The sequence below is a fragment of the Loxodonta africana genome, chromosome 17 (assembly GCF_030014295.1).
Source record: "Loxodonta africana isolate mLoxAfr1 chromosome 17, mLoxAfr1.hap2, whole genome shotgun sequence".
Classification (NCBI taxonomy): Eukaryota; Metazoa; Chordata; class Mammalia; order Proboscidea; family Elephantidae; genus Loxodonta; species Loxodonta africana.
The window spans coordinates 29,978,193-30,050,281 of record NC_087358.1 but is presented as its reverse complement, the minus strand read 5'-3'; the positions used below and the strand labels follow the sequence as shown (position 1 = coordinate 30,050,281).

The window sequence follows — 72,089 nt, the reverse complement described above, 5'->3', positions numbered from 1 at the left end:
CTGCAGCAAAGAGCATTTCTGACCTATACTCAGTCCTCATCAGGGTCAGAGAAGACTTGAGAGAGTTTCAGTGGTCCCAAAAACGAGGAGGATTGAGTCAGAGATTATGGCAGCATTTTTGTTGATAGTATTGTTATCACCCCTACATTTTTATCCTTACTTTATCAGATTGTGGAGCCTGTATAAATGTTTGTGATCTTTGGGGGAGGTAGTTTTTGACCAAGAGTAGACCATATTCTGATGCAATGTTCATATACTCCACATACTAATTGCCCTCCTACCCTTGAAATCAAACTCCTTGATACCATGGGATACTACAGTAAGGCTTTTAAATCAACTAAATGTGATTGATGTGGGCCCTTACAGATCCCTGATACTTTGGAAAGTATTGATGAACTAAACTTTGGGTACAGTATCACTGGACAGATAGATTTTATAGCTCCTGTGCTGGTACAGAGCTGCACTGCCTAATTCAGTAGCCATTTACATCGAACTTGGCTATTTATATTCAAATGAGCTTAAATTATATTAAGTTAAAATTTCAATTCTCAGTTGCATTAGCCACATTTCCAGTGCTCAACAGCCACATGTGGTGAGTGGCTACCTTACTGGGCCAGTATTGCACAGCGTCAGTGTGGTGTGCTGACTATGATGCTCAGGCTGGAGGGAGAGGAAACGGTCTTACTAGAGCTTTCCTTTGAGAAGGATGACTTTAAGATTTTTAGGAAGATACTTATGAAGAGAGTTACCAGGAAAATGATTTTTAAATCCCTTGCCTCAGATAATGGATTTTTAAAGAAGCTGACTCAATTTCCTAGAAAGCGAAATGAATACACTGTAAAATATGGCCAAAGCACCAGAGCGTGAAATCATCCTTGCAGTTTTAAGCACACTTACATTGTGAGAAAGATATGCCCAGATATTGGGGCACAAGTGGAGAGCGTAATTCAGCAGCCCCTTGCCGAAGCCACCAAAATCAGAAAATATCCTGTGCACGTCCGTTTGAAACGTATTTTTGAAAGCTGGCTGAAGCATACAGCTGAGATGAGGAATGGCAAGTTTGAGGAAGAAAAACTATGGAAGTCAACAGAGAGTTTGTGAGTCCTCTCAAAGGCAGCCATGTTCTCACATAGTACTGATGATTCTTACCCAATGTTAGGAGATGTGGGATACTTAATCACCCAGGTAGTACAAGAAAAAGGGCTAAAAATATTACAGAAAACAGTAGAAGGAAGAGGATTGATAAGTAACTGGAGATGGGAGAGCTTTGGGCCTACAGTTTTCAATGTTAACAGTTACAACAAGAAACATTAAACAGCTACCCCAGGACCCCACCAAGGTCAGAAAGGACAAGAAGGAGACGGGTCTGCAGGATTGTGCTGCAGGGACTTGAGTCCAGGTCTTCGTATTTGTTCTCGCTGTTGCAGTCAACAATATTTAATTTTTAATTGCAATATATATCAGTCAAGTTCTTTTAACCTATTAGATTGGAAACCGGGTGGCCAATAATATATAGCCTATAATTGGTGTGTCCATATATCCTGGTTTGCCTCAGATGGTTCCAGTTAATGTTGTTGTTCCAAAGTAATTATTAACAGCATCCCCTTTCACTCACAAGAGCCCCAGTTTGGGCAATAAACAATATGGTTATCTACCCAGAATGCTATTCCCTAAGCGTGTTCCAAAATGCCAAGGGCAAAATGTGTTGTTTTTCAGAGGCAGGTTGTTTCATTGCCACTTTCCATCTCAGCAAATGTCACCTTGGATGGAAGACATTACTCCACAAAGTTGGCACTGTTGACCGTTTTCAAAACTGTTTCATTCTGATGCCTTTTTTTAACCTCTCTCAAATTCAATTTTAGTGTCAGTTTTGTTTAGCACAGTCTTCTTCCTGTCCTTCAAGATGTTTTTCCTTTGGCTTTCTATTTTCTTACCTCTGTTGTCTATTTTTCTATATTTACTGTTTTTTTTTTTTTTTTTTTTACTGTAATGTGTGCCTTCAATTTGTGGTTTCCTTTCATCCCACATTCAATTTGTCTGTCATGTTTAAAATGCCTATTTTTGAGGAAATGATAGCATTTCACAAATATTCACTGGTAGAATGAGCAATATCTGATCAGTACTCTTTTCAGTCTATCTCAAATATATTACACTGAACTTTAGTCTGATAGTGAAAACTTTCTAGCACCTTTAAAAATACCTGAAAAGTAGTGGTCTGCTGGTAAACACTTACCAACTAACTCTCTGGGGGGAGCCCAAATTTGTAGTATCTGCTGATTTCCATGGTGTAACAACTACCCCCATCATGGATAATTTTAAGCTGCCAGCATTATTGCAACCAGTTCCCAAAATTCCTGAAAATTCAGCAATCAGCTCTGATGAGCCAGTACAAGTATCTAGCAGACCACTGCAAAAATCTTGGCAGAGATACAGAAATTAAAGCTGGCTGGGGGTGGGGACGGAGAATCACAGAATACATCATTTTAATCACTTGATTTTTACGTTTTATCATAAAGGAAAATAAGCTTACAGCTGAAGAAAAAAAAGAACATAGAAGTTTCTATTTGGTAACTAAAAATTCAATAGGGACAACTTCTGGTACATAAAGGCACCGATGGAAACCCTGGTGGCGTAGTGGTTAAGAGCTACGGCTGCTAACCAAAAGGTTGGCAGTTCAAATCCACCTGGCACTCCTTGGAAACTGTATGGGGCGGTTCTACTCTGTCCTATACGGTCACTATGAGTCGGAATCGACTGGACTGCAAAGGGTTTGGTTTTTTTTTTTTTTTTAAGGCACCAATGGGATGAACTAACTTGGCGCTATTTCCCCTTTCCCCCAAAGGTTATTCTCAAATTCCAAGAACATGGTTATGCAAAATTAGAGCTCCAGGCTCCATGCCTGCCACACTAAAGCTAACCCATGGGCCAGAAAGCTTCTGTGAGCTGGAATGAGCCTCAGGGCAGAAAGTGAGAAAAGTCGGGTACCTTCAGAGCTGTGGATTAATTCACTAGCTATTGAAAATCGTTTGACATTCAGCAAAACTTACAAGATAGTCTTTTCTCTGTTCTGAGAGATTCCAGAAGGCCTAAAGGTTATATTTGGGATCAGTAATCTTTCAAAGATCTGAGCATTCTTTCTATTCAAAGTCAGTTTATAGCTTTGTTTAGTCCTGATGGCTTCATATATAATAGAAACTAAAGCAAGGGGGTAGGGGAAATCTAAGGAACAAATAGTTTAAGCCCTATTCACTTCAATTCAAATTTTTTAATCAAATATAAGAGATTCTACAAAGAAAGCACTAGCTACAGACACCCAGTGAAGAATTATCAGTGGTCGATGTAACAGTATCTCAGAGCTTTAAAAAAAGATTCAAGATTAATAGCCCCAAATATATTAAGATAATCATGAGTCTCGTTGAACACACGGGTCATACACGTTACTGTAGATAAAAATAAAACCATATGCTAGACATTATCAATACTTTATTAAAAATGAAATAGATCCTGTTTGTGGATTTATAAAGAGTCCTGGTGGTGCAGTGGTGAAGCACTCAGCTGCTAACTGAAAGGGCTGCCGTTTGAACCCACAAGCCACTACACCGGAGAAAGATGTGGCAGTCTGGTTCTGTAACGATTACAGCCTTTGGAAACCCTACGAGGCAGTTCTACTGTGTCACATGAGTTTGTTATGAGTCAGAATCAACTCGACAGCAATGGGTTTGTGAACTTATAAATTTATGCATCTTTTCTAAAATAGAAATAGCTTGCATTTATCAAGTTAGGCACTGTGTTAAAAGCTCTACATGGATCATCTTATTTAATCTATTAAGAACCCTATAGGAAGATATTGGGAAAACCCGGTGGCATAGCGGTTAAGAGCTATGGCTACTATCCAAAAGGTGGGCAGTTCAAATCCACCAGGCACTCCTTGGAAATCCTATGGGGCAGCTCTACTCTGTCCTACAGGGTCGCTATGAGTCAGAATCGACTCAACGGCAATGGATGTAACAGGTATAAGTAGATACTATGATTTACATTCTACAAATGAAGAAACTGAGATTGGGTCAAGTTATTCAAAGTCACACACCTAAAATATTGCTGAACCTAAATTGGAACCTAGGCATGATATACAGCATTCATATTTAACCAAAATTCTGCCCCACCAAAACAACTGTACTTGGAAATAATATATCATAGGAAAACACAGATATAGCAAAAAATTGGAAACAATGAAAATGTTCAACAACTGTAGAGTACTAAATCAGCTATTCATACAACAGACTATTTTTACAGTCAAAAAACTATTCATCGAGGACATGTGAGATGAGACGGGTAGTGACTGCTTATGAGGGGCATTGGCTGGGAATCAAACCCTGGTCTCCCGCATGCAAGGTGGGAATTCTACCACTGAACCACCACTGACATATTTATTTACAAAACCAAAAAACCAAACCCATTGTCATCAAGTTGATTCTGCCTCATAGCGACCCTATAGAGTTATCCATAAATAACTAAGGACAGCAAATCCTGTTCCACTTCCTATGCTCTGGAGATACACTGATGAATAATACCTCTAAGATCCCTAGACAAGAGAAAGATTGACAGAGAGAGAGAGAAGAAAATGTCCTATATTAACAAGTGTCCCTAGAGAATAAAATGAAGGGAGATTACAGAGCACTGCTTTACACCAGATGGTCAGGGGAAGTTTCCCTGAGATGGCAACACTTGGGCTGAGATGACAAGATGGAGCATGCCTTGGAGGAAGAGCAATCCAGGCAAAGTAGGCAGCTTGGACAAAGGCCCTGAAATAGGAATGAACTGGGGCTGCTCCAGGAACAGAACGAAGCTAGTGTGGCTTGGCCACTGGGGGCAAGAGGAGGAGAGTGGAATCAGGCAGGTCAGATAGGGAGGAGCAGTTAGGGTAGGGCTTTGTAAATCTGGGCAAAGAGGTCGGATTTTATTCTACATTCAAAGAGCAGTTTGGAAGGTTTTAAGCGGGAGGATGTCATAACATAATTTAAATTTTAAAAACATCATTTTGGAGAGAAGTATATAGAACCACTACATAAATGACTCTTCAACATTTAGAGTTAAGGGCACTCTTTATGAATCTGCTCATATCCATGAATTTTTCCCAAGAAAAATATATATACAGAATATTGCATATAATTTTCAGGGGTTACTAGATCTCTGGAAACCCTGGTGGCATAGTGGTTAAGAGTTCGGCTGCAAACCAAAAGGTCAGCAGTTCAAATCTACCAGGCACTCCTTGGAAACTCTACGAGGCGGTTCTACTCTGTCCTATAGAGTCGCTATGAGTTGGAATCTCCTTGACAACAACAGGTTTGTTGGGTGGTTATCAGATCTTCCATCTCACCCCCATGGGGGCAGAGGTGGTTGAGTGATGGAATTCTTGACTGATTCTCAGTCAACAAACTTCATGCACACCCACCACCCCTCTGTCAGTGGGGGCTTACATTTCACTATGACGCTGAACAGGTTTCAGCAGAGTTTCCAAACTAAGACAAAGAAAAACAGTGGTGTCACTAGGGGAGTGTGGGGGGTTTGGACTGCACTAGGTGACACTGTCAGGGGGTGGTACCAAAATGACTGTCTATAAAATTTTTGTGCAGTATTTCAGCAGAAATTTATTATTTTTTATAAAAACAACCCTGTAGTTAGTTATAACAAAAAATTTTTTCATAAGCACAGCTTACATGTATCAATATACCTACAAGACTAAAATTCTATGCTAATTTATTTTTTGAACCTTCCAATGCACTCCGGTCAGAGCTGTTATTATTACTCAATTACAATGATGCTTCAAATCACTTGGTTTCATCTACACACGCTACAAGCACACACTGCTGTTTTCGTTGTTGCTGGCGTTTTTAGCTGCTGATTCTGTCAAATTTTCTAGTATTTTAGCTACAATACTGTGTTAATTAGTATTTGTGAACTTATAGCAATAACTCTTCTGAGAATGAAGTAGTAACTAAAGGAAAAGAAGGAGAAAAATTAAAAAAATCTTCCTCTCAGTTACTAGTCATGTAACTAATGATGTAATTCAAAGTAGATTTTACAAAACAATTTTGTTGTTAGCATTCATATAATCTAAGAAATATTATATTGAAGCAATTTATAACTATGTTATTGTTGTTAGATGCCGTCAAGTCAGTTCCGGCTTATAGCAACCCTATGTACAACAGAATAAAACACTGCCCAGTCCTGCGCCATCCTCACAATCATTGTTATGCTTGAGCCCATTGTTGCAGCCACTGTGTCAAACCATTTCATTGAGGGTCTTCCTCTTTTTTGCTGACCCTCTAGTTTACCAAGCATGATGTCCTTCTCTATGGACTGATCCCTCCTGATAACATGTCCAAAATATGTGAGACGTAGTCTCGCCATCCTTGCTTCTAAGGAGCATTCTGGTTATACTTCTTCCAAGACAGATTTCTTCATTCTGTTGACAGTCCATGGTATATTCAGTATTCCTCACCAACACCACAATTCAAAGGCATCAATTCTTCTTCAGTCTTCCTTGTTCATCGTCCATCTTTCACGTGTATATGAAGCAGCTGAAAACACCATGGCTTGGGTCATGAACACCTCAGTCATTAAAGTGACATCTTTGTTTTTTAACACTTTAAAGACATCTTTTGCAGCAGATTTGTCCAATGCAATGAGTCTTTTGATTTCTTGACTGCTGCTTCCATGGGTGTTGATTATGGATCCATGTAAAATGAAATCCTTGACAACTTTGATCTTATCTCCGTTTAAGATGATGTTACCTATTGGTCCAGTTGTGAAGATTTTTGTTTTCTTATAATATCCATACGCCTAGAAGGAAGACCAGTTAATATGACTATTATTCAAATTTACGCACCAAGCACTAAGGCCAAAGATTTTTACCAACTTCTGCGGTCTGAAATTGATCAAACATGCAATTAGGATGCACTGATAATTACTGGTGATTGGAATGCAAAAGTTGGAAACAAAGAAGGATCGGTAGTTGAAAAATATGGTCTTGGTGATAGAAATGATGCTGGAGATCACATGATAGAATTTTGCAAGACCAACAACTGCTTTATTGCAAATACCTTTTTCAGCAACGTAAATGACAGCTATACGTGTGAACCTCACCAGAAGGAATACACAGGAATCTAATTGATTACATCTGTGGAAAGAGATGATGGAAAAGCTCAATACCATCAGTCAAAATAAGGCCAGAGGCCAACTGCAGAACAGACCAATTGCTCATATGCAAGTTCAAGCTGAAACTGAAGAAAATTAGAACAAGTCCACAAGAGCCAAAGTATGACCTTGGGTATGTCCCACCTGAATTTAGAGACACTTCAAGGATAGATTTGGTGCATTGAACACTAATGACTAAAGACCAGATGAGTTATGAAATAATATTGAAAAATTTACAACTATATTTATCACATATTATTCTATGATTAAAACTGATAATAAACTTACATGTATAACAATTATTGATTATGTAACTCTTTGATAACTAGAGAAATTGACACTTTAAAACTTGAAGTGGGGAAAATGCCACGTTTCTTGACACAAAAAGAAATACATGGTTAGAAATAAAACTTAGATCTCACATTTGGCTTTTTTAATTTTAGTATTTTTAATTTTTTCTTTAAAAACATCGCTGTCTTGCAAATATATAAATGACTTTAATGAAATTTTTAGGCTTTAAGTTTGAATTATGGTATAAAAGAATAGTGACACATTGAAAAGTGAGTTGGCAAAGGCTATGATTTTCATGAAGTCATTCATAAATTCGAAGGTTTGAAGGCCAGGGAAGGAAAGTTCTGATTTAGTCAAGATATTCACTAAGTGCTGAAATGCTCGTGTATTTGTTCCTGTTTGTTTTTATGGTATAGTTTCATTTATGCATATATTCCCATATGCATTTATACAACTTCTACATTGTTTAGGCCTTTATTGATCATGCAAACCTAATCCTTTAATGCACCTCATGTAATGGGAAAGTTTAATGTTAAAATAAATATAATTTTCATGTAATTCTTAAACATTTTTACTTCAAATTCTATTGTTTTCTTACAGAATTTTCACTTTAACAATATGAAACTATGTAAATGTTGATACATTTAGCCTGTGCATATGATATTGTAATTTACAGGCTTAATTTTGCAGGTTGTTTATGTCACTACTATTGCCGTTATATCGAGTGATATATGGGAATAACAACCTATGAGTAACATTAGGACAAAAAACATCACCAAGGATTCCATATGTTTGCTACAGGAGAAGGTTCATGACTTACTGCACTGGGTGACACCAACACTAGCGACACCACTGAGGAAGAAAGGCCTGGCAATCTACTTCCAAAAATCAGCCAGTGAAAACCGTATGGTCACAAAGGTTTGATCTGCATCTGATCGTGGGGGTAGCATATGACTGGGCAGCATTTTGTTCCATTGTGCATGGGGACATGAGTGAGGGACAATTTGACAACAGCTAACAAAAACAATCCACCCCCACAATGCCCATGCGTAGGCTTCTGTGAACTTCAGCTTCAAAACTCCTGATACCTGGGCCATTAAACAGGAATCTCTGGGGCACAGGGCATTTAAAAACTCCCAGGAGATTCTATCACTCACCAGGTGAAGAACCGCTGTTCTGGTCCAACTCCCTCATTTTATAGAAAAGGGCCAGAGATCTAATGTCTTATCATTTTATTTCTTAGCTTAGTAAGTGGTCCTGTGAATGATGTTCTGTTTTAAAAAGCTCAGTTTTTATTGTGATTACCATATTTTTATGCAAATCATGCACACCCTTTGTGTTTGTTTGCCAGCGGAGCTCTCCCCCTGAGGCATCCTCACAAATGCCACCATACCAACCCTCTTCCACATGTTGATGTGGAAAAAATTAGCATATTATGCTTATGAAAATACCTGGGGGGCGTGGCCAGCAAACAGATGCAGAAGGTGTACATTATTTGCATCAAAATATGGTGTGTGAAGATTATTCACATTTTTTAAACACAATCATCAAATTTTCTTTAAAAAATTGAGTTTCTCTACTGCTTTTTTCTCACTTATTTAAACTATGAAATATATCATAAACACAGAAGGGTCTATAGAACATTGATGTACAGATAAAGAATAATTATAACTAACTCTAGAAGCCATCATATGTCTTTTGCCTATCACATCCCCCTTCCTCTCTCCTGGAGATAACCACACTCCAGATTTCTTGATAGACGTTCCTTTACTTCTCCCTGGAGACCCTGGTGGCGTAGTGGTTAACAGCTATGGCTGCTAACCAAAAGGATCTGCAGTCTGAATCCACCAGGATCTCCTTGGAAACCCCATGGGGCAGTTCTACTCTGTTCTATAAGGTCACTATGAGTCGAAATCAATTCGATGGCAATGGGTTTTGGTTTGGTTACTTCTTCTCATCAGAGTCCCTGGGTGGTGCAAATGGTTAACGTGCTCAGCTGCTATAAATAAAGGCTGAAATTTCAAGCCTACCCAAAGGCACCTTAGAAGAAAGACCTGGTGATCTAGTTGTGAAAAATCAGCCACTGAAAACCTGTGGAGCACAATTCTATTCTGACACTCATGGGTTGCCATGAGTCTGAATCAACTGGATGGGAAACGGTTACTGGTTTTATTTCTTCTCACAGTTTTAGCTCCTATGTATTCCACCTCTAAACTACATAACTTGGCTTAACATAGTTTTGAACTTTGTAGAAGTGGAGCTGCACTACATCATGGCTTGTTCTTTTGGTTCAACATGTTTGTTACACTTATCTGTGTGGAAGCATGTAATATAGTTCAGTCATTTTCATTGCTAATAATCATTCCATTTGATGTATACACCAAACTTTGGGTATCTATTTTACGGTTGCTAGACTTGGACTTGACAGCACTGGGTCTGGGTAGACTTTCAGATTATTTCCAGTTCGGAATTGTTATGGGGTGAATTGTGTCCCCCAGTGATAAAACCCTAACCCCTCATACCTGGGAAGGTGATCTTGTTTGGAAGTAAGGTCTTTAAATATGGTATCAGTTAACAGGAGGTCATACTGAAGTAGGGTAGGTCCTAATCCCATCTGAGTGGTGTCTTTCTAAAAGAGGAGGAGAGATCCAGAGAGACAGAGAGAGGGAAGATGGCCATGTGAAAATGGAGGCAGAAATGAAGTTATGGTACAACTGCAAACCAAGGAACGCCTGGGGCTACCAGAAGCTGGAAGAGACGAGAAAGGATCTTCCTCTAGAGTCTTTGGGGAGAACACAGCCTTGACCACACCCTGAGTTGAGACTACTAGCCTCCAGAACTGTGAAACAATAAATTTCTTTTCTCATAATCCACCCACTTTGTGGAACTTTGTTACAGCAACCATAGGAAACGGATCCAGATGTTATTTCCAATAACGCTGCTATGAGTTCTGGTGCAAGAGTTTTTCTGGGGTACATACCCAAGAAGAAATGTCTAAATTGTGGGGTTTACATAGCTTCAGCCTTGTTAGGTAATGCCAAACTGTTTTCCGAAGCAGTTGTATCAGTTTATACAGCCACCGCTTTTCATGAGAGTTCCCATTGCTCTACACCCTTATTAATGATTGACGTTATTAGACTTTGTAATTTTTAACAAGCCTGTGGGTGTGGAATATTACCTCAGTGTAGTTTTATTTGGTATTTTTCTGCTTACTAATTAGGGTGAGCATCTTTTCATGTGTTTTTTCAGTTATTTGACTATTGTCTTTTTATAAAGTGACTGTCCAAGCCTTTTGCCTTTTTTTCTGTGATTGTCTTTTCACATTGATTCATAAAGTTTTTTTAATTGTAGATACTTGTCCTCTTTTTCTATTTCCTGAGTTTGTATAAGATTGGATAGCTGTTTCTTAAAGATTTTGTAGAACTTCTGGTAAAGTTTCCTGGACCCGGAGTGTTCTCTGTAGGAAGGCTTTTTCATTTCTTCTCAAGTCCACTTGGGAAGTTATATTTTTCTAGGAATTCATCTATATTTCAAATGCATTAACCTAAAGCTTTCTGAAATGTAAACTTAAGGCTGAAACATTCCCTCTAGGTATTGCTTTCTTTCCATCCTAGAAATTTTTACAAGTAGTAACTTTAGGTGAAATATCTAAATATCTTCTAATTTCTATTTGGATTTCTTCTTCAGTCCATGGCTTATTTAGAAACTCTTTCTTAATTTTCACATATATTGATTTTTTTCCAGTTATCTTTTTATTAGTGATTGCTAACTTTATTGCATTTGTGGCCAGAAAACATGCCCTGTATGATTTTAATCTCTTATTTTTGTTTATATTTCATTTATGACCCAGGATGTAAACAATTTTCATAAATGACCCATGTGTGTCAATAAAGAAATGAATTCTCTAGTTATTAGTTGTTGTGTATATGACCATCAGGTCAAATTTGCTAATACAGTATTCACATTTTCTCTATCCTTATTGATTTTGCTGTCAGTAAGTTCTCTTACTTACCGACACAGATGTATTAAAATTTCCCACTGTGTCTGCAGATTTCTCACAGTTCTATCAATTTTGCCTTGTTTATTTTGAAGCTGTATTATTAGGCACATTCAAATTTAAAATTATTATATCGTGGAAGGGAACCTAACATGTCTCATCTTTATCTCTAATACTTTTGTTCTTGCCTTACACCCTATTTTTCTATATATTAATGTAGCTGTACCAGCCTCCCTTTGGTGAGAATTTGCTTAATTTATCTTTTTGTACCCTAAATTCCAACCTTTCTTCGTCATCTCCACTGCTCTTTAAATGATTCCATACTACTACTATCCCTGCAATGCTCTAATTATAGTCTCAGCTTCTAAAATAAGATTATTCACTTCGCAAAAGAATCAAGAAACAGAACTGGCATTTCTGGAATTAATGGTTTGTGGTTTTGAACATGAACGATGTGTCATGGTAAACCCTCTTCTCTCTCTAAAGACCAGTTCTTGTTTTTAACTGATTAAAAAAAAAAAAAATTTTTTTTTTTTGTGTACTCTGCTGGAAAAACATATTTGTGTGGGTGGAAGCCATGACGGTAAGAGAAAAGATGTGGTATGAGAAAAGAGATGGTGCTAGTTAAGCAATGCAAAGTGTAGGTGAGTGTGGCAATCTGAAATGCTTAGGAGGACCAGGCAGGTAATTTAAGCAATTATGAAAGCAGGAGAGAACTGCGGTAGACCGGAGATCACCTGCCCTCCTACAAGCAGAGGTCACTAGTCACCATCAATCAAAAGTTACCCTGTTGAGATCGGCCAGTGTTGCCAGATCTTTTTTAAGAGAAGCTTGAAACCAGATTGGGCGGAAAAGCTAAGGAGTTTGAAAAGTTGGCAGCTATTTTTTTTTTTTTTTTAATTCTAGGCAAGTCAAATAAATTGTTGTCTACATTTGGAAACCTCAGGTTCCATCTGCAAATCCTGGACAGGACTGCATTTAGGAGGAAGAAGACAACTGGAGAAAGCCTGTCCCCGTACCTGCTTATCCTCCCAAATGGACTACCCACTCCTCTTGGTAAAGAGAAATTCCTCCTGAGAAGCACATGAGCCTAAGTCATGTCTTAACCAACCAATGCCGGGGAGTCGGCTACGACTTCTGGGGACCCCACGGGAGTCAGAGTAGAACTCTGCTCCATAAGGTTTTCCACAGCTGATTTTTTGGAAGTACATCACCAGGCCTTTCTTCCGAGGAGCCTTTGAGTGGACTCAAACCTCCAACCTTTCAGTTAGCCGCCAAGCGCATTAACAGTTTGCACTACCCAGGATCTTAGCTCTCAGGAAATGAGTGTTTTTTTAGATCCTAGCTTCTTGACCTGGTTGACTGCCACAAGCAGCATGATGTGCTGGTTGGCTCTGGAGCCAGAAATGGAAGATGGTAGGAAGTTGAGAGGGGGGCTCACAAATGGATAGGCAGTTGCTACCAAAATAAAATTTAAAACTTTGCTGGGGACTCTGTTGACAGCCCTGTACTGGCGTCTGAATTCATACTAATCTCACTAGCCTCAGCCCAGGTTAGTCCAGTCTGGAAACCAGTTCAGCCCTGCCTCTCTTCATTCAGTTAACGTCCTTCTCCTACTAAGAAAAAAGATGCAGAAAAAAGAGGCAGAAAAGATATATATATATATATATGTAGGTGCTTGTATGTGCACACACAAACTTCTTATTTCTTCTGCTGTTTTATTATTATTTCAAAATAATAAATTATTTGTGAAGTATCTCTGGGGAGCCTTTAGAATATATACTGCCACCACGAGGAGGTATTTCAGTGACTGGCTCACCTACAAGGGTGTTCTTTACAAAAAAATTAAAAAGGATTGAATCTCTACTCCTTGTAATCACTTTTAGATTCTTTTATACATGTTATTTTATACAGTGCTCAAAACAAAGCTGTGCAGTCCTTCCAGGGAAAAAACTGAAGCACAAAGAAGATACATGGCTCACCAAGGTCATAGATTTATTAAGTGTTCATGCCAGGATTCAAAACAAGGTCTCCTGTTTCCAAATCCTGTGTTTTCCACTCCATCACACCTCCTTTGGCTGACAATCAGGTGAGAATCTCAGCTCCAGCAGCCTGATTCTTAAAGAGCCAAGACTTCTGACAAAGTATGAGAGCTGGGAGGTGACAATGTCAAAAACTCAAAACTGTGTGAAAAAGCAGAAAAGAGCAGTAGGACTCAGTGTAGAGCAAACACAAGGTCACTGAAGAGCTGTAAGGAAATGCTTAAGTCTGATAAAAACCCTGTGATTTCTCCCTTAATCTACAGCTGAGTTCCCCTCCCCTCCCCTCCCCTCCCCTCCCCTCCCCTCCCCTCCCCTCCCCTCCCCTTCTCCTTCCTTCCACTCACAGACCTAAAACCAAAAAACACAAAGCCATTGTTTGAGTTGATTCCGACTCACAGCGACCCTATAGGACAGAGTAGACCTGCCCCATAGGGTTTCCAAGGTTGTAATCTGTACAACAGCACACGGTCACATCTTTCTCCCATGGAGAGGCTGGTGGGTTCAAACCACTGACCTTTCAGTTAGCAGCTGAGTGCTTAACCACTGGTCCACCAGGGCTTCTTACACACAGACCAGGTATCCACAATACTTCTTCCAGCATTAAAGTCATTTTACCCCAAACTCTAAAATATTACTTTTCTATCTCTTTCTTTTTCATTCCACCCTACAACTCCAACCATTTTTTATTTAATTTCTTTAGCTTAGCAAATTTCAGTTTTATATGATTACTTCTCTATTCACCTTCTGATATTTCTTATATATTAAATAAATTGTTATTTATTGTCGCAGTTAAACAGAACATGCCCCTTACTTACCTGAGAACATTTTGAATAACAAAAAACAAACACATATTCTATCTGCTGTTGTTATAGATTTAATTAACAAAATTTCATTTACATCTGTTTAAAAACACTGATTGTGTAAAGCATGTGTCTGTAGCATGCTATTCTGATGCATATTTTTGACTGGCGACATGATAATTGTATTAAATTAGTTGTTAAGAAAATTGAGTATTTTCTTTTAGATAGAAAATAACAAATAAGCAGTAGAGAGTGGATTATTAAATGAATTCTCATTCTCTTCAATATGCACAATATAAATTTCTCAGGGAATTATAATAAAAGAGATTTCACTGGAAAAGAAAATCCATAATTCATATGCTATCTCTATGGTTAATTCTTAGGTCATCCCTCCAGAGCAAAGCCTGTAATTGTTCTTCATTTTCATTATCAGAGGTTTATTTTACAAATAGAAATTACACTTATGAGCTCATCTCTCAACACAGTAAATTGTTCTTGGGCTTTGTTAGAGGCCTTGAGGACTCATTCTGGAGTGAACAGCTTCTACCCCCTCAATCTGATCTCAGGCCCACTTGCCCACAACTGTACTGCATCCCTAAAAATTCATTAGGGCTTTAATGAAACATTTAATAGCACGTATGCACTGTAGTGCCTTGGAATGAAATTTGGAAGGAAGGGAGAGAGCATATAAAAACTATAAACTCCTAGGTATTGCCCAAAAACAAAATTAAGCTTTAAGTATAGATTTTCTACAAATGGCCCAAACTCATCTTTGAAGTAGTCTCCCATTTCCTTTAGAAAGGCCCTAGCGAAAACAGAATCATTTAAATTTAACTGAGAATTTACTTATTAATATTTGCTATAAATTTATAAAGGAGACCTAGTGGCAGAACAGTTAGGTGCGCAGTTGTAAATCAAAAGGTTGGCAGTTCGAACCTACCCAGCAGCTCTGCAGGAGAAAGACCTGGCGATCTGCTTTCATAAAGATTACAGCCCAGAAAACCCTATGGGGCAGTTCTCTTCTGTCATATGGGGTCACTATGAGTAGGAATACAACAGCAACCAACAATACAACAACATAAAATTATAAGTACTCAAACTATTCCTGTTTATTGACAACAATATCTTCTGGCAAACACAAAGTCTCACACAGCATGTGTTATAAGTCTTTGCAAAAGAAAATCATTTCAGTTTTACCAACTTGATTATAAAGCTCTGACTGTCCTCTATAAGACGCAGTTATTGTCATATGAGAGCCTTCTGATTACAAAAAGAATTATGTTTCTGTTTTATTTTAATAGAAAAATTCATGAAGTACTATGATAAAGAGCATTTTTTTAAAAATCTTGAGCAGTTAGGTTCATCCATATTTCCAGGGCCCTTACTGGAACTACAAATCCATCAGCTTTTCAGAAACATTTCAATGGACATCACAAATTTTCCAGAAATTGGCTTCCCCATTATCCGCAGTGACATCTGTATTAAAAACAAAAAATCCAAACCCACTGCTGTTGAGTCAATTCCGACTCATAGCGACCCCATTAAAAAAAAAACGTCGTGTAATTCATGAGCTGACCCCTGTGAATCATGGTCAAATAATAGCAGAGGAAGTAAAGAAGTAAAGTCTGGCAGTATTCTGCAACTGACTAAAGAGGATAGAAACATACTGGTCGTGATTTCCCCATTGCAGTCCAGAATCACAGTAATCTGTAATGCATACAAATATCCACTCCAAAGAGAGTAATTCTAGCCCTGAGGTATCTTGTAGAGCACTATTTCATGTTAATAATATACAGTGCATTATATCTATCTTATGGAAATAGGAAAAGGAAATAAAATGTTGACAGGATAAATGTTCAATATTTAGCAGAGAATGTTCTTTCCTCCCTGGGATATTAAGTCTTCTAGATTACGTGTTCACAAATGTTTTGTCCCATTTCTGGGGATCACTTCAGCAAATCAAATGATCCTGCGGATCATCTACCCTCCTGGTCCCCACTTGCCCTAACAGAAAGGACTAAGCAGAATAAATGGATGATAAGTGAGATACAAAATGAAAAAGATCAAGTAAATTAACAATTCATTTCCAGAAAAAAACAAAACCAAAAGGACACCGACATGGATATGTTAAAATTATGAATTCTATAAGTAAACTGCCTGCCCAAGAACCATTAGGTAGACTCTTAAAGACAGCATTAGTTTCCCACAGCTGCTATAACAAATTATGACAAACTTAGTGCCTTAAAACAACACCAATTTATTCTCTCACTGTTCCAGATGCCAGAAGCCTGAAATCACTCTCACTGGGCTGAAATCAAGGTGTTGTCAACAACGTGCTTCCTCCAGAGGCTGTACTGGAGAATCCTTTCCTTGCCTCTTCCAGCTTCTGGTAGCTGCCACATTCCTTGACCTGTGGCCACAACACTTCAATCTCTGCCTCCGTGGTCATGCTGCCTGCTCCTCTGTCTGTTCAGTCTCCCTCTGCTCTCTCTCTCCTATAAGGACCCTCGTGATGGCATTTAGAGCCCACCTGAATACTCCAGGATAATCTCCTCAGCTCAAAATCTTTAATTTAATCATGTGTGCAAAGACTTTTTCCAAGGAAAGTAATATTTATAGATTTCAGGGATTAGAATATGGGTATCTTTTGGGGTAGGCTGCCACATAGACCAAGACCACAGTTCAGGAATTTAGACTTGCAAAGAAAATGGTGAAATGAAACCTCAGCTTTTTACAAATCGCTCACAATGTCCTTTTTGTGTGTGTGTAAAGTTAGGTGTTTGGAGGGTCCCAGTCACAAAAATAACCACCCTTCAAAAAAACCAAACCCATTGCTGTCCAGTTGATTTCAACTCATAGCAACCCTATAGAACAGAGTAGAATTGCCCCATAGAGTTTCCAAGGAGTGGCTGGTGGATTTGAATTGCCGACTTTCTGGTTAGCAGCCTTAGATCTTAATCACTGCCTCCAGGGCTCCAGCCACAAAGATGTTTATGGATTAATGGATTACGTGCCTTCAGGCAATCACTGACCAATTAAGAAGCTGATTCCTCTACCATTTATTTAATTATTACCTTTACTAAGATATTCGTAATGGGGGGGACAATATTTTTACCTACACTAAAGTAGGACAGACGTGTACTCAGATTATCCTTTAAGGCTTTGCATCAGAGCATTACAGCTCAGAAGTCACCTGGAGACCAACAGCTTTAAAACACACACACACATATTATCACTGACATTAACAACAACAACAACAACAAAACCAAACCTGTTACAAAGTGAGTCAATTCCAACTCATAGTGACGCTATAGGACAGAATAGAACTGCCCTATAGAGCTTCCAAAGAGCGCCTGGTGAATTCCAACTGCTGACCTTTTGGTTAGCACTTAACCACTACGTCACCAGGGTTTCCAATCCCTGACATAAACCAAACCCATTGCCATCAAGTCAATTCCAACTCATAGTGACCATTCCGACTCATGGAAACCCTGGCAGTGCAGCGGTTAAGAGCTACGGCTGCTAACCAAAAGGTCGGCAGTTCAAATCCACTAGGCACTCCTTGAAAACCCTATGGGACAGTTCTACTCTGTCCTATAGGGTTGCTATCACTGACATGTTGTTGTTAGGTGCCGTCGAGTCGGTTCCAACTCATAGCAACCCTATGCACAACAGAACGAAACACTGCCCGGTCCTGCACCATCCTTACAATCGTTGTTATGCTTGAGCTCATTGTTGCAGCCACTGTGTCAATCCACCTCGTTGAGGTCTTCCTCTTTTCCGCTGACCCTGTACTCTGCCAGGCATGATGTCCTTCTCCAGGGACTGATCCCTCCTGACAACATGTCCAAAGTATGTAAGACACAGTCTCGCCATCCTTGCTTCTAAGGAGCATTCTGGTTGTACTTCTTCCAAGACAGATTTGTTCGTTCTTTTGGCAGTCCATGGTATATTCAATATTCTTCGCCAACACCACAATTCAAAAGCGTCAACTCTTCTCCGGTCTTCCTTACTCATTGTCCAGCTTTCACATGCATATGATGTGATTGAAAATACCATGGCTTGGGTCAGGCGCACTTTAGTCTTCAGGGTGACATCTTTGCTCTTCAACACTTTGAAGAGATCCTTTGTGCAGATTTGCCCAATGCAATGCGTTTTTTGATTTCTTGACTGCTGCTTCCGTGGCTGTTGATTGTGAATCCAAGTAAAATGAAATCCTTGACAACTTCAATCTTTTCTCCGTTTATCATGATGTTGCTCATTGGTCCAGTTGTGAGGATTTTTGTTTTCTTTATGTTGAGGTGCAATCCATACTGAAGGCTGTGGTCTTTGATTTTCATTAGTAAGTGCTTCAAGTCCTCTTCACTTTCAGCAAACAAGGTTGTGTCATCCGCATAATGCAGGTTGTTAATGAGTCTTCATCCAATCTTGATGCCCCATTCTTCTTCATATAGTCTAGCTTCTCGTATTATTTGTTCAGCATACAGATTAAATAGGTATGGTGAAAGAATATAACCCTGGTGAAAGAATATAACCCTGGTACACACCTTTCCTGACTTTAAACCAATCAGTATCCCCTTGTTCTGTCCGAACAACTGCCTCTTGATCTATGTAAAGGTTCCTCATGAGCACAATTAAGTGTTCTGGAATTCCCATTCTTCGCAGTGTTATCCATAGTTTGTTAGGATCCACACAGTCGAATGCCTTTGTATAATCAATAAACCACAGGTAAACATCCTTCTAGTATTCTCTACTTTCAGCCAGGATCCATCTGACATCAGCAATGATATCCCTGGTTCCATGTCCTCTTCTGAAACCGGCCTGAATTTCTGGCAGTTCCCTGTCGATCTACTGTTGCAGCCGCTTTTGAATGATCTTCAGCAGAATTTTGCTTGCGTGTGGTATTAATGACATTGTTCTATAATTTCCACATTCAGTTGGATCACCTTTCTTGGGAATAGGCATAAATATGGATCTCTTCCAGTCAGTTGGCCAGGAAGCTGTCTTCCATATTTCTTGGCATAGATTAGTGAGCACCTCCAGTGCTGCATCTGTTTGTTGAAACATCTCAATTGATATTCCCTCAATTCCTGGAGCCTTGTTTTTCTCCAATGCCTTCAGAGCAGCTTGGACTTCTTCCTTCAGTACCATCAGTTCCTGATCATATGCCACCTCTTGAAATGGTTGAATATTGATTATTCTTTTTGGAATAATGACTCTGTGTATTCCTTCCATCTTCTTTTGATGCTTCCTGCGTCATTTAATATTTTCCCCATGGAATCCTTCACTATTGCAACTCGAGGCTTGAACTTTTTCTTCAGTTCTTTCAGGTTGAAAAATGCCAAGCGTGTTCTTCCCTTTTGGTTTTCCATCTCCAGCACTTTGCACATGTCATTATAATACTTTATTTTGTCTTCTCAAGAGGCCCTTTGAAATCTTCTGTTCAGTTCTTTTACTTCATCAATTCTTCCTTTTGCTTTAGCTCCTCGACGCTCAAGAGCAAGTTTCAGAGTCTTCTCCAACATCTGCCTTAGTCTTTTCTTTCTTTCCTATCTTTTCAGTGACATCTTGCTTTCTTCATGGATGATGTCATTGATGTCATTCCACAACTCGTCTGGTCTTTGGTCACTAGTGTTCAATGCATCAAATCTATTCTTAAGATGGTCTCTAAATTCAGGTGGGATATACTCAAGGTCATATTTTGGCTCTCGTGGACTTGCTCGGATTTTCTTCAGTTTCAGCTTGAACTTGCATATGAGCAATTGATGGTCTGTTCCACAGTTGGCCCCTGGCCTTGTTACGGCTGATGATATTGAGCTTTTCCATCATCTCTTTCCACAGATGTAGTCAATTTGATTTCTGTGTGTTCCATCTGGCAAGGTCCATGTGTTTAGTCGCCGTTTATGTTGGTGAAAAAAGGTATTTGCAATGAAGAAGTTGTTGGTCTTGCAAAATTCTATCATTCGATCTCCAGCAATTGTTTCTATCACCAAGGCCATATTTTCCAGCTACGGATACTTCTTTTTTGTTTCCAACTTTCCCATTCCAATCGCCAGTAATTATCAATGCATCTTGATTGCATGTTCGATCAATTTCAGACTGCAGCAGCTGATAAAAATCTTCTATTTCTTCATCTTTAGTCCTAGTGGATGGTGCGTAAATTTGAGTAATAGTCGTATTAACTGGTCTTCCTTGTAGACGTATGGATATTAACCTATCACTGACAGCGTTGTGCTTCAGGATACATCTTGAAACGTTCTTTTTGGTGATGAATGCGACACCATTCCTCTTCGAGTTGTCATTCCCAGCATAGTAGACTATGTGTTTGTCTGATCCAAAATGGCCAATACCAGTCCATTTCAGCTCACTAATGCCTAGGATATCGATGTTTATGTGTTCCATTTCATTTCTGACGATTTCCAATTTTCCTAGATGCATACTTCATACATTCCAGGTTCTGATTATTAATGGATGTTTGCAGCTGTTTCTTCTCATTTTGAGTTATGCCACATCAGCAAATGAAGGTCCCGAAAGCTTTACTCCAACCACGTCATTAAGGTCGACTCTACTTTGAGGAGGCAGCTCTTCCCCAGTCATCTTTTGAGTGCCTTCCAACCTGGGGGGCTCATCTTCCAGCACTATATCAGACAATGTTCTGCTGCTATTCATAAGGTTTTCACTGGCTAATGCTTTTCAGAAGTAGACTGCTGGGTACTTCTTCCTTGTCTGTCTTAGTCTGGAAGCTCAGCTGAAACCTGTCCTCCACGGGCGACCCTGCTGGTATCTGAATACCGGTGGCATAGCTTCCAGCATCACAGCAACACACAAGCCCCCACAGTACAACAAACTGACAGACATGTGGGGATCACTGACATAGATAGTTACAAATATGGAGGCAGAGTTTATTTCAAAAAAATCAGGTGAGGCTCTGGGAAAATATCAGGTCTCAGTCTGAGTTGCTGGTGTTTGGCTTTCAGCTGCTAATGTATGCAAATAAGCTTATCCAGGGGTCCAGCTGGTGTGTGTTTGAAATGTGCTGATGAAAGTAAATTGGGATTCTAGAGAACACAAATCAAATTGTAAGCAAAATTACTGAAGTACAGTAGCCCTCCTTTTAAGCATTATAGGCCAACCCAAGAAAAATGACTAATGTGTAATAATACACAGCCCTGACAGGAATCATCAGCTAGGAAGGAAGTTGCATGTAAAAGCATAATAAAGAATATTAAATTGCCAGCAGGCCCTGCCAAAGAGAAATGAAAACAGAGCAGATTCTCACCACCAGTCACTTACTCACTCCCTCTGCAAATGTCCCAGGAATCTGCACACAAAGAATGCTTTCTGCTCATATTCCCTTTCTACTAGAAAGGAATGCTTTCTCAGATCCGGAAAAGGTGGATAAGGAATGCCCCACTGCAACGAAGGCTGTGAGGTACCACCCCCATTTGGGTCATTGTCCTTTGTGGGACTCCAAGGTAAGAAAACAGGCTGCCTTTAGCAGCTCTTTGTACAGAAAGGTACGCATTTTTCCCTGAAATACTCTCACTAAGACGGTTTCATGTTTCTTCTCTTGTAACATCATTCTCTTACATATATGTTAAATATGAAATAATTTTATTGCCTATGTCATTTAACTGGAGCCCTGGTAGCATAGTGGTTAAGAGCCCGGCTGCTAACCAAAAGGCCAGCAGTTCAAATCTACCAGCTGCTCTTTGGAAATCCTCTGGGGCAGTTCTACTCTGTCCAATAGGGTCACTACAGGGTAGCTATGAGTGGGAACTGACTCTACGGCAGTGGGATGTAATTTAATGAATACTATTCAAAAATGATTTCTTTGAGTTACAAGGTAGAACTTCAGTACTTTAATGTGGGATCTCTCTGGAAAAGTAAATCCAGAGCTCTGCCATGTATCAGTAATAAGAAGTAAGCCCCTGCCTGCCCCTCTGCCTCCTTTACCATCAGGATCTACACTTCGAAGACCCCTGCAAAACTCAGCCTCAACCTGATGGCAAGTGCACTTCCCAGCCACAGTCCACACACATCCCTGCAAAGCACCAGGGCAGAAGCCAAGCAACCTCTAATCTCAGGTGTCAGCTTATTTCAGGGTTTGGTTCAAGGAGCCCTGTTTCTTCCCCCTTGACTTTATTGACCTTCTAAGGCAGCAGTGGTCAACCTTAGCTGAACATTAGAAACATCTGGGAAACTTCTATAAACACACTTGAAGTCCAGGACCACTTCCCAAATCTTGGATTTAACTGGTCTGACATGACCAGGAAACCCTGGTGGCATAGTGGTTAAGTGCTACAGCTGCTAACCAAAAGGTTGGCAGTTCAAATCCACCAGGCACTCCTCAGAAACCCTATGGGGCAATTCTACTCTGCCCTGTAGGGTTGCTATGAGTCAGAACTGACTCGACAGCAATGTTTTGTTTTTTTTTTTTAAATGGGACATGGGGCCCAGGCAGTCAGTATTGTTTTTAACTGTCTAATATGCCACTGTTGTACCTGCTAGATTTGTTACTTTTTACCTTCCCTGTCTTCACAGACTTTCTTCCATGCTCACCTATCTAAAAAAAAATCAACTGGTTGTTTCCAGCTCATGGCGTTCTCATGTGTGTCAGAGCACAGCTGTGCTCCACAGGTTGTTCAGTGGCTGATTTTTCACAAGTACATCACCTGCCCTTTCTTCTGAGGTACCTCTGGGTGGACTCAAACCTCTAACCCTTTGGTCAGCAGCCAAGTATGTTAACCATTTGCACCACACAGGAATTCCTACCCAGGCCACCCATCGTTTACCTACTCTTTTCATCTGGTTGCTATGAATCAGAATCCACTCCACAGCAATGGGTTGGGTCTTTACCTTCCTTTGGCTACCTGAAGCTATAATACTGTCTCGCTCTTTTCCAGACTTGACGCATTTCCTGACAAGACTTTCTGTTCAACTCTTTTCCAGATCATAGCTCTCCCTGGTTTACCCCAATGCAATACCCACCAAGATTACAAAAGTAATGCTCAAAGTTTGCCAACCATTCTCCTCCTTCACTTTAGCTCATCTCAAGTCTGACAAGCCACATGATTTTTCCTCTTGAAACTCAGTAATATTTAAGATCTTTGACCATATTTGGACCAAACCTCTCACCATAATTACTCCCTGCCCATCTACATATGCTGCTCTTTTTCCCAGTGCTTCTCAACTTCAGAGTTACTGAAATTTTGGGCCAAATAATTCCTTGTTGTGGGAGGCTGTCCTGGGCATTGTAGGATGTTTAGCAGCATCTGTGCTACCCACTAGGTAGCAGTAGCACCCTTTCCTCCAGGTGTGACGACTAAAAATATCTCCAGACATTGCCAAATGTCTCCTGCGGAGGGGACAAAATCTTTGCTGTTAAGAACCACTGTTCTATCAGCATATCTCATCCCCCAAACTACTTCAGTCGGTGGATTCCCCTGCCATCGGGTATATTTCTACTTCCTAGTTTCAGTTTTCACCCAAATCATCTACATTACTCTGAAGCATCCACTGCCTCCTGAATTAGTAAACTTCAGCTTTCAGTCCACCTCCCAAAGGACGTAAAGCCCAAAGTTTTTCATGTACTCAGATGAAAGATTTTCATTTATTCAGGTCTCCTCAATCTGCAGGCCATCCTGAACCATCCGGTTGCAGATGTACCTTGGGAGAATCATATGGGATGTATCCCAGTGTATAGGTTCAATCTGTGTTGAATCAATTTACTCTGAAATCTCCTTAAAATCAAGGCTGTGATTTCCTTCTGATATACTGTTGTTCCATAAAATATGGCCTTATGCTATAATCCCTACCCAAAAATAATTCCTACAAACACTAAATTAATGTATTTAACATAGAGAGTATTAATAGATAAGAAATGCTAATCTAGTTTCTGACTCTAATTGCTGATTCCTACCCTCTTGAACAGTCATTCATTCCTTCCTCTGAATTATGGAATAGGAGTTATAATGGTAATTCCAAATTGGGTGGAATTTCATTTCAATTTATTTTGTGTAACAAACTCTTAATTACATAAGCTAATGGAAAGGGACCAAAAACAATAGAAAATAAAACAAAACCCATTGCTGCCCGAGTTGATTCCAATACATAGCAACCCTACAGGACAGAGTAGAGCTGCCCCATACAGTTTCTAAGGTTGTAAATCTTTACAGAAGCAGACTGCCACATCTTTCTCCCATGGAGCAGCTGGTGGACCCAACCACCAACCTTACAGTTAGAGGAGAGCAATTTAACCACTGTGCCACCAGGATTCCTATTGGTGAGAGAGACAGAGCACCAAAAATAGAAAATTCACATAATACAAACTGGAACACATACTAAGGCATACACATAATCTCCAAATTTTCAGAAATTAAAAGTTTACCAAAATTAGGACACCAACTTTATTGTGCGATTCAAACTCTTCCAAAAGAAGAATTGCTAATATGTTTGAGCATTTTGTTGCTGGCATAGCACAACCAGAGAAGGGAGTTTCCATAATTCCTCATTATAACTGAGTGTATTTTCAACTTCAACATTTTTTTTTAATTTTTTATTAACTTTTATTAAGCTTCTAGTGAACGTTTACAAATCCAGTCTGTCACATATAAGTTTACATACATCTTACTCCATACTCCCACTTGCTCTCCCCCTAATGAGTCAGCCCTTTCAGTCTCTCCTTTCGTGACAATTTTGCCAGCTTCCCTCTCTCTCTATCCTCCCATCCCCCCTCCAGACAAGAGATGCCAACACAATCTCAAGTGTCCACCTGATATAATTAGCTCACTCTTATCAGCATCTCTCTCCCACCCACTGACCAGTGCCTTTCGTGTCTGATGAGTTGTCTTCGGGGATGGTTCCTGTCCTGTGCCAACGGAAGGTCTGGGGATCATGGCCACCGGGATTCCTCTAGTCTCAGTCAGACCATTAAGTATGGCCTTTTTATGAGAATTTGGGGTCTGCATCCCACTGATCTCCTGCTCTCTCAGGAGTTCTCTGTTGTGCTCCCTGTCAGGGCAGTCATCCATTGTGGCCGGGCACCAACTAGTTCTTCTGGTCTCAGGATGATGTAGGTCTCTGGTTCATGTGCCCCTTTCTGTCTCTTGGGCTCTTAGTTGTCGTGTGACCTTGGTGTGCTTCATTTTCCTTTGCTCCAGGTGGGTTGAGACCAATTGATGCATCTTAGATGGCCGCTTGTTAGCATTTAAGACCCCAGACGCCACATTTCAAAGGGGGATGCAGAATGTTTTCGTAATAGAATTATTTTGCCAATTGACTTAGAAGTCCCCTCAAACCATGTTCCCCAGACCCCCGCCCCTGCTCCGCTGACCTTTGAAGCATTCATTTTATCCCAGAAACTTCTTTGCTTTTGGTCCAGTCCAATTGAGCTGACCTTCCAAGTATTGAGTGTTGTCCTTCTCTTCACCTAAAGCAGTTCTTATCTACTAATTAATCAATAAAAAACCCTCTCCCTCCCTCCCCCCCTCCCTCCCCTCCTCGTAACCACAAAAGTATCTGTTCTTCTCAGTTTTTGTTATTTCTCAAGATCTTATAATAGTGGTCTTATACAATATTTGTCCTTTTGCCTCTGACTAATTTCGCTCAGCATAATGCCTTCCAGGTTCCTCCATGTTATGAAATGTTTCACAGATTCGTCACTGTTCTTTATCGATGCGTAGTATTCCATTGTGTGAATATACCACAATTTATTTACCCATTCATCCGTTGATGGACACCTTGGTTGCTTCCAGCTTTTTGCTATTGTAAACAGAGCTGCAATAAACATGGGTGTGCATATATCTGTTTGTGTGAAGGCTCTTGTATCTCTAGGGTATATTCCCAGGAGTGGGATTTCTGGGTTGTATGGTAGTTCTATTTCTAACTGTTTAAGATAATGCCAGATAGATTTCCAAAGTGGTTGTACCATTTTACATTCCCACCAGCAGTGTATAAGAGTTCCAATCTCTCCGCAGCCTCTCCAACATTTATTATTTTGTGTTTTTTGGATTAATGCCAGCCTTGTTGGAGTGAGATGGAATCTCATCGTAGTTTTAATTTGCATTTCTCTAATGGCTAATGATCGAGAGCATTTTCTCATATATCTGTTGGCTGTCTGAATATCTTCTTTAGTGAAGTGTGTGTTCATATCCTTTGCCCACTTCTTGATTGGGTTGTTTGTCTTTTTGTGGTTGAATTTTGACAGAATCATATAGATTCTAGAGATCAGGCGTTGGTCGGAGATGTCATAGCTGAAAATTCCTTCCCAGTCTGTGGGTGGTCTTTTTACTCTTTCGGTAAAGTCTTTAGATGAGCATAGGTGTTTGATTTTTAGGAGCTCCCAGTTATCGGGTTTCTCTTCATCATTTTTGGTAATGTTTTGTATTCTGTTTATGCCTTGTATTAGGGCTCCTAAGGTTTTCCCTATTTTTTCTTCCATGATCTTTATCGTTTTAGTCTTTATGTTTAGGTCTTTGATCCACTTGGAGTTAGTTTTCGTGCATGGTGTGAGGAATGGGTCCTGTTTCATTTTTTTGCAAATGGATATCCAATTATGCCAGCACCATTTGTTAAAAAGACTATCTTTTCCCCAATTAACTGACACTGGGCCTTTGTCAAATATCAGCTGCTCATATGTGGATGGATTTATGTCTGGGTTCTCAATTCTGTTCCATTGGTCTATGTGCCTGTTGTTGTACCAGTACCAGGCTGTTTTGACTACTGTGGCTGCATAATAGCTTCTGAAATCAGGTAGAGTGAGGCCTCCCACTTTCTTCTTCTTTTTCAGTAATGCTTTACTTATCCGGGGCTTCTTTCCCTTCCATATGAAATTGGTGATTTGTTTCTCTATCCCCTTAAAATATGACATTGGAATTTGGATCGGAAGTGCGTTATATGTATAGATGGCTTTTGGTAGAATAGACATTTTTACTATGTTAAGTCTTCCTATCCATGAGCAAGGTATGTTTTTCCACTTAAGTATGTCCTTTTGAATTTCTTGTAGTAGAGCTTTGTAGTTTTCTTTGTATAGGTCTTTTACATCCTTGGTAAGATTTATTCCTAAGTATTTTATCTTCTTGGGGGCTACTGTGAATGGTATTGATTTGGTTATTTCCTCTTCAGTGTTCTTTCTGTTGATGTAGAGGAATCCAAGTGATTTTTGTATGTTTATTTTATAACCTGAGACTCTGCCAAACTTTTCTATTAGTTTCAGTAGTTTTCTGGAGGATTCCTTAGGGTTTTCTGTGTATAAGATCATGTCATCTGCAAATAGTGATAACTTTACTTCCTCCTTGCCAATCCGGATACCTTTTATTTCTTTGTCTAACCTAATTGCCCTGGCTAGGACTTCTAGCACGATGTTGAATAAGAGCGGTGATAAAGGGCATCCTTGTCTGGTTCCCGTTCTCAAGGGAAATGCTTCCAGGTTCTCTCCATTTAGAGTGATATTGGCTGTTGGCTTTGCATAGATACCCCTTATTATGTTGAGGAATTTTCTTTCAATTCCTATTTTGGTAAGAGTTTTTATCATAAATGGGTGTTGAACTTTGTCAAATGCCTTTTCTGCATCAATTGATAAGATCATGTGGTTTTTGTCTTTTGTTTTATTTATGTGATGGATTACATTAATGGTTTTTCTGATATTAAACCAGCCTTGCATACCTGGTATAAATCCCACTTGATCAGGGTGAATTATTTTTTTGATGTGTTGTTGGATTCTATTGGCTAGAATTTTGTTGAGGATTTTTGCATCTATGTTCATGAGGGATACAGGTCTGTAATTTTCTTTTTTTGTAATGTCTTTACCTGGTTTTGGTATCAGGGAGATGGTGGTTTCATAGAATGAGTTGGGTAGTATTCCGCCATTTTCTATGCTTTGAAATACCTTCAGTAGTAGTGGTGTTAACTCTTCTCTGAAAGTTTGGTAGAACTCCGCAGTGAAGCCGTCCGGGCCAGGGCTTTTTTTCATTGGGAGTTTTTTGATTACTGTTTCAATCTCTTTTTTTGTAATGGGTCTATTTAGTTGTTCTACTTCTGGGTGTGTTAGTTTAGATAGGTAGTGTTTTTCCAAGAATTCATCCATTTCTTCTAGATTTTCAAATTTGTTAGAGTACAATTTTTCGTAGTAATCTGAAATGATTCTTTTAATTTCATTTGGTTCTGTTGTGATGTGGTCCTTCTCGTTTCTTATTCGGGTTTTTTGTTTCCTTTCCTGTATTTCTTTAGTCAGTCTAGACAATGGTTTATCAATTTTGTTAATTTTTTCAAAGAACCAGCTTTTGGCTTTGTTAATTCTTTCAATTGTTTTTCTTTTCTCTAATTCATTTAGTTCAGCTCTAATTTTTATTATTTGTTTTCTTCGGGTGCCTGATGGATTCTTTTGTTGCTCACTTTCTATTTGTTCAAGTTGTAGGGACAGTTCCCTGATTTTGGCTCGCTCTTCTTTTTGTATGTGTGCATTTATCGATATAAATTGGCCTCCGAGCACTGCTTTTGCTGTGTCCCAGAGGTTTTGATAGGAAGTATTTTCATTCTCGTTGCATTCTGTGAATTTCCTTGTTCCCTCCTTGATGTCTTCTATAACCCATTCTTTTTTCAGGAGGGTATTGTTCGGTTTCCAAGTATTTGATTTCTTTTCCCTAATTTTTCTGTTATTGATTTCTAGTTTTATTGCCCTGTGGTCTGAGAAGATGCTTTGTAATATTTCAATGTTTTGGACTCTGCAAAGGTTTGTTTTATGACCTAATACGTGGTCTATTCTAGAGAATGTTCCATGTGCACTAGAAAAAAAAGTATACTTTGCAGCAGTTCGGTGGAGAGTTCTGTATAAGTCAATGAGGTCAAGTTGGTTGATTGTTGTAAGTAGGTCTTTCGTGTCTCTATTGAGCTTCTTACTGGATGTCCTGTCCTTCTCCGAAAGTGGTGTGTTGAAGTCTCCTACTCTAACTGTGGAGGTGTCTATCTCACTTTTCAATTCTGTTAAAATTTGATTTATGTATCTTGCAGCCCTGTCATTGGGTGCATAAATATTTAATATGGTTATGTCTTCCTGATCAATTGTCCCTTTTATCATTATGTAGTGTCCTTCTTTATCCTTTGTGGTGGATTTAAGTCTAAAGTCTATTTTGTCAGAAATTAATATTGCTACTCCTCTTCTTTTTTGCTTATTGTTTGCTTGATATATTTTTTTCCGTCCTTTGAGTTTTAGTTTGTTTGTGTCTCTAAGTCTAAGGTGTGTCTCTTGTAGGCAGCATATAGATGGATCGTGTTTCTTTATCCAGTCCGTGACTCTCTGTCTCTTTATTGGTGCATTTAGTCCATTTACTTTCAGCGTAATTATAGATAAATAAGTTTTTAGTGCTGTCATTTTGATGCCTTTTTATGTGTGTTGTTGACAATTTCATTTTTCCACATACTTTTTTGTGCTGAGGCGTTTTTCTTAGTAAATTGTGAGATCCTCATTTTCGTAGTGTTTGACTTTATGTTAGTTGAGTCGTTACGTTTTTCTTGGCTTTTATCTTGAGTTATGGAGTTGTTATACCTTTTTGTTGTTACCTTATTATTTACACCTATTTTTCTAAGTAAAAACCTAACTTGTATTGTTCTATATTGCCTTGTATCACTTTCCATATGGCAGTTCAATGCCTCCTGTATTTAGTCCCTCTTTTTGATTATTGTGATCTTTTACCTATTGACTTCCATGATTCCCTGTTATGTGTATTTTTTTTTTAATTACTCTTAATTTGTTTGTTTTTGTGATTTCCCTATTTGAGTTGATATCAGGTCGTTCTGTTTTGTGACCTTGTGTTGTGCTGGCATCTGATATTATTGGTTTTCTGACCAAACAATATCCTTTAGTATTTCTTGTAGCTTTGGTTTGGTTTTTGCAAATTCTCTAAACTTGTGTTTATCTGTAAATATCTTAATTTCGCCTTCATATTTCAGAGAGAGTTTTGCTGGATATATGATCCTTGGTTGGCAGTTTTTCTCCTTCAGTGCTCTGTATACATCGTCCCATTCCCTTCTTGCCTGCATGGTTTCTGCTGAGTAGTCTGAACTTATTCTTATTGATTCTCCCTTGAAGGAAACCTTTCTTTCTCCCTGGCTACTTTTAAAATTTTGTCTTTATCTTTGGTTTTGGCGAGTTTGATGATAATATGTCTTGGTGTTTTTCTTTTTGGATCAATCTTAAATGCGGTTCGATGAGGATCTTGGATAGATATCCTTTCGTCTTTCATGATGTCAGGGAAGTTTTGTGTCAGGAGTTCTTCAACTATTTTCTCTGTGTTTTCTGTCCCCCCTCCCTGTTCTGGGACTCCAATCACTCGCAAGTTATCCTTCTTGATAGAGTCCCACATGATTCTTAGGTTTTCTTCATTTTTTTTTAATTCTTTTATCTGATTTTTTTTCAGCTATGTTGGTGTTGATTCCCTGGTCCTCCAGATGTCCCAGTGTGCATTCTAATTGCTCGAATCTGCTCCTCTGACTTCCTATTGCGTTGTCTAATTCTGTAATTTTGTTGTTAATCTTTTGGATTTCTACATGCTGTCTCTCTATGGATTCTTGCAACTTATTAATTTTTCCACTATGTTCTTGAATAATCTTTTTGAGTTCTTCAAAAGTTTTATCAGTGTGTTCCTTGGCTTTTTCTGCAGTTTGCCTTATTTCGTTACTGATGTCTTGAAGCGTTCTGTAAATTCGTTTTTTATATTCTGTATCTGATAATTCCAGGGTTGTATCTTCATTTGGGAAAGATTTTGATTCTTTTGTTTGGGGGGTTGGAGAAGCTGTCATGGTCTGCTTCTTTATGTGGTTTGATATGGACTGCTGTCTCCGAGCCATCACTGGGAAACTAGTTTTTCCAGAAAATCTGCTAAAAAAAAAATGCAGTCAGATCCCTATCAGAATTGCCTTTGGATTATAACTGCCACCTTGTTCCCTGTAAGGATGAAAGTCTGAGGTTTGGATCGTATATGCTTGGCTGTAGCTGGTTCTGTGTTTTTAGTCCAATTAGGGGTGGATTTTTGGTCCTTGGGTTTTTTTTTGTTGTTGTTGTTCCTTCTCTCAGGCCAAAAGAGTGGATTAGGAAAAGACAAAAAAAAAAAAAAAAAAAAAAAACGGGGGAAGGCAAAGCCGCTGCGGAGCCAGAGGAGCCCTTCTCCCTCTGGCTCAGGCAATTCAGATGTTAATGAAGCCGCCTGGGGAGGGGGGGTTGGGGTCAGAGGGATAGGAGAGTAGCACCTCAGAATATAGCCAGAGTTGCTTGTCTTGGTTGGAATGACTATTATATCTGAGATTCCCGCGGGGCGCATCGCCTATGTGTGCTGGCTGTGTGGAGATTGCCCCCGGGGGGTCTGGCCCGCTGAAGTCATGGTCAGATCCTCCGCTGCCAGCCCCACGCCCAACGTCCAGGTTCCCCTGCTGGGATGGTGCACTCTCGACTCCAAAATTAGTCACTGCCTCCCAGGGACTTCTCCTCCCACCAGCCGCGTCACCGTGCCACTCTCACGAACCGGCTGGGCCCCCTCCCGGGGTTAGTTCAGGTGAGTGGAGCAGCTCCCCGTGCTTGTGCCGTGACCGCATATCCCAGCTGGGACACTGCTCTCCCCGCTCCAAGACCAGTCGCTGCCTCCCGGGGACTTCTCCCACCGGCTGCATCGCCACGCCGCCTGCGCGATCCAGTTGGGCCCCCTCCCGGGGTTAGTTCAGGGGAGTGGAGCAGCTCTCCGTGCTTGTGCCGTGCCTGCGCCCAGTCCAAATCCCGGCGGGATGGTTCCCCGGCTGGGACGCTGTTCTCCCCGCTCCAAGACCAGTCACTGCCTCCCGGGGACTTCTCCCACCAGCTGCGTCACCACGCTGCCCGCGCGAACTGGCTGGGCCCCCTCCCAGAGTGAGTTCGGGGGGTAGGGCTGGGCCCCTTGTTAGGGCTGGGCCCCCTGGTTGCGCCGTCTGCTCCCCTGGGCTCTGCCCTAAATCGGGCGCCAAAGGTTACCTGACTGGTACGCTGGCTCCAGGCTCTGAAAACAATCGCTGCTTCCCCGTATTTGTTCGTTCTCCGTCTCTAAATCTGTGTTTGTTGTTCAGGGTTCATAGATTGTTATGTATGTGATCGATTCACTTGTTTTTCTGAGTCTTTGTTGCAAGAGGGATCCGAGGTAGCGTCTACCTAGTCTGCCATCTTGGCCCCACCTCCAACTTCAACATTTTTTAACAGACAGTCCCTCCCTTCTGTCTGCTAGTAATCTTCTAAACATCATTTTACATTAATTTTCTATAGCTATTATTTAAATAAATACATAGTTTCCCAAAATGATTGTTTTATTTTTATTGTGCTTCAAGTCAGTTTCTCACACAAAAACTTACACACGCATTGTTATGTGACCCTAGTTGCTCTCCCTGCAATGTGACAGCACACTTCTCCTCTCCACCCTGTATTTCCCCTGTCCATTCAACTAGCTCCTGTCCCCTTCTGCCCTCTCATCTCACCTCCAGACAGGAGCTGCCCATATAGCCTCGTGTGTCTACTTTAGCTAAGGAGCACACTCCTCACTAGTATCATTTTATATCTTATAGTCCAGTCTAATCTTTGTCTGAAGAGTTGGCTTCGGGAATGGTTTCACTTTTGGGTTAACAGAGAGTCCAGCGGCCATGACCTCTGGGGTCCCTCCAGTCTTAGTCAGACCATTAAGTCTGGTCTTTTTACTAGAATTTGAGGTCTGCATCCCACTTTTCTCCTGCTCCATCAGGGATTCTCTGTTATGTTCCCTATCAGAGCAGTCATTGGTGGTAGCTGGGCACCGTCTAGTTCTTCTGGTCTCAGGCTGATGGAGTCTCTGGTTTATGTGGCCCTTTCTGTCTCTTGGGCTCATATTTTCCTTCTGTCTTTGCTGTTATTCATTTTCCTTTGCTCTAGGTGGTTTAAAACCAATTGATGCATCTTAGATGGCCACTTGCTAGCTTTTAAGACCCCAAAATGATTGTTTTGAAGGACAGTGATTATATAGATTTCTTAGTTTGGTTTTATTAGAATAAAAAGGCCATTCTTGTCCTTTAATAATGATGTTTCATGCATTTCCACTACTCAATGCCTGGCTAGACCAATTCTTCCTCTCCCTTTTCACAGACTAATGTGTACAAAGAACTTCTGGTTGTTTCAAACAGTACATAAAGGACAAAGTTGTTGAATAGGCTACTATGTTTTTGTATCTGTAAACTCAAGAAGTTATTTTAACAAACATGCCTCACTTTATTTAAAAAGATATTTTGAATATTGATGAAAGAATATTAAGACAAAAGACATGCTAATCTACTATTTAAAAAAAAAAAAACCTTTCACTCTAAACCATATTTGGTTTAACGGATGCAAATTATTAATTAGTAAGGAAGCCATAACTTCCATAAAGCTTTATTAATAAAGTTTATTTTACCTGTCCATAGTCCTAGCTTTACCAATAGAGTTTAATTTAGCTATCCATAGCTCATAAGGAATATGGAAACTTCTTTGTAACATAACTACAGTCTTGAGCTACAAAACAAAATCCTTTGGGGTCCAAAATTAATGAGCAAATATTATCTCTAGCAAAAATCCAAGCTTTGGAACTGGGAGAGCATTTCTATGTTGTTTTTTGTACTGTAGCACCTCAGACTTTCCCGTCTTGTGAGAAACAAGCCCTGAAGTGAACGGTGGTGACAGCCACTAAGCACGTCTCCAAAACCAATTCCCTTCACAGAACCCCTAATAATAACCTTCCCAGGAGTCTGAGCCCTAGTTTTAAAACTGCCCAATAAAGTTATGGCATGTCACAAAGAGGTGAGTTCCCCATAGTTTCTCACCAAATTGTGTGGCAATTTTAATTTCAACCATTTCTCTGCTCTTTCTTACCTAAAGATAGATCATTTCTGGTTAATTTCTTGTAGCTAAATGAAAGTTAATCTCACCTTTTTAACTGGGATATCTCTGGTAGATTCATCAACTACGTACGTCTAAGTCCATAAAGTGGAGAAAAGACAAATGTCAAAGGATTCAAGCCCCAAAAGCTCTTTTCACCTGTAAAATCCAAATAATTAAAACAAAAGTAGTGAGTTGCCTTACACCAGTTGCCCAGCCAATCCTGAATCGTGGTGACCTCATGTGTGTCAGAGTAGAACTGGGCTCCATAGAGTTTTCAATGGGTGAGTTTTTGGAAGTGAGTCACCAAGCATTTCTTCCAAGGTGCCTCTGGACGAACTCGAGTCTCCAACCTTTTGGTTAGCAGCCAAGTGCATTAATGGGTTTGCATCACCCAAGGTCTCCTTACTTATCCCCAAATTGATATAAACTTAGCATTAAACTCCATGATGATAATAAGATGTCATTTTTTTTTTTTTTTTGAGAATTCTTCTAAGGCAGTGAGAGAACAAGGCTATAGACTACAGAGGAGAAAAACGGCAACAACTACATAATCAAGTTTCAACTTTTTTTTTTTTTTTTTCTAATTCACGTTTTAAAAGTAACACTTTGAGAATTAGCGGACAAAACTTTGACCTAACAGCTGTGTTTTCAATATTAGCTCATGCACAGAATTTACACTTTGAACACAGTTACCCAAATGAGAAAAAAGAGCACATGGTTCTGCGCAAAGAAAAAACAAAAAACACATTTGCTATTATAAGGTCAGAACATCATTGCAGAGATCATTTATTTTTTAAAAGTCCTTGCAGCTGTCATTTTAAAAACCCACAACTCTCCCCAGCAGAACATTTGGAACCGTATACTGCAGCGTTTCAGGGAGGTCAAATTTCTTTCTTACAACACTTAGAGGCACCTCTTGAAACTTTGCAGTTACAATTTTCAAAACTGTACCAAATGGTAGCCCCAGAGGAAAGTCTGTAATATGGCTGTCAGAGAACTCGACTTCCATCATAAAATTGAAACACTGTCAAGTATTTTCTCCATTAGCCAGAAATTCACATGGGGTTTTAAAGTGGCTGGCACTTAATAAAACTATTCAGGAAAAAGTACCTGCATCAGTTTAGGTCCCATTGTAAGCTCTGTGAGTTTCAAGTCAGATCGGAGGACAGTCATTTTGATATATTTATTTACGAAACTACAGTTGTAATTTCTCAAATAAGTAAGTATATAAAAGGATTATTCTTGGTTAGTGTTACTATAAAAAGTAAAGGTTAGCAAATTTTAAACTAGTGCTTTCTCTCCCTGGTGCATAAAAATGAATGAATTAGCATGAGTATTCATTTATTTATTCCATAAATTTTTATTTATGATCTATTAATAACATGCTCTGCACTGTGTTGAGCATATATGCTATGCACTATGTTGGGGCAAATATAAAGATTAAGACCACACCATAATTACAGGACTTAGTTTAACAATGGATTATCAGATATGACACCAAAAGCAATCTGCAGCAAAAGACAAAACAGATAGATGGAACTTCGTAAAAATTAAATACTTTTGTCCATGAAAGGACTTTATCAACAAAGTAAAGAGACAACATACAGATTGAAAGAAATTTTGGGGGAATAAGGGTCTACTATCCAAAATATATAAAAATTTCTACAATTTAACATAACGACAAAGAACCCAATCAAAAAATGGGCAAAGGACTTCAACAGACATTTAACCAAAGAGAATATTCGAATGGCCAACAAGCAAGTGAAAAGATGCTTAACATCATAAGCCATTAACCCACTGCCGTCAAGTCAATTCCGACTGATAGGGACCCTAAAGGACAGAGTAGAACTGCCACATAGAGTTTCCGAGGAGCGCCTGGTGGATTTGAACTGCTGACCTTTTGGTTAGCAGCCGTAGCTCTTAACCACTACGCCAACAGGGTTTCCCATGAGCCATTAGAGAGATGCAAATCAGAACCACGATAAGATACCCCCTCACCCCCACTGAAATGGCTATGATAAAAAAATTAAAAAAAAAAAAAACCCTGAAAATAACAGGTGTTGTGGAGGGTGTGGAGAAATTGGAAGACTTACTCATTGCTGATGGAACACAAAATGGTACATCTGCCCTGGAAAACAGTTTGGTGGTCCCTCAAAAAGTTGAACACAGAACTACCACATGACCCAGCAATCTCAATCCTAGGTGCATACCAAAATGACTGAGAGCAGGAACGCAAACAGAAAGGCGTACACCAATGTTCACTGCAGCACTATTCACTATAACCAATAATTCAGAAAAGGATACTGACAATAGTTGCACAACACGAAGAATGTAATCAACGTCGCTGAATTACACATGTAAAAATTGTTGAATTGGCAAATGTTTTGTTATGTATATTTGTATCCCAACGATAATAATAAAAACCATACCGTAAACTAGAAGCAAGCAACCCAAGTCACCGGAGTCTTAACTCTGTTTCTTTTCCTTCACATTCCTCTCACTCTAAACTGTGTGACTTTCATACAATGCTTTCTAAAGAAAAGAAAGGCTGAGCAAGAAGATATTTCTACTGTCCTTTCCTTCTATCTAAGGAAATAAGGGCTTGCTCTAACCTTCGATCTTACTCCTCCCTCATCCACCCAGAATGGAGAAAGACAATGAATTAATGAGGAATACATTGTAAATAACTGGGGAAATGCTGTCTCTTACTATAATAAAAAAAATAATAAAGACAAGTTCAAATAACCAATTTTAGAATTTTCCATTACTCTCTTCATCTTTTTCATTTTGAAAAACAGAAAATCATTCCTAATAGCTATTAAATATATTTACAAGAACTGTGGATTAAGGTAATGGTTATAAAACTCCAAAAGTGCAAAGTTTGTAAGGCCCAAGCATGCTAAATTTTGTGTAATTTCTAGTGGTTGCAAAAGTAAAGGCCCTTTAACGGACCATTAATTTGGCTCTGTTGTTTAAGGTAAGGAAACATACCTAAGAGGAGGAGGCTGCCTCAGATATGGTTTGGGCTCAATTAATGATCACTTATGGAAGCTGAAAGGATGAATTGGTGTTTTGGGTTGAATTATGTCCCCCCAAAATATGTATTGTAAATCCTAACCTCTATGCCTGTGATTATAATTCCATTTGACAATAGGTTTTCTTTGTTATGTTAATGAACAGGTTTAGTGTGGGGTGTGTCTTAAATCAATCACTTTTGAGATATAAAAGAGATCAAACAAACAAGAGACAAAGCTGACACTGTTGGAGGGGGCGTGGTTAGGCATGGGAAAGAGACATGCCAAGCTCCAAGAAGATCACCCAAGATCAGAACCTCAGTAGAGATGAGGACCTTCCTCCGGAGCTGACAGAGAGAGAAAGCCTTCCCCTAGAGCCAGTACCCTGAATTCGGGCTTCTAGCTTCCTAAACTGTAAGAAAGTAAATATCTGTTTGTTGAAGCCATCTACTTTGGTATTTCTGTTATAGCAGCACTAGGTAAGTAAAACAGCTGATATTTCAGAACTTTAGATACAGATGCGCAGTAACCCACCCATTGCCATTGAGCCAATTCCAACTCATTGTAACCCTATAGGACAGAATAGAACTGCCCCATAGAGCTTCCAAGGCTGAAATCTTTATGGATCCAGACTGTTACATCTTTCTCCCATGGAGCACACTGGTGGGTTCAAACCACCAACATTTCAGTTAGCAGTCTAGCGCTCAATCACAGAGCCACCAGGGCTCCTGTGCTCAGTGAAATACCTTACTAAATAAATAATTTATTAGATATCTCTAAAGAGTCCATAAGATGTCTCCTGATGATGAAATGGGGGATTAACAGAAGAAAAGGGTTTCCCATTCAAACATGGCGCTTCCAACATTATTGCAAACAATCTCACACAAGTAAAACTGCATCATGGCCTGAGAGGTTCAAAGGAAGGAGAAAGGTGAGCAAAATCTGAGCCCACCACTGCAGCCAGGTGATCTGCTTTCAGCTTAATGTGGCCCTCGCATCTGGATTTCCATAAACAGCTCCCCAAATGGTATTCCAATTCACAGCTATGCCTATTACACCCACCCCCGCAGGGTCTCCAAGTAGCCTTTGCAAAATGGAATTCTGATACTTCGCAACTTGCTTAAAATTACTCAGTAAGCCCTGAGAACCAAAGTCCAAACCTTTTAACACTGTATGTGATGCTCACCTTGATCTGGCTGTCCCTGCCTCTTAGCCGTTTTGTTGTTGTTGTTATTGGTTGGTTGGTTTTTTGGAGAAGTAGGTTGGGATTGCCATCAGGTTCCAGCAACACAAAGCTATTCCTAGTTCACACACACACACACACGCACAAACACACATACACTATCATATCTGTGTCCCACTGCCTTTCCTCATGCTGGCCTTTGTTTGAAAGGTCTCCTTCCTCTTCATTTGCTCCCTTTCTTTTCTTTAGCTCTTTGGTCTCCTCTTCTGGGAAGCCTTGGACATGAGTTAAGTATCCCTCTGTCTTACTCTTATCATTACCCAGACTACCTTAGGACTGAACTCCCAAAGTATTGTATCATTATTCACCTCTCTTACTAAATCTCAGTGCTTCTGTGTCTTACTCATCTCTGTAACCCTATCAGATTGGCAGTCTGGCACATACTAGGAACTCAAGAGGTTTTGAATGAATGAATACTGAATGGCTGTACATCGGCGGAAGTTGCAGGGGCCAAGTTAAAAGTCAGTGGCCTAAAGTGGCCCTGAATTTGTTCTTTCTGCTTAGGTCCTCTTACCCTTAGCTTACTCTTAAGAGGCCTCTGAGATAAAGCAGAGATGAATTATGGCCCTAAAGGGATATTTACTTAGAAATTTCTTATGTGAGCACAGTAAAGCAGAGAATTTAAGAGGCTAACATTTTCCCTAAACTATCTATCAGGAAACAAGCCAAGCACATGCCAGTGGTTGTCAACCCCACCACCACCACCACCAAGGTCTTAATGGCAGAAGAGGGTGAAGCCATCTCTGGAATTTTACAAATTCAGAGTATCTTTGATGCGTAGGGTTTTATCTTTTAAATTCATGTATATTTATCATTCTTTCCATAAAATGAAAAGATTCTATTTTTTTTATTTATTGTGTTTTAAGTGAAAGTTTACAATTGAAGTCAGTCTTTCATATAAAAACTTTTACACACCTTGCTATGTAACCCTAGCTGCTCTCCCTATAATGTGACAGCACACTCCTCCTCTCCACCCCGAATTCCCCATGTCCATTCAAGCAGCTCCTGCCCCTCTCTGCCTTCTCATCTCACCTCCAGGCAGGAGCTGCCTACATAGTCTCATGTGTCTGCTTGAGCCAAGAAGCTCATTCCTCATCAGTATCATTTGCTGTCTTACAGTCCAGTCCAAACCCTGCTAAAGAGTTGGCTTTGGGAATGGTTCCAGTCTTGGGCTAACAGAGGGTCCGGGGCCATAACCTCTGGGGTCCCTTTAGTCTCAGTCAGACCATTAAAATCTGGTCTTTTTATAGAATTTGAGGTCTGCATTCCATTGTTCTGCTCCATTAGAGATTCTCTGCTGTGTTCCTTGTCAGGGCAGTCATCGGTGTTAGCAGGGCACCATCTAGTTCTTCTGGTCTCAGGTTGCTGGAGTCTGGTTTATGTGGCCCTTTCTGTCCCTTGGGCTCATAGAAAACAGATGTTTTTAAACCATTTACCAGTTAAATGACTTAATTCCCCAACTCACATATATACACCTCAGCTGGTAAAACTGACATTCTAGGAATAGCTTCCCATCCTTTTCTAGCTCCCCTAGATGTGCTTATTTAAGAAGTATGGGGTAGAGTATAAAAAAAAAAAATGGCTCCTGTAAATATACTATATTCCTAAAAACCAAATGTTTGTGATAATTTATGAAAAAAACTAGAAAAAATGGAATGGGAAGGACATTCAGAAAAATTTTAAGTGACTTGTCCCTGATATAAAAACTTCTATGATTCTAGAGTTCCTTACCACTACCCCATTCCCTAGAGAGTTTCCAATGAATCCTATTATTTCCATAGCCCCCGATGAAGGAAAAGGTCCTCTCTCTCCCTCTTTCTCTCAGCATCACCTCAGGCAACAAAAGCTGGACTCAGATATATTTTTGCAGATGTGAAAAATTAAATGCAGCATTCTTTGGAGTGAGGAAAAAACCTGAAACTTAAATGCCTACCAGTACCAAAACCAAACCCACTACCACAGAGTTGATTCGGACTTATAGCGACCCTGTAAGGTACAGCAAAGCTGCCCCACGGGGTTCCCAAGGCTGTAATCTTTATGGAAGCAGGCTGCCACATCTTTCTCCCATGGAGCGGCTGTGGGTTCGAACTGCTGACCTTTTGGTTAGCAGTCGAGTGCTTAACCACTGTGTAACCAGGACTCTTTCAATAGGGAACTGATAAAATAAATGACAGCACATCTAGACAATGGCATATCATGCAAAATATCATTCAGTCATCAAATAAATTAGGTAGATCATTGCTACATGTTCATGCATTGTGAGTTTCAGGACATGTGGTAAAAGATGAAAGCAAGGCACAAAACAGGTATAATTTCTACAGAATTGAAAAAAAAGGTGGGGTGGGGACAAATATACTTACATATGCATTGAGTGTCTCTGTAAAGATACACCAGTGGTTGCCTCTGTGGACGAAAATGCGCTCGACTGCTAACAAAAAGGTTGGAGTCTCAAGTCCACCCAGAGATGCCTCGGAAAAGAGGCCTGATGATCTACCCCCGAAAAATCAGCCATTGAACACCCTACGGAGCACAGTTCTGCTCTGACACACATGGGGTCACCGCGAGTCAGAATCAACTCAACGGTAACTTTATGGTCCTTGTGTGACGCAAACAACTTGCACTTGATTGCTAACCTAAAAGTTGGTGGTTCAAAGCCATAGAGCAGCCCTGCAGAAGGCTGGTGATCTGCTTCTGTAAAGATTACAGCCAAGAAATGCTTTTAGAGAAGTTCTACTTTGCAACACATGAGGTCACCATGAGTCAGAATTGACTAGACAGCAACAAATTTGGTGTGTTTCTGGCTTACTGGAGGAGGAAGGTTTATTACATATGTGCCTGTATTGCTTAAAATTTTCACCATATATCCCTTTTGTTACTACATTTCTTCTTAATTTTTTTTTTCTTTTTTTGATGGCATGTGTTTTCAATATCGGAATGCATACTTACTAATTGAGTGTGTTTAAATTTCTGGTTGGTAATACGGATTTTGAGAAATATGATCTGGTAATACAAGCCACCAATGAGGTGAGTGGCACTGTGGTGCCACCGATCTGTGGTATGACAATATACCAAAGAGAGCTGTATAATTTATTGTGGGTGCTGTCCATTAGGTTATGTGGGGAACCTCTGGTTTTCCAAATATGACACAGAAAAACCAAAACAAACCCATCAGGGCTCTCTATCACACAGGAAAGCCATAATTATGCTTCCAAGTCATATCTCACAGAAATAAAAGAAAAAAAAGGGCAAACGTTAACTAACACATCCAGGAACAATGAGGCTACACAACAATGAGGCTCCAACTCCATATGCTGAGCATGACACATTTCAAAAGGGACCCACCTTGACGTTAAATGCATTAGAACCAGAATAACATCTTGTCTCTGAGGTCCAAAGGCATAAAAAGTGGCTGGTATACCCTTAACCCAATGGTAACAAAAGAGATGTATTAGCTTTTCAAAAAAATAAATAAGTTCTACATGTGTGTTTATGTACTCACACACACTATTTTAAAACGTAACTATCTAGAAGAAGTACAGGCAAAAGAGGAAGGGTGCAGCCTGGCTCATTCTACCCACCCAGTCCGTGGCTTCCTGCGTCATTACCAAGCAGACCTCAGCTGGCATTGCCTGGCTTGGGTTCCTGCGATTTCCCATCTGAGTGGCTATGCTTTCTTTAGAGAGGAGGGACATCAAAGACTGGAGCTGATTCACTGAAACACCAAAATGCAGACCTTCTTCCTCCAACATTCTCTAGGACCTTATCTTCACGCATTGAGTTCTTGATTAAGACATATCTCACAACTTCCTGGGAACCATGGCAGAGTAATGGTTAAGAGCTACTACTGCTAACTAAAAGGTTGGCAGATTCAAATCCACCAGGTGCTCCTTGGAAACCCTATGGAGCAGTTATACTCAGTCTTACAGGGTCACTATGAGTCGGAATCGACTCAAAAGCAACAAGTTTTGGCCACAACTTCTATTTCCTTTTCCCTACAAACTTTAAGGTCATCTGTACCTACATTCCCCATGTTCAAATCAATGCACACATGCTGAAGCTGAGGTAACGAAATCTCATGGGGGCTTTTCCTGCATTGAGTACCAAACTCCCTCTACATTCCTGACAATGAACTCTGGAGAAAGAACGATTTCACTCCTGGCCCAGCTGGCCTGTTACATGTGAGGAGCTCTGGTGGCATAATGCACGTCATTAGATCCACGACAGTTTGGGAAGCATTCCCAGTATTTAGAGAATCCCTGAAATGAATCAGACCAGTGTTCTAGCCAATCCACACCCTGGAGCCAAGAGAAATGGAGTGAATGTTTTATTCTTTAGTGTTTAATAGAATACATAACGAGTCACATAATGATTCACACACATGGAGAAAAACAGTATTGGGTATTTCTGTTATACAACTGGTTGTGAATAAGGAGAACAAAATTCTCTAGAGCATTTAGATGACTGAAGAAATTCTTACTTTAAATTTGGGAAATTCTGAAAAGACTTCATGAATATCTGTTTAAAAATATAAAGTGATTTTTTTTCCTAGCTTTCTGTTTCATTACAAAAGTCTGATGATCTTATGATTTTTTTTTTCCTCTCTCCTTGTATTTTGAGAAAATGGCTCCATGATATATATCACTAAGCATATAACATTTTCAATAATTTCAGAATCCAGAGAGCTCTATGGGGGCCTTACATTGTTTAGTAGGTAACAGTTGTTCAGATGCCTGGAAAATTTTAAGCAATATATAATTCGAATCTTCAAAATTAACATCCATGAAGTCTTCACCTTTTCTCAGTAAGCGGTCACTGATGCTGTTTGAGTGATCATAAATGAACTGCTGTCATTTATTTTCAGTAGGAACAAAATTCACCTGCCTATAAAGTCACAAAGACAGCTGCATAATAGTTTACAGTAAATGTCCACATACCTCAAAACACATTGAAAAAAACTTGGCTTGGAAAATAATCCCAAAATGTATAAGGTGACAAGAATTCTCGGTCAACTAGTCCATCTTCCCTCCACACAAGATCATTCACAAATGTAGATCTTCTGGTTGAATTTTCTTCCAAGTTTCAAGGGCCCCAGTAGAGAATCTAAATCCTCAAATGTTAATACTTGTAGATAGCTATTGTCCAAAACTGTGACAAAGAAAAGCTAACTTCAACAGAACTGGTTCCTGTCTCTAGAAAACTCTATCTCAGGTACTATAGCCACTGGAAATAAATGAGTATTTTATGTCCTATTTCTCTACAGACAGACTTGAGTCAATTAAGAAAATTAATTCAGTTTTTTAATGATTTACAGTAAGGAAAATATACAAAACTTAAAATCACAACTAGTCTTTAAAAATTTAAAACAAAGGATTTACTCTGATAGTCTTACAATAAAAATATTCTGTTTACTATGTAAAAAAAAAAGTCAATTGAGTAAAGTATATGTGAGTTAGGTTATAAAAGAAATTCTTAACAAATTCAACCCCTCCAGTCTATACTTTTCTGAATGTCTTCATTTGTAATTCAGCATTATTTACGTGGGAGTGCAAAAATGTTTTGAATATTAGATTAAAATTTACCAGAATTTCAAGACTAGAAAAAATATTAAAGCTTCAATCTGCATGGCTTTAATGTAATAACAACACTCTGTGGAAATGCCAATGCAAACTGGAACATGGTATAAGCATTGCCAGTTGCCTCCTTTGGGTTTCTTATACATAGTATGCATTTTCTCAGAGAAGCAACAGGTCCCATGTATTTGGATCTGGCTGAAAGAGAAGACCATTTTGTCTAATAATATAAATTATCACTTTGCTATAAGTCCAAAATACAACCAACTATAAAACGCAAGAACAAAAACAGTATTGAAACGGAAAAGAAATTTGAAGGTCCCACACCTCTGAGGAATATTTTTCAAACACATAAGTTGAAAATTAGAATGAATATGGTCTACATGTATTTTAAAATAGGCAACTTTCAAACACATGGTGCAAAAGCATTGAACATGGTACCTGTTTTTTTTTTAACCACTACTTGCCACAACGGTCTTTTTTTTTTTTTTCAAATTATCAAAAGTCGAATGTCATCCAGCTGTATTTATGAATATCAAATGGCATTTAGAGAAACATAAGTAAAAGCCTGCCACTCCGAGCCAGGTGAACACACTTACGACTACCTGAATCATTTATGCCATTCTTCCAGGTTATTTGGTGTTTGGGGACATTTTATCCAAACACCTAGATTCTCTATACCCCATCCAAGCTCATAGGTGGTGACCAACACTCCCGCCCACTTTGTAGACTGCTACGGGTCTTCCCCACAGCCCAATGCCCGTGGAGGAGAAGGAATCAAAGAGTGCTCAGGTCAAGTCATCTCAGTTATGTCTTCCAGCCAACATAAAATGAGTTTCCTACTCAGCCTTTACTTTGGACTAAAAGAAGAACATTTTCATGTTAGCAATTTCTGCCTTTAGAGGGCAGTCATCCCTAGAAAGAGGTCAGTTTAGGCTCTCTACTCATTAAATTCCCAGTCCTTCAAATAATGAAAAGGAGAGGTTTGCTGCAGAGCAGCAAGTGTGGGGCAGGGGAGGGGAGTGAGGTGTCTACGCACAAGGCAGTAGAATAATGCAAAGTTTTACAAGACAAAATTCCTAAGACTTGAGTAGCAGAGACAAGATGAGCAGGTTCTCCTGACTCCTGGAGTTACGCAGATTAAACAAGGAAAATCACAACTGTCGTTTCTTGCAATCTGTCAGTGGTTTCAATCTTGTCTTAAAGTGTTCTCAGTTCTGTGCTTTTTAAGCAATCTCACAGAATGCCATACGGGGTGGAGAAAACTTTATGACCCTTATGGCCACCGAGCAACATTCTTCAACCATTTCAGGCTTGAAACAAAGATACGTTCTGAGGCATTACAAGTCTGAGGGCAAACTCAATGTGGAAGCCCACACAACTTCCTAGATTTCTACTTCCATTTCCCTTAGCCTGACCATCTTTGTGCATAAAGCTAATTTTACTTTTCTAAAAATGTAACTCTAATAAAACCTTCAAGCCTCTCTTCCCCAGTTCAAAAAAAAAGGAGATTAAAAAACCAGGTACCTTGATTTAAGTAGACAATTAATCAGTGTATTATTTGTATACAACTAATAACCAAGCAAAAAATACGGCCCAAATTCAGTTTTACAATTATTTTTTCCTAACTCAATTTCCCCATAGACAAGGATATAAGAAAGTCATCAAAACATGTTGCTTCAGTATATACACCATCTGATGCAAGTTACTGGGTTAAATACAGGAAATTTTATAGCATTAGTAAATGAATTAAAAAACTAAATGATTCGTGTAAAATGTTTATATATGGTATATACAGATTGGATCACATGAGTCTAAGAATAAAACTGTCCCAATTCGTAACATCTGGTATGGACATAATAAGATACAGTACAAGATCCATTTGTAAAAAGAAGGAAAAATAGCACTAATTTAAACACTGAAAACAGGTTACAAAATCTTTAAAAACATACGTTAGAGAAAGATGCTGAAACAAACCAACAAAAAAATAGAAAGGCTTCTCATTATCACAGAATATTCAAAGGACGCCTCACAGCATGAAAGACAAGGATTTATTTCCCTTTACTTAGGATGTAGATAGGATATGCAGAGGGAATTTATTCTATATTAAAGGCATAAGGCAACCAGGTCTCCTTCGGTTACTGCTGTATTTTCCTAAAACACTGTTTTATTGCTCAGCTCACTTTTAAGTACTTAATTTGCCTTCACTGAAAAATATTTCACTTTACAGCTCTCTACAGATGGGCAGCCCTTGTTGCTTAATTCTCTACAGCTCTGGCACTCAAAAGGATTCCACCTTAACTTCAAACCACTGCATCAAAGAGGAGTGTCAAGTAGCATTTTCTGGTTTTCAGATTTGCTCAGCCGTCAAACATACTGAGTTTAGGGAAAATAAGGACTTTTAATAAGAGATCTTAAGTCTGAGTAACCAAAATCAAACGTATGTTGCTCAAGTAAATCGATTTTACAATCAGGATTTATATTCACAGAGAAAACAGAGTTCAAATACTAAAACACTACTGGGTAACTCTTTGGTTAGGTTATAAGTATCTGTAACTTCTAAGCTTAGGATTCAAAACGGTTACCTCAATAACTGCCAGCTAAGAGTAGATACTGTTATTCATTTTTATAAAACACTTTGCATGTTTTTGTCCTATTTGATGTTTTAAAATAAAACGCATGTACTCAAACGGATGGTACAAACTTACAAATTTCAAATAATAAATGAGTATGTCTGCTCTTCCCTTCCCACCCTTCCTACCCTCCTCCTTCCCTCCCAATCCCACCCCCAAGTCTTATGAGCTAAGAATGATCCTACTGCCATTCACTGCAAGAATATGGGCTTTCCTAATACCCACAACGTGCATGACTACCCAGCTCTGTTTTAATCACTGCCAGGTGGCTTTCTGTGGGGCATGGCGACCTGGGCAGACCTGCCCTCTTCTGCAGCAAAGCTCTTTCTCGCTCTTGCCAAAAAACTGTCATGTCAACCAGAGCCGACCCAAGTCCTGGCGATAAGCCAACGAGAAAGGGCGCCTCCACAGGCAGGAGGGTCCCTTTCTGCAAGTTTAAGTCACAAGCGAAGATCTTTCATTTCATTCTGTACTGGAAAAGATCCGATACTTTACCGTGCCAGCACTAGATTCTTCTCCTACTTTTATCTGTAACTTTTCAAAACTTCACTCATTTACAGTCACTGAACTGCTTCCATATGGTCTTAATTCCAGAATCCCAGTTTTTCATTCAACCTTCTAAATATCTACCTTTAAAGAGAATCAAAAAAAGGCTCCAATGACCTTTTAGAACACTAACTTCCCCAGTGTTATCAATTCCGATCTCTTGAGTCATAAGGTTCAAGAAGATTTCAGGGAATCTCTTCACGCTGGACACGTCCTGATTTTGAACGATCCAGTCATTCCTAGGTACTTGGTGATTTGGGGCCACGCTGCCCCACTCCATCCAGATTAAGGGGCAGTCTGGGGGAGGGGTGGTTTGGGGTACGGGATGGAGGAAGCATGGGTTAAGGGGGTATATCTGGGCTCCCTCGGTTGGAGGGGTCCAAAGAAAATGAAGAAGCCGAGAGGGTTTTCGCCTGCAGGTTCTAGAATTGAGGGTAGAGGGGACTGGCCCCAGCTCCTGGGGGTGAACGACAGAGGGACGGGAGGGAAGAGGTGCTATAACCATCTCTAAGACAGGGAAAGGGGCGGGGGGGACGAGAGCTGGAGTCGCGGGGCGGGGGGGAGCTAGGGAGCTCACTCCCTGCAGAAGACGTACTCGGTGTAGCTGGTCCAGATCTTGTCTTCGCTCTGGTCAGTGCTGCTGGCGAAGGCGCAGGTGCCCGTGGAGCTGCACGCCACCATGTGGAAGCCCGACTCCGACAGCTTATCAAAGGCCTGCTCCAGGAAGTTAAATTTGAGATAATAGCGCGAGGTGTAGCGCTCCGGGGGCCGGTCTGGGTCCCGGCTCTCGTTCAGGGTGTCCCCGAACACCTCCTTGGCCAGCGAGGTCTTGCCGCACACAGTGATGCGTGCCACCCGCCGGAACTTGGCGTCTGCCTGCGCGTCCCGCCCGATGGTATACGAGCCGCGGTAGCCGATGGTGATGTAGCCTGAGCGTCGGCTGCCGTCCAGCGACTGGGATGGTGTGAGCAGCGGGCCCGCTGCGCCCCCGGACGGGCTGCGGCTAGCCAGCTCCAGCGTGGGCGACGGCGCCCCGGCTGAGGAGCCTTCCTGCTGCTCCGGCTCCGCGTAGCCGAGCTGCAGCAGCTCGTCGCCCAGCGAGCCCTCCTTAGGCATCCCGCGCCGCGGGTGCGGCGGCCCCAGACCGGGTTGCTGGGGCGCCCCGAGGCGGCGCACGAGCTCCGGCAGCTCGAAGTACTCGGCCTCGCGCTGCAGCCGGCTGCGCTCGGGGAAGTAGTCGGGCAGGACGAGCTGCAAGTCCCGCAGGTAATCCAGGATGTAGCGGAAGAGGAAGCCGTCCCGGTCCAGAAAGAAGCGGCCTTTGCTGTCCCGGGCCAGCTCCTGCGGCTGCTGCTGCGTGAACATGCGCCAGAGAAGCGAGTCGGGCACCGAAACCACCGTACAGCGCCGGGTCACATACACCTGGCCCCCCACGTTCAGCTCCACGATGTCGGGGAAGAGCCCCGGCTCTGCCGAGGAGGACGAAGAGCCGCTGCCGCCCCCGCCGCCGCCCCCGTTGGGTAATCCACGCGTGCTGTCTGCCAGAGCCATGGCAAAGAGGTAGCTGGGCTGGGGCAGAGAAAGGGAGTGAGGCCACGCGCAGGAGCTGGAGCCGCCGTTCCCGGAGCCCCGGCGCCCGAACACTCGCTCAGCCCTGCGCCTCGGCCGCCGCCGCCGAGAGCCGCGTGGAGCCGAGCGATACGAGCGCGCGGCTGTGCGCCCCCGTGCGCTCCACACGCTCCAGGCGAGTGCGGGTCGCGGCCGGCGCGCCGCTTAAGTAGAGCCTCCGCTAGGGCGCCGCGGCGCGCAGGAGGCGTAGGCGGCTGCGGAGCGGCGGAGCCTAGCTCCCCGGGCGGGGGAGGGGGAGGAGGGAGGCGGGAATTGATTTGCATCTTAAGCGCTGACGCTGCGCCCGGCTGCTGGCTCCACCCGGGTTCGCGCACCGCGGGGGCGAAGCGGCCGGTCCCCGCCGCCCCGCTCCGCGTTCCAGCCCCTTCCCGCTCCCATCCAACTTTCTCATCCGAAGCGGACAAAACCTGGGATGGGGCGCTTTGGAAGGCAAATCTTTTGCCGGCGGGGCCGTCATTGCGCCCCCTGTCCCCTTAGCCCGCGCCCACTGCCCGCGTAGACTCTGAAAAGAGGATGTAAACTTTCGGGCTTGGCCCAGGGGAGTGGAAGTGCGTGGCCGCGTCCGGCGAGGCCGCCTGCGGAACTGGCCGCTTAAAAATAGTGGAGTCGTGTTGGTAGCGTAGTGGGTCGTCGTGTCGCTGCAAGTTCTCGAGAATAAAAGCCCCGGAGAGACTACGGGGCCGCACCAGGACGGAGGCAGCCAGGTTTTGTTCGCGTTACTGAGGAGACTCGGAAGAAAAACTCTAGAAACCAAAAGCTAACCTCGATATCTTGCCGCAGAACGCTCGTGGATAGTTCATTTTCCGAGTGCAGAAGAAACCCACTGGTTGGGAAACCTCAAAGGGGAGTAGGAAAAGAACTGAAATAGCAACAGGGGGAACTTGGATGAACTTTAGGGACGCGTTCCCCTGAGGGCGGCTCATGCATCCTCTTCCTCACAAAGCTTTGGAGGCTAGTCTGAAGAGATTGAGGATAGTGAGGCCGAGGGGTCCTTTTCAGCCCTGAGTGAATCATGCCTTAGAGCTTTTTCAATCAAGCCCCTAGATCTTTTTCGACGTGTTTATCCTCTCACAGGAACGTCCAAGTTTCTCCGACCTCCAGCGCTCTTCAGTCATTTTTTTTTTTCCAGTTAGGTCCAGGTTCCCTCCTCACAGGGCTTTTGACATTTGCAGGCCCTCTGCTTTGATCCCATCTCATCCTCTAACTCCTACTCCATATTCAGTTTCACCCTTTAGCCCACAGAACTCCTCTTTCCCTCCCCCCCTCCCGAAAGAAAAACCGTCCATGGCTTCCCAGGCGAGTGGGTCTCCCGCTTTACCTAGAGCTCATCATTCTGAACTGTCGTAATTAGCAGTTGTTGTAGGTTGAGCTATGCCCCCCCCTCCGAGAAATGGGTGCTGTAAATAAATCCAATCCCCTATACCTGTGGTTGAAACCCTGGTCGGCACTTCAAATCCATCAGCCACACCTGGGAAACCCTATGGGGCAGTTCTGCTCTGTCCTATAGGATCCTTATGAGTCAGAATCAACTCCACGGGCAATGCGGTTTTGGGCTTTTTTTTTTTTTTAATACCAGGGGTTTTTCCCTTTGGGAATGTTTGTTATGTTAATGAGGCAGTATTAGTGTAGTGTGTATCTTAAATCAATCTCTCTTGATATAAAATGCAAGTTAAGCAAGCAAAGAAGCACGTGCGATTGCCAAGGAACCTAGGAATAGAAACTGAAAAGAGACGAGGACCTTCCCTCAGAGCAGACAGTGTGAGAGCCTTCCTTGAGAGCCAGCGGCCTGAAATTGGACTTTGAGCTTCCTGAACTGTGAGAAGATAAATTCCTATTCATCAAAGCCATGCACTGGTGTTACCGCAGCACTAGATAACTAAAGAGCGATTATCTGCTGACTTTGGTAAAAATCAGTGTTCCGGAGAACTGCAGACAGAAGCAAAGGAGAGGGTAGTGGAAGATGTTAAGAAGTCATCTGGTCCATGAAAATTTGTTGTGCACCTGGCATATTGGCCAGGCGTGGCACCAGCTAGTGAAGAATGCAAGGTTGAATAAGCCCCAAGACACTTTCAATGTGCCCAGTAGGCGAAGGGGCAGAGGTCTGAGCAGTTTTCAGATCAGTAGACTGTCAGTCAGGATAACACTGTTGAGATATTTGTTCCTGATAACGTTTACCCTATTTTGTAACTACCCAGTGAGTTTTACAGTCTCCTCACGGATAAGTGTCGTTTTCACTCGGAATTGTTTATGTCTGCTGTACAATTATTGCAGTCATGTCAGTGAGTGTACTGAAATTAAATCAGGCCCCCAGTCAGCTCGTTTAATTGCAAGTATGGGTTTTGATACCAAATATATTTCACCACACTTTTTTGTTTTGTTCTTTGGGATAAAAGAGGACACAAAAGTTTCAAGTTCCCATGCTGAATTTCTAGGTGGCTGTGCTTCTCTTTGTTCTACCAGTGTCACAGGCCTGACAAATACAGCCTCTTTTCTATAAATCCAAGAAGAGCCTTCTTTGTATCAATTCTGCACATATTTTTGTATTATTGCTTTTTTTCATTGTCTCAGCAAATCGTGTCAGCTGTGCCTTCAAAACACTTCCAGACTCTTAGCCTATCTCTCCAACTCCCTACTGTTCTACTAATAGGTCTGAACAGTCCCAGTAGGTTCCACCGTGGACCAAGACAACATCATCTCTTGCCTGAATTATTACACTGGTCTCCTATCTGGCTCTGCCTTTGCTGCTACAGTCTAGTTTCACCAGAACAAAAAAGGGGGATGCCATTACAGCCTAACTCAGATGATGTCACTCTTCTGGAACCCCCGCCCCAGTGACTTCCCATCTCATGCAAGTGTTTGAAAATCAGAGTCTTTTCAGTGGCCTACAAGACTGTACATGATCAGAGCTGCCCCATGACCACCTCTCCGACCCATCCCCTACCATTTCCCCAGGATTTCACTGGTTTTAGCTACATTAGCCCCCTTACTGTCCTCCAGAGGAATCCCTGGGTGATGCGAATGGTTAAGTGCTGTAGTACTAGCTGAAAGCCTGGCAGTTCAAACCCACTCAGATGTGCCTTGGAAGACAGGCCCAGCAATCTAGTTCCGAAAGGTCACAGCCTTGAAAACCTTATGGAGCAGTTCTACTCTGCACACATGGGGTCACCATGAATCAGAATTGACTCAATGTCAACTAACAACAACTGTTCTCTAGGAGCCTTTGAACTTACTGTTCCCTTTGCCTAAAACACTCATCCCCTGATACCTCCCTCACCTTGTTCAGGTGCCTCTCTTCTCCCCTTCTTCAGGTCTCTACTGTGAGACCTTGCTTGGGTCACCCTGTTTAATATAGTATAACCCCACCCAGGCAGCTTTCCCCCCTTTCCTGCTTCCATACTGGAGATTTTACCTGCTCATTTACTGTCTATTTCTGTGCATTAGGATATAAATTCCAAGAGTTCAGAGATTTTTGCCAGCTTAATTCCCTGCTGTATCCCCAGTGCCTAGAAGAGAGCTGTCATATAATAGGTGTTCAATTAATATCTGCTGTTCTACTAATAGGGAGCCCTGGTGGTGCTGTGGTTAAAGCGATTAGCTGCTGACCAAAAGGTCGGAGGTTCGAAACCACCAAAGGCTCTGTGGAAGAAAGATGTAGCTGCTTCCATAGAGATTTACAGCCTTGGAAACCTGTAGGGTTGCTATGAGTCTGAATTACCTCAATGGCAGTGGGTTCGGGTTTTGGGTTTTATTCTGCCAGTAGGTCCCAAATGGTTTGTGCTCAACTACTAACCTAAAGGTTGGTGGTTCAAACCCACCCAGCTGCACTGTGGAAGAAAGGCTTGGTGATTTGCTTTCATAAAGATTACAGACAAGGAAACCCTACAGAGCAGTTCTACTCTGTAACATATGAGATCACCATGAGTCAGAATCTCACCTATATAAGTGCTTGACATATATGAAGGCTTTTAATATTTATATGAGGTAGGTTCTATTATTTTCCCCACTTGATGTCAATGGGCTTGGTTTTGCGTTTTTCTTTCTTTTTTTTTTTTTTGGTTCCTCCAGTATGTCTTAAGGGCCCACATGCAGTGGTTAAGAGTATGGTTGCTAGCCAAAGGGTCAGCAATTCGAATCCACTAGCCACTCCTTGGAAACCCTGTGGGGCAGTTCTGCTCTGTTCTGTAGAGTCTCTGTGGGTCAGAATTGACTTGACAGCAACAGGTTTTTCCTGAATTCCAGGCAATATGTTAACAAAAGGATCTCTGACCTCTTGGAGTTTCTAGTCTTGTGAGGAAGATAGATAGTAAACGTATAGATAAGCAGTCGCTTTTAAGTGATGATAAATGCTGCAAAGAAAATAAAATCCTTAAAAGGTGTAGAGGGACTGAGCGTGCGGATTCTACTGGATATGGAGTAGCTGGGAGAGGCCTCTCCATAAAAGTGATGTTTGAGCTGAGTGATGAAAAAGAGACAGCTGTGAGAAGCTCTGGAGGAAGAGCCTACCAGGTAGGGCAAAGAAAGTTAAGGGGGCCTGGGTTAAGAATGAGTTTAGTGTGTTTCACAGTAGAAGTTTATTGTATTCACCTGCTTGTATCCTGTGAATCCCCAAAGTACCCTTGAAGAGATCATGACAAGTCAAGTGTGACAGACACGGCGTGCTTATACACAAGCATTGTACTAGCAGCGAACTCCTGACATCCTCTACCTGTCGAGGTAACATATTCATCCACACGAGCTAGTCTGCTGCAGGAAAGCCTATCGGTATTTTTTTTATGAGAGCCCAAGTTGTGCCTGAAAGACATAATAGTGAATGAAAGAGGCAGTTCAATTATGGATTATGAAGAAGTAATCTTCTGACTTACTGATTTATTTTCTGTGTTCTGTTTCTTGTATATACATTAGTGTCAAGAAATTCAAGAAGAAATATTTAGGGCACTTAGATGCCAGGACTTGAGGGTCTGGGTATTCCTGGTGGAGGGGGTTATAATTCTTTAGCGTATCCAATATGTCAAATATGCTTCATTGGAGGGGGTGTCTGAGAATTTGGGAAACCTCTATCTCTGTATCCGGCCTCAACCCGGTTTCCAGTGATGGACGCATGAAGAACCATTGTTCTTTTTCAGGTAGCTCTTTGTACCTTCCTAAATAGGAGACAGTGGTTTCCTGGAATTACTCTGTCCTTTTGTCCTAAAGTACTGGAGACATCTGCAGGAACAAATTCTCATTTGATTTATATCTTCTCTCTCAACTACTGCCTTCTTTCCCAGCCAGCTCCCTTCCCCCTTCCTTGCCGCCACCAAAACCAAAATAAAAACCTAACCCATTGCCATCAAGTCAATTCCGACTTGTGTATCAGAGGACAGCTGTGCTCCAGAGGGTATTCAGTGCTGATTCTTCTCCCTCCCACCCCAGAAGTAGATCTCCAGGCTTTTCTTACTAGGCTTCTCTGGGTGGGTTCGAATCACCAGCCTTTTGGGTAGTGGTTGGGCGTGTTAACCATTTGCACCACCCAGGGACTCCCCCCTCCACCAAGCACTGAGTAAATATTCTTCACACCTAAGATTTGAGGAAAGGAATAAAGAACATTAAGAGAAACAGCAAGTTAAAAGGGAAAGAGGATCAGGGGTGGAATGAAGTGAGTGCCTCTGAGGACCGAATGAATTAAATCTGTGAAGATGATTTGTCAGCTGTAAAACACTGTTTGAGTGACAGAATCATCATTTTCCATCACCCGTCATGATGCCTGACACATCTGCTCAATAAATACTGAAGGGATAAATGAATGGCAGAAACATGCAAATGAATGCTGTGAGGAGAAGAGGGAAGAAGCAGAATCAGAAACTGTCCTGAACAAATGTTTCGTCCATGTATCCTCCAAATCCGTGTGAATCTTTTCGTGTGCGGCTCTAAAAAATCACTGACTTTAAATCAAATTTTTCCTTCAGAGGGAAAAAAAGATTTGGATACAGAGGGATTAAGCAAAGCACACTAAAGTAAATCAGGAGGTAAAATGACTTAATAAAGATTTGGGGAAAGATATGCCAATATCTAATCATAAAAAAAAAAAGGGAGAGAATATGTGAGGAGCATTACCAAAATATCATGTGTAGAAAATAAAATCCCTACATTGCCGTTGTATGATTTTATACATTATAGAACCAAATGGGGACAAAAGTTACGTAATACTTTTGGAAATTTTTAGGTTTCTGTTTTTATATCTTTATAAACAGTATTGAAACTTTGCGGGAAAAAGTAATGATACAATTATGTAGTACTTATTATGGGTCAACCCTGTTTATGCAGCTGTACTTGTATTAACTCATTTAATCCTCACGATAACCCTTTGAAGTTGGTACTACTATTAACCCATTTTTTAGATGAAAAACTAAGGCACAGAGAGGTTAACTAATTTTCCCAGGATCACACAGTTCATAAGTGGTGGAGCTGGGATTTGAACCCAGTGGTTAAGCACTCGGCTGCTAATGGAAAGGTCAGTGGTTTAACCCACCAGCTGGTCCATGGAAGAAAGATGTAGCAGTCTGCTTGCTTAAAGATTACAGCCTTGGAAACCCTATGGGGGCAGTTCTACTCTGTCCCATTGGTCACTACAAGTCGGAATCTAGTCAACAGCAACAGGTTTGTCTAGCTTTAGATTCTGTGCTTTTAAACACTGTATTTTATAGCCTCTCACCTCAATAAGTGCTGCTATGTATGAAGGCTTTTAATATCTACATGAGATAGGTTCTGTTATGCTCCCCACCTTAGAAATGAGGACCCCAAGGAAAAGAGAGACTAAATAACTTAACCAAGAGGATGCAGCTACTTATCTGTGCAAGGGGCAGAGATGGAATTCTAAGTCCATATGGTTAGGCTGCGCAATATTGGTAACCAGAAATCGAAGTGACTCCTCTGAATGAACTACGATGAAGAAGGAGTCGAGCCCTTGGCCCTAATTATTCCTTCTGACTGCTGTTAATAGTACAATCCTGCCCTAAGTAGGCATCTCCAAGGACATATCTGAGCCCATGGATATCGCTGACACACTCTTACCACTCTTTTCCCAGCTCAGTCCTGTATACACAATAAACATATTTTTATTTCTGGCTTTCTAAAATACCATTATGGTTTGCAAAGCACCACGTTCTTAGTATGTTTAGTCAGTTTTATTCTGATCTCATTAACTCTAGACAAGGATAGAGTGCGTCCATGGAAACTGCTGAGATCAAGATTCCAGGATTCACAAGCGAGCAGTATGCACTGGTCTTCTGGGGCTCATAAAACTAACAGATTCATTTTACTCATAGCTTTACATATCAAACTGAGCACAGAAATAACTGGACCTCCCACACAATGGGTGATTTTGGAATTCCTGACCAAGGCTAATTATTAACATCCTTGATATTTCGTGAGAACTGAAGGCCTTGGCTTTAAACTGTGGTATTAAACTTAGATGTTAATTTTACGTGAGCTGCAACATTCTAGTGCTCACTGTTTTGAGTGCTTTCACATACTCAAGTTCACTTAATTATCACAACAATTTTGGGAAGTGCTATTCATCCTTTGTAACAAATGAATAAAAAAGCTCAGACAGGTTAGGGGACTTCCCCAGAGCCTCCCAGGTAGGTGCCTCTCAGGGAGCCCCAAGCAATCCTGGGATGCAAATAGTGCTTCCTGAGTCTACATTCAGCATTCTTTGCCCTCTTCAGCGACCATATCAAATTGACTAAATTTAAGAGCTTGGCTGCTAACCAAAAAGTCAGCAGTTCAAATCCACAAGCCACTCCTTGGAAACCCTATGGGGCAGTTCTACTCTGTCCTATAGGGTCGCTATGAGTCAGAATCGACTCGACGGCAAAGAGTTTTTTTGTTTTTTTAATGCCTCAAATGAATGTTATTATTTAAAATAGTCACCTCAGAGACTATACGTTTATTTCAGAGGTATTGGGATCACTCACCATTTTTGACATTAGTTTTTAGAAATTGTCTTCAAAGCCAGTTTATGCAAGTATATCGTTCCATTACTTCATACCAAAACCAACCAAACCTGTTGCAGTCGAGTTGATTCCAATTTGCAGCAACCCTATAGGACAGAGTAGAACTGCCCCATACGGTTTCCAAGGAGGTGCTGGTGGATCCAAACTACCAAGGTTTTTGGTTAGCAGCCGTAGCTCTTAACCACTGTGCCACCAGAGTTCCCACAGTTATGCCAAATTTTGTTTTGGTCTCTTTTGAAAAGGCTCAAAAACAGGGCACCTCATTCCAGGACAGAGCCACATGACTGAGAATAAATTAGACCAAAGCCAGTTTTCATGAGTGTGAAACTAAGGCGATGATTATCAGGTATTCACCTTTTGACATTGAATTTTAAAGATCTCATCCCTGGGGTTCTCTAATATGCTGAATAGTGTTGAGTTTAGGTTACTCTGAAAGAAGAAGGGCTGATTCAATTGCAGAGATTTTAATATGTGGTTCCAGAAAGTCTGCATTTTTCACTGTGAGGTTTGGACAAGAAGCCAAGCCACTGACTAGACTGTAATGGTTGACTTCTTATGTAATTGTAAGATCATTTGTTTGGTATATAGGGGAAAAAAAACTTCACAATTTGTTCCCATCTACTACAGAGATATGCATGATTTTATTTAGCTGTAGGGAAATAGCCCCAAAACATGCTAAGCTTTACATTTGTATTAATTAATATGATTTAATTTTAGAAAATAAGTTTCTTCACCTACAGTATAGAAGAGAAAATCATGTACTTTGGAGTTAGATGACCCTATATTCTTATCCTAGCATTGTTACTTAAAATCTAAGATATTGGGGAAAGTTATTTACACATTCTGAACTTCAGATCTTTATCTTAAAATGGAGCAAAAATACCTATCTCTTGGACATTTATGAGATTTAATGAGATAATATAAAGCATTTCAGTGTCAGGCACATCATAAACATAAGTTCTTACCTCTACCCTCCCATTCATTCCCCTGTCTCCATTGCTCTTCTATAATCCAAATAGTTCCTTGTTAAGATTTACTTACCTTGTCCTTCTACTAGTTTTACTACTTTTTCTCTTACATGACATGTCTTCAATGGTATCTAACATAGACAGGGTGAATGGCATTCCATACTTCACCCATCCATTCCCAGTATCTGCCATTTCTAATACAGATTTGCTCTTTGGCTGGAAGATTTAGTTAAAATCTAGACACCTTGGAACTCTCAGTTGCAGGGCTTATTTCTCAGTCTAGGCTTTGTAACTAAGTGACAATTACTAAAATAGCTCTGTACCTGAAAGTTCAGCCAATGGCAAACCTCTGTGAGGTAAAGTCTGGGCAAGAGTAGGCAGAAAAAAAAAGGTGTTGTAAAAACCAATTGCTGTTGAGTGGATTCTGGCTCATGGCAACCCCACGGGTGACAGAGTAGAAATGTGCTTCATAGGCTTTTCAGTGGCTGGTTTTTTTGGATGTAGGTTTCCAGGCCTTTCTTCTAAGACATCTCTGGGTGGACTTCAGCTGCCAGCCTTTCTGCTAGCAGGGAAGCATGTTAACCATTTGCATTACCCAGGGACTCCAGAGGTGTTGTAAAAAGGCCTAAAAACTTCAGGTACCTTTAGAGTCCAAAGATAGACTTCCTCTTATGCCCAACCTCTAGGCCAGGAAATGATAAAGAACAGAGCCTCAAGAGGGCAGAATAGCAAGAGCACCATCCGAAAGGGCAACTGTAGTGTTTCCCCATAACTTCCAGGCTGCAATGGCTCCAAAGAGAAAGAACATATGTGCACACCACAAAGGTGAGAAGTTTTACATGGTGGTAGCAGATATTCATGGAAGAACTATCAAAAATACAGAAGTTTAGATCCTCTTTACATTATATTGAACACCCCTTCAAATACTTACGGAGTGCCTGCCATGTGGCTGATCTTGTCAGAAGACATGGGTGACCATCTGTCCATGGCCCATGAGAATCTGCACAACATCAGAGTGACTGGGCAGCAATTCCATAGGCCACAAGTAAGATCACTGGGAGAGCAGTTACCTTCCCAAACAGTCTTATTAGAAATGAAACTGAACTTCTTTTGAGGAAAGATTCCTGTCTATCAGCAAGAACAGCACAACTTCCTAAGCTATGAAGAGCGGACTCTGTCTATATTCATGTGTGGTAGAAGAGCATCTGGGATTACAAGCTTAGTTCCCTTAGTCACTTAGATTGTTAGACAGCTATCTGTTAGCGGGAGCTCTGGTGGCACAGTGGCTAAGATTTTGGCTGCTAACAAAAAGGTCAGCTGTTCGAATTCACCTGCTACTCCTCGGGAACCCTATGGGGCAGTTCTGCTGTGTCCTATAGGGTCGCTATGAATTGGAATCAACTCGACAGCAATGGTTCCTTTTGGGGGGCGGAGGAACTACAGTAACTCCACTCTCGGCTACATAGGAACTACAGTAACCCCACTCTTGGCTACATAGTATAGGGGTGGGAGGATACCATCTACTGTATTTATAGTGCCATCGCAGAGGAAAACTAGGCATTTGATACACTGTATTGAGCAGATCTATGCTCATTTATTAATGGAGCTATTCTCTATTATTAATTATATATATAATATATTAATGAACCTAGCATGCCTAGGGTGAGCAACAATTAACTGCTAGACTGAAAACTGAAAGCTTGGAGGTTCAAGTCCACCTAGAGGCACCTTGGAAGAAAGGCCTGGCAATCTACTTCCCCAAAAAAAGCCCTATTGAGCACAGTTCTACTCTGACACATATGGGGTTGCCATGAGTCAGAGTCTACCTGATGGCAACTTGCAACTGGTAATTAATGAACATATTATGGGGCATGAAGAGATCAAAGAGGAAGGAAGAATTTGATAACTAAACTGCCAATGCCCAGTCTCCTCCCCCAGAATTATTTTTCCCACAAACTATGTGCCTTTCAGGAACCGATGGTACTGAAGGAAGAAGTCCAAGCTGCTCTGAAGGCATTGGAGAAAAACAAGCCTACAGGAATTGATGGAATATCAACTGAGATGTTTCAACAAACGGATGCAGCACTGGAGGTGCTCTCTCATCTATGCCGAGAAATATGGAAGACAGCTTCCTGGTCAACTGACTGGAAGAGATCTATATTTATGCTTATTCCCAAGAAAGGTGATCCATCCGAATGTGGAAATTATAGAACAATATCATTAATATCACACGCAAGCAAAATTTTGCTGAAGATCATTCAAAAACGGCTGCAGCAGTAGATCAACAGGGAACTGCCAGAAGTCCAGGCTGGTTTCAGAAGAGGATGTGGAACCAGGGATATCATTGCTGATGTCAGATGGATCCTGGCTGAAAGCAGAGAATACCAGAAGGATGTTTACCTGTGTTTTATTGACTATGCAAAGGCATTCAACTGTGTGGATCATAACAAATTATGGATAACAGTGTGAAGACTGGGAATTCCAGAACACTTAATTGTGCTCATGAGGAACCTTTACGTAGATCAAGAGGCAGTTGTACAGACAGAACGAGGGGATACTGATTGGTTTAAAGTAAGGAAAGGCGTGCGTCAGGGTTGTATTCTTTCACCATACCTATTCAATCTGTATGCTGAGCAAATAATGTGAGAAGCTGGACTATATGAAGAAGAACAGGGCATCAGAATTGGAGGAAGACTCATTAACAACCCACGTTCTGCAGATGACACAACCTTGCTTGCTGAAAGTGAAGAGGACTTGAAGCACTTACTAATGAAGGTCAAAGATCACAGCCTTCAGTATGGATTGCACCTCAACATAAAGAAAACAAAAATCCTCACAAATGGACCAATGAGCAACATCGTGATAAGTGGAGAAAAGATTGAAGTTGTCAAGGATTTTATTTTGCTTGGATCCACAATCAGCACCCATGAAAGCAGCAGTCAAGAAATCAAAAGACGCATTGCATTGGGTAAATCTTCTGCAAAAGACCTCTTTAAAGTGTTGAAGAGCAAAGATGTTACCTGGAAGACTAAGGTGTGCCTGACCCAAGGCATGGTATTTTCAACCGCATCATATGCATGTGAAAGCTGGACAATAAGGAAGACCAAAGAAGAGTTGACGCCTTTGAATTGTGTTGGTGAAGAATATTGAATATACCATGGACTGCCAGAAGAACGAATAAATCTGTCTTGGAAGAAGTACAACCAGAATGCTCCTTAGGAGCAAGGATGGCGAGACTGCGTCTTACATACTTTGGATGTGCTGTCAGGAGGGATCAGTCCCTGGAGAAGGACATCATGCTTGGCAAAGTACAGGGTCAGCAGAAAAGAGGAAGACCCTCAATGAGGTAGATTGACACAGTGGCTGCAACAATAGGCTCGAGAATAACAATGATTGTGAGGATGGCGCAGGACCGGGTAGTGTTTCGTTCTGTTGTGCATAGGGTCGCTATGAGTTGGAACCGACTCAACGGCACCTAACAACAACAACAATTTGCCTTTCTGTGTCTTTGGTTTCTAGGCTCTTTGTGAACAGAGTGTTAGAAGATTGAGCGTCTTTACCCATGAATGAGAGACAAGCACCTGTTGTTCTGCTCTCCAGGAAGAGAGAAAAGATGATTCCCAGAAAATAGAGACTGGAAAACTTGACATTCCTCCCCAGCAAAATTCCACAAGGATTATTAGTCTATGAGCTTTTAAAAAAAAGAGAACATTGATCTCTAAGAGACAATATGAACTCATTACAAATAAGTCAGTTCAAACAAAACATGTTTCCTTCTTGGACAGCATTGCTAATCTCATGCAGTGTGGTAATACTGTAGACGCAGTAATGTGCGTGTGTGTATATATATATAAATGCGAGGTATTTGACAGCTCACTCATTTGGACAAGATAGAGAAACGTAGGCTGGACAGTTATATCAATTAGATGGCAAAACAGGTATATTCAAATTTATCAATTGATATAATTATGTCAAACTGAACAGAAAGAGCTAGGAGCAAAACTGTTTTAGCCCTTTTCTGTTGAGCTTTTATTTTATCAGAAAATTAAACGAATACATAGGAATCCTGCTAATAAAATTTATGGATAACACAAATCTTGGTGGGATAACTAATTCAACAGATAAGAAATTAACATTCAAAGTTATCTGTGTAGGCTTCAGCAACAAAGAAAGAAACAAGAAAAGATGTCGTAAAGATAAATTTAAAAGTTCTACAATTCTTAAGATGCAGCTGAAAAGCAATTCATGTGAAAAAGGAGCTGGGACTCAGCATCAGCTGCAAGTTCAAGAAGCTAGTAAGATGGCATGTCTGTAAAACACACACGCAGACCACCATACTTTGTAAAAGTTCGAAATAATTTTAGAAAGTATTCAAGTCAAACCTTCATTTTACAGACAAAAGCTGAACATGCAATAATAGAAACACGATAACAGTAAACATATCTAGTGTTTTGTAATGTTTGATCCTAGACATCACAATCTTCAGAGTTATTTTAATAGGCAAGGGTGTATTTAAAGGAGTGTAAGTAGAGCTGTGAAGAATCCAAACATAAATGAATGGCAAGAGTTTTTATTTTAGCCTGGAATATAGGAGAATAGTTTAAAGGTAGTAATATTAGAGGCAGTAGTGGCAGCTACACCAAAGGGCAAAACTAGGACATATGGGAAGAAGTTATTAAAAAGAAAAGCTTAGGTTCTGTTTTTAAAAAAAATCTTTTGAACAACTAGAGCCACTCATTGATGGGAAAGGCCACTTCAACAAGAAGTGAGTTCCCATCACGGCTGTAGATCTAGCTGTAGACTCACCTAAGACAGGAGACGTAGGAGGGATTCATGATTTGGGTTGAGAAGCTGCTCTAGGTGATCACTAAAAATCCAAATCCGTTGCTGAGTTAGAGACTAGAACTGCCTCATAGGGTTTTCTTGGCTGTAATCTTTACAGAAGCAGATCACCAGCCTTTCTTCCGTGGGACCACTGGGTGGATTTGAACCACCAGCCTGTAGGTTAGTAGCTGACTGCAAACCAGTTGTGCCACAAAGAGACCTTAGATGATCTCTATTTCCCTTCTATTTCTAAGATTCTGTGACTTCAAAAGACAATTTTTTTTTTTTTTTTTACCAACACCTTATCCAAAGATATGCACTTTTTTGTTGTTGTTGTCGTTAATCTTCTCTTCCATTTTCAGGGATCAAAATTTTATTGAACATCTAACTCTAATGTTAGAGACCGAGGAGCCCTGGTGGCTCAAATGGTTAAGCATTTGGTTACTAACCAAAAGGTTGGTCATTCAAACCTACCGAAAGGGACAAAGACCTGGCAATCTGTTTCTGTAAGTATTACAGCCGAATAAAACCCTATGGAACCTGGAGGACATTATGCTGAGTGAAATGTCAATCACAAAAGGACAAATATTGCATGAGACCACTATTATAAAAAGTCAAGAAAAGGTTTTCATACAGAAACATTTTTTGATGGTTACCAGTTGTAAAAACCGCTTGGGGGCAGTATCTGACCTCCTCAAACTTCACAAGGAGGAAGGAGAAACAAGATCAACAGGCCAAGGCTGATCGTCTGAGGCAGAGGTCAGACATGCCTCCTCTCTCCGCCATCTTTACCAATTCTGACACCAACTGTTTCTCCCACAGTACTCTCTACTTCTCTGCTGGGTTTGATAACTCATTGCATGGCCACGCAGAACTCACAGACCACACTCATGATTATGGGGTTTATTAGGGAAGTAACAGGTTACAACTCAGGCTCAGGAACAGTCAAGGATACAGTTCTTCCTTCAGGACAGCCTCTTTTTAGCTGTGCTCACAGGCACACCTTTCTCTGGCCCTGTCTCTGCCCAAAGGCACTCAGTTTTCTCTCTCCATGGCCAGGAAGCCCACTGAACAGTCTCTCCTGCTGGTCTCTCCCGCCACCGCTTCTCTGCCACCTTCAGGGTTATAGCTCGCCCTCTGTCTCGTGGGTCCAGGAGCTTAACACAGGGATTCTGGGTCCAGAGGACATGCTGGCTCCTGGCTGTTCTTTCTTGGTAGTGCTGGGATTCTCTCTTTCCCCCCTATGGGTGGCTTATTTCAAGCCCAGCAGGATAGCACAACTAATGGATCCCTCTAGTGGGCCACAATTACCATATCTGCATAAAACCCAGTGCCGTGGGGTAGTTCTGCCCAATCATTTGGTTGGGAGTTACAAGACTGTGACTAGAAAGGCCACACAAAAGTGATCCATGGCACCTCACCAGGGATGGGAGGCAGGGAGGGAAAACCACTAACTAGATAGTAGACTCGTACTAACTTTGGTGAAAGGAGAGAAAAAATACACAATATGGAGGAAATCAGCACCACATAATTGGGGTAAAGGAAGACATTGAAAAGCACTCAAGAGTAAAAGGCAACAATGGCAAATACTGATATATATACAATCCTGCAAGAACAGTAATAACAAACAATGATGAACAAGTGGATACATCGGTAGATATGCAAACTGAACGGGGTGGGAGGGTGTATAGAAGTATACCCAGGTACGTATATATGTGTGCATGCTGCAAATATATCCATGTATGAAACAGTGCACACAGGAGACACAGTCATGAAAATTCTTAACCATAATCATACACCTCCTGATATACTCAAGGGCTAAGGACCATAGTCTTAGGGGACATTGAGGTCAACTGGCATATCATAATCCATGCATACAATATTCTACATCCTACCTTGGTAAATAGCGACTGGGGTCTCAAAAGTTTGTGAACGGCCATCTAAGATACAACAATTGGTCTCTGCTCATCCAGAGCAAAGAAGAGTGAAGAAAATGAAAGACAGAACAATTAGTCCAAAGGACTTACGGACCACATGAACCATGCCCTCCACTAGCCAGACCTCCACTAGGGGGCACCTGGCCACCAATACCAACCACTCTAACCGGGGCCACAGTAGTAGGTCATGGACAGAGTGGTAGAGAAATGTAGAGCAAAATTAAAACTCATAAATAAGACCAGACTTACTGGTGTGATAGAGACTGGTAGAACCCCCAAGACTGTGGTCCTTAAGACACCCTTCACACTTGGAACTGAAGTCACTCCGAGAGATCACATTATAGCCATACAATAGACAGACCTATAAAATGAATAATAACACCAGTGAGGAATGTACACCGGAGAACAATCAACTATACAAGTTCTAAAGGGCAGCATTTGCCCAAAAGCGAAGTTCATAAGGACAGTAGGGACAGGAAAGCTGGGCAAATGGACGTGGGAAACCCAGGGAGGAAGCGGGGGAGAGCGTTGACACATTCAGGGGTTTGCAACCCATGTCATGAAACAAACCAAAACCAAACCAAGCTCACTGCCTGTTGAGTCGATTCTGACTCAGCGACCCCATCAGATTTCCAAGGCTGTAAATCTCTATGGAAGCAGACTGCTGCATCTTTCTCCCACTGAGCCACTGTTGGTCGACCTTTCAGTTAGCAGTCAAGTGCTTTAGCCACTGCACCATGGGAGCTCCTCTAAGTATAAACTGTTGAATGGGAAACTGATTTTCTCTGTAAACTTTCACGTAAACAACAATAAAATGTTTAAAAAAAAAAAAAAACTGTGGGGCAGTTCTGCTCTGTCACATGGGATCACTATGAGTTGGAATTGACAGCCCCTAACAATAACAAATGTTAGAGAACTTGGAATGAGAATCAATAGCTAGCATGTCCTATACATTTTCTACACCAGGATCTGTGTCAAGCATCAGACCAACTACCCTTTAAACATCTGAATACCCAGTGAATAACCCTTCCTGCTCCGTTCAGTAGATTCCGACTCATAGCGATCCTATAAGACAGAGTAAACTGGTCCATAGAGTTTCCGAGGAGTGCCTGGTGGATTTGAACTGCTGACCTTTTGTTTAGCAGCCGTAGCTCTTAACTACTATGCCACCAGGGTTTCTGCCTAGTGATTAGGAGAGTTGAAAAAACGGTATAATTGTTTTCTTGTTGTTAAATCTTTGACTAAATGTAAGGGCAACATTCTCATTATCAAATAGTTCCAAGATGTCTTATTATCTGTTCTATTCATTTATTTAAATAAATCCAACTAAGCAAAGGTAACGAGTGAATATTTATTAATAAATCTAATTTTATAAGTATTTAACAGTGGAAGTGAAAACCTATTATATAATAAAGCACCAATTCACATAGCTTAAATCATTTTATTGCTCAAATTGATTTTTTAATTATACTGGTTTCTCACCTGTTCATCCTACTAAGATCTTATGTAGTCCTTACACTGGATAACAATTGAAGCAGCCAGACTTTCATCAGCCCTCTGATTATTTACCCTGCCACCTTGCCCCAGTGGGTCCATCACCCTGCATTCACAGTTGTTTCCGAATATGTTACCCATAGAGATACAGAGGTACTAGAGATAAAAAGAAAATGCTTTTTGTTTATCTTAGGAATTGTCCCTCTGTGTGACATTATCACAATCATGAAATTTAACTTTGCCCTGCCCAATTTAATGTAAGACCGGGTGTCCTTAACAGACTCTAAGGACAGTGGTATTGTCATTCAATGGTTGAGAACTTTTTACATATTTGGATTATCTGATTTCTCTTCTCCCCAAAAAATCCTTGTATGCTTCTCACCCTTATTAACTGTCTCAGTAGAAGATCTGTTGAGCCATCCTAAAGTGCTCTGACTTAAGTATTCAGGGATGCTTTTGGTCAGTGTGAAGGTGGCTGTCTCCAATTGTCAAATGCCTGCCTGTCACACGTAAGGCACTGTGCTGGAAAACGGGGGTACAGCCGTGTCTAAGGCAGATATCTCATCCTCAGCAGAAGATGTCAACACTAAATAAATTTTACAGTAAATAAATAACCCTATGTTTACAGCAATCATAATCTGCACTAAATAAATATTGACTGAATGAATCAATGAACTTAACTGATTAAGAAAATAACCTGGGCTTAGTTAGATTCTTCCTTTATACCACATACAAAGGGCTTGCTACAAAATATAATTCTATAAACAAATAATGAATGCATGTTTGACATGCTTAAACTGAATGCTTTTAATAGCTGTATATTGTTATAATCGCTTATTTCATAAGTTCCAAATAAACCTTCTCTATTTTTCAGTTTAAGAATATTTTCCCTCTATTAGACAACAACTACATAAAAAAAAAATTTTTTTTTTTTTTTTTTTATGATGGACTGATTGTGTTCTCCAAAAATACATGTTGAAGTCGTAATCCCTGGTGACGTGATTGGGAAAGTGACTTTATTTGGAAATAGGGTCTTTGCAGATATAATCAAGTTAAGGTGACGTCATTAGGATGGGTCCTTAAACCAACACAACTGATGTCCTGATAAGAAGAGACACAGAGACTCAGAGACACAGGGGTAATGCATGGAAGATGGAGGCAGAGACTGGAGTTATACGGCCACAAACCAAACACTCCTGGGGCTACTGGAAGCTGGAAGAGGCAAGGAAGGATCCTCCCCTAGAGGCTTCAGATAGAGCGTGGCCTTGCCAACCCTTCATTTCAGGCTTCTACCCTCCAGAACTGTGAGGGAATACATTTCTGTTGTCTTAAGCCACCCAGTTTGTGATAATTTGTTACAGCAGTCTCCCAAAGAACGAATACAACAACTAACATGCATTAGATATCTAAATGTTCTGATGAAAACTTCAGATGTTCGATCAAGAGAAGCAGTGAATGAACTCTTTTTTGTCCTACCCACAGGATAAAGCAATAACAATGGACCCTGTACAAGAACATCACAAGGCATTTTTGTTGTTGTTTCCTCCAGCCATTTTCAGCTATAATAAGAATGGGCCCTTAACAGGAAAATTAGACTCAACAAATATAAGTAGAACAAAACACAAGAGTTGATTTTATTCCTGGCTTTCCCTTGACCCAACAGGGATGGAATGGGGAGGTTGTCCCAGAGGACAGGACTCCCCACTCATGAGCATCAAACGTGCTGATGGCCAAGAGGAGGGCAGGTAGCACCTGGCAAATCACAGGTCTCAGAAGCCCCAGACAACATTTTTACATCAATTTCTTCGGCCAAAACTTAGTCACATGGTCACAGCTAGCTGCAGTGGCATATCAGGGCAGATAGATGAAAGCAATCTACCTGGAGGCAAGCCCTCCAAGTAGATTCTTCAGCAGAGTCATCAGCAGGTAGTAGGTTCAACAATACATCCATTCAGACAGTGAGCCATTTTTGTCCACTTAGCCTAAAGATGTGGTAAAATGATCAAGCTATCCGTAGAGAGGTAGTCCCCAACTTACAGCGTATTGGAGTTACATGAACCCCAACCATCCGCTTTTTTTGTTTTGTTTTTCATGTTCTTATCGTTAGTAATAGGTACTACATACAACGTTGCATCTCATACTTTGCTGAACCATTTGTCTTTGTTCCAACCCCCAAAGACAAATAAAGATCAGATTTATAGATACTGATAACAAAAGGCAATAATAATTAAAACTATAAAAAATGAAGCATTCAAATTATGTCAGAACGAATTTACAATGGAGTTGTCAGAAGGAACCCCATCGTAAGTCTCAGACTACCTGTGTTGATAGCTATCTTCATGTCAAAATAAAAAATGATCCAGGAGCTATCACTGAGCCAATTTTTTGTGTATATGTCTAACTTCCTCTCCTCCTCACCAGCTCTACTCCACCCTAGCCTTTAAGCTTTCACAGAATAGAAACCATTTCATCTTTGTATCAGAAATACATGAACTTGCTCAGTAAAGTTTGTTGAATGGATAAATAAATGAATGAATGAATGAGTCCATAAATGAACAACTGAACTGGATGAGTGAATCTGAGGAAAGAAGTAAAAGAATGGGTTCCAAACACCTTATTTTCCTAGTGACTTGTTCTAATTTTTAAATCATGATTTATTTAGCTTTTAGTTATTTTCTACCTCATATGTTTTATCCATTGGGGAGATAAAATTAAAACATTTCAGTATTTAGAATTGCTGAATTCAAAATCAGATGCCTTAGTAAAATGTATAAATCTCCTCCCGAAAGGACCCAGTAGACATAAATACGAGGGTGGTTTATGTCCTTTTGATCTTCAAAAACGTTACTCTGTAATCGCAAGCAGTGGCGGTAGAAATGCTTCCAGGCAAACTGAACAGGGGCTTCTACTCCTCAGCAGCTTATCATCTGTCAAAAATATTTAGCATGGAACTATTAACAGATTCCCTGCATTTTCCTCCTTCATACCCATTGCCGTGGAATCAATTTCGACTCACAGCGACCCTATAGTACAGAGTAGAACTGCCCCATAGAGTTTCCAAGAAGCACCTGGTAGATTTGAACTGCCTACTCTTTGGTTAGCAGCAGCAGATCTTAACCACTACACCACCATGGCTTCTTTCCTCCATCGTAAGTGTCCCCCTCCCCCCAAAAAAAGCCTGTTGCCATTGAGTGGATTCCAACTCGCAGCGACCCTGTACGACAGAGTAAAACTGCCCCACAGAGTTTCCAAGGAGCACCTGGTGGATTCGAACTGCCAACTTTTTGGTTAGCAGCTGTAGTTCTTAACCACTGAGCCACCAGGGTTTCTCCTCATAGGTGTACAGCATATCAATAATAATATCCTTGAAATGATTGTTGTTGTTGGCTGAGGTCGAGTTGTTCCCGACTCATGGTGACCCCATGTGGGCAGCGTAGAACTGCTCCATACGGTTTTCAGGCTGTGACCTTTCGGAAGCAGATCGCCAAGCCTGTCTTCCTTGGTGCCGACCTTTCGGTTAGTAGTCGAGTGTTACCCAGGGACCCCTTTGGGATAATTAGTAATATATAACTAAAAATTATGTACTAGAGTTCTGTACTGTTTATTATCTCGTGTGAAATTGTTTAGACACTATGTCACCTTTCCTGGGGTCAAATCATGGGCATATCAACTGTCTCTGTAATTAGACTATAACCTTGTAACTTCCTTAGATCAGTAAGAAGCAAAAAAGGATTGATAGTCTTTACTATTCTGAAGTGTGGTATGGGATGGTACTATAGAATACAGGCATAAATTCCACTTTTTGCAAAGTGTTGAGTGCTTACCCAACCAACTTTGAAATACTGTGTGATTACAATAATGAGTAAGTACATAGCTAAAGTGGTGTCTTGTGTTTAAACAGTAGCCAGGGTATAAAGAGCTAGGTTCCTTTTGCAAGTACATTGCTTTTCAGATTACAGATGGAGGAAGAGTAGCATCTAGTGGTGAAATGCATCTGCTGCACCAGGCATTGGCTGAAACTTTCCAGGAAGTATCTCTGCCACGTTCTAAAACCTGCATTTCAGGCATTTTAAATAGGTATCTTCGATTTCTGAGAGGGGTGTTTATCATGTCGATTACAGATTTGGAGTCATTTTGATGTGCTTGAATATTTCCAAATAAAAATGCACAGATGATCAAGATATCCAGGAATTCAGAAAAAGTTCCTAAACTTTCCAAACATTTTGCAGGTATCTAAAGTATGTTTGGTATAGACTGAGTCCAGAACAACAAGATGGTGCCCGGCTATCGCCACTGACTGCTCTGATAGAGATCATAGTAGAGGGTCCCGGATGGTGCTGGAGAAAAATGTAAAAAAAACTCTAACTCAAAAAGAAAGACCAGACGTGCTGGCCTGACAGAGACTGGAGAATATGGCCCCCGGGTACTCTTTCAGCTCAGTAATGAAGTCATTCCTGAGGTTCACCCTTCAGCCAAAGATTGAACAGGCCCATGGAACAAAACAAGACGAAAGGTGCACATTAGCCCTGGGGTAGGGACTGGAAGGCAGGAGGGAACAAGAAAGCTGGTAATAGGTAACCCAGGGTTGAGAAGGGAGAGTGTTGATATGTTGTGAGGTTGTTAACCAACGTCACAGATCAATGTGTGTACTATTTGATGAGAACCTAGTTTGTTTTGTAAACCTTCATCTAAAGTACAATATAAAAATAAAGTATGTCTGGTAAAATGAGGAGGTTAAAGTGTTTCTTAGATGACCTAAGATTTTATTTAACAACTACACATATCTAAATCTGCTAAAATATTTGAGCAAAGAGTGCTGCTTTCTTAATCAAAATGTTAATATTTCACTGAAATTATTTCAAGAACATGGAAGTAATTGTAAACAGTTACACTGGAATTCTCTTTTCTTCCCATGATGGGTGCCATAAGCATAACACAGTATTTTGCACATTTTGGGCATACAATAAATAAATAATTGAGCATGAAAAAACTTTAAAGAGGAAACTAATTGTAATTATATAGTTTATAGTTTGACATTGATAATGGCAAGGAGAAATAACTAGGAAAATTATGAATAACCTTTTGTGTATACTGTAATTCCTAAATTAAATGTAAATTCAACTAAAATTTTATTCCCTTTTGGGAGTGTAACCATAGGAATATGTCATCTGTCTTTGATGCCCTGATATGAAAAAGCAAAAATGTAACATTCAAATCACACCTATAACTGTTTTGTTTTTATTCCCCAGGCTCCACTTTCCAGTAGTGAACATCCACACACACTGCACCCAGGCCAGGCTAATCACCATAGCCCACCCCCTTGGCCCTTGGAATTATTCCAAAATTGTCCAGTCAGAGGAGCCTCCCTTTTGCAGTTGTAAGGGGCCATGCTCTTTCCCATAAGAAACCCATGCAGCAGAGAATGAAGTTAAACAGGAGGTAAGTGGGGAAACAGCCTTTGAGGCCTGGAGTCCCCTGTGATTCCAAGCACCAGTTTCCTGCCCCGCCCGGGTCCTGTTGTCTTCCCCAGTATTCTTCCTGCAAATACCTTTGAAACAAAATCTACCTTGAGGTGTATTATGTAACCTAAAAGGACTGACTCATACTGCATTTTTAAACTAAGACATGCCTCTGATCATATTACCACTTTAGTCATAAAAATCCCCGTCACTCTCCATCGCTTACAAAATCAGCCTCCAAACTCACTGGGATTTGGGATCTTGCCCTAACCTACCTTTCCAGGTTTATGACAATCTAGTGAAACTGTATTATTCTTTATTTCTTCAAAACACCCAGTACCTTCTCTTACTCATCTCTTTCCCATGAAAATAATTTTTACCTCCAGCCACCTCAGTTTCTATGTTTTGAAATTGTATTCGCTTTTCAAGATCAACCACAAATGTCTCATCTTCTCTAAATCCTTCCTCAGTACTCACTAAGGTTAGGTTCGGCTGTTTATAAATGTGTTGGAATTTACCCCTATACCTGTGGATACATTCTAATCTAAGCTAGTGTA

General features: G+C 40.9%; 1 protein-coding gene and 1 long non-coding RNA gene across 2 annotated transcripts in view; one reads left to right on the top strand and one right to left on the bottom strand.

The window, feature by feature from the left end:
- Nucleotides 1–42,786: 42,786 nt before the first annotated feature.
- On the bottom strand, nucleotides 42,787–48,939 carry KCTD12 (potassium channel tetramerization domain containing 12). Its single transcript, XM_010589403.3, has one exon. It carries the CDS (start codon nucleotides 48,776–48,778, stop codon nucleotides 47,801–47,803), a length of 978 nt encoding a protein of 325 aa, XP_010587705.2. The 5' UTR covers nucleotides 48,779–48,939; the 3' UTR covers nucleotides 42,787–47,800.
- A 20,919-nt stretch (nucleotides 48,940–69,858) lies between these two features.
- The window catches only part of LOC135227976 (uncharacterized), a 5,559-nt gene continuing 3,328 nt past the window's right edge, over nucleotides 69,859–72,089 (top strand). Inside the window, exons 1-2 of the long non-coding RNA XR_010318179.1 lie at nucleotides 69,859–70,586; nucleotides 71,323–71,512. This is a non-coding gene — a long non-coding RNA (uncharacterized LOC135227976). The remainder of the gene's footprint in view (nucleotides 70,587–71,322; nucleotides 71,513–72,089) is intronic.

Bases quoted from the DNA above. Each gene is read 5' to 3' on its own strand.
- KCTD12 (XM_010589403.3), bottom strand. From the start codon at position 48,778: ATGGCTCTGGCAGACAGCACGCGTGGATTACCCAACGGGGGCGGCGGC.